The sequence below is a fragment of the Pelobates fuscus genome, chromosome 9 (genome assembly GCF_036172605.1).
Source record: "Pelobates fuscus isolate aPelFus1 chromosome 9, aPelFus1.pri, whole genome shotgun sequence".
NCBI classification, from domain to species: Eukaryota; Metazoa; Chordata; class Amphibia; order Anura; family Pelobatidae; genus Pelobates; species Pelobates fuscus.
The window spans coordinates 35,165,100-35,237,188 of NC_086325.1; positions in this window are offsets into that span (position 1 = coordinate 35,165,100).

The window sequence follows — 72,089 nt, forward strand, 5'->3', positions numbered from 1 at the left end:
ACATCTTGTCATTTTATCTGTTTTCTCAACTCTCTGCTTGGAATGTCTCACATGTCTAATTGAATAGACATATATTTTACAATTTTGAAATGAAATAGAACAAAGATGAAATTGAATAATGTTTGCTACAAACACATATACATATTTCAATTACCCGTCAACAATAAATTTCCCTCAATACAGATTTTCAACTTTCGTACTATTCACTCAACTGCCAGGGTTATTTAGTAAAGTGTGAATAAGCAGGATAGCAAAGGAAATCCATACTGAATATATATCTGGGCTAAAAACACAGCTGACTTGGAGGAATATTCTTTAAAAAAAATATGTCTATCTGGTTTTATAAAACATATAATTCAAAGCAGCGGAATGTTAAGGACATATGAAGAAAAATAAAACAGGAACAATGGTAAAAAAACAACAGAACTCTTTGTAGAGTCTAGTAAAGGCTTTCATATACCGTAAGGAGCAAAGTAAATGTTTAATAGGATTAATGAATCATTTCATAAGATTCCATTGCAAAGGAAAAGTTTAAGGGAGACCATGTTTGTGTGCCAGAATAATTAAATTAACACAAACAAATAAAAAAGTTTACCTCCATATAATGTTGGGGTACTGGGTTCAAAGAAAGGACCAGACTCCCTAGGTTAGATTAGGCAAAATAAAGCAAATCACATTAGCTCTTATTGAGTATTATAGCAGTCAAACATTGAAATAAAATCCAAAAACATGTAAATAATAAGAGAAATGTTCAAGGACCAAATTGGAAAAGGAAAAAGTACAAACTTATTCACAGAAAAATGAAGAATAGGAAAAATAGGTCGAAAAAAATCACAAGAGATAAAAGAAGGAGCCATGAAAAATCAGTGGCTAAACCATCGACAATAGAAGCTTCTAAGTGTTTAAAGATAAAAGATGGAATTTTTAAAGCCAAGGATCCGATAATTTATGGTAATGTTGAGATGTGCCAATGCTGAAAGTTTGTCTATTTCAGCTTCCTCCCCCATGTTAAGAATACACTTAGCTAGGTTTGATAGATATTCTCTATAATTCTGTCATTGCCCTTCGACTGGAAAGAGCTAATTTAACTGCTAATGTATTTTGTGCACTTGTGAATGTGTCTCGTGGTTTCAATAAAACCAGTTCCAGGGATCAAGGTGTATATCATTCTGCAGCATATGTGATATTAAGTTGGTTACCTTCTGCTATAACCTAAAAATGTAAGGGAATTACCACCAGAGGTGGAAAAGGGTAGCTTTAGTACCACATTTATTCCAGCATAGATTTAAAGCCGCGTTTTACTTTTGATAAACACAAATAGTAAGCCTCACCAATTTCATATCGGTCTGTAGGGTCTGAAGGTGAGTCAGGTTTTGTCTTTCAAACCACACGTAGGAAAGTGAACCCAAAGGGTAGTTAGCTGCTAGGATAATGTAAATTTGGGAAATTTGGCTATGATGAGTAGGAGAGTGCAGACAAGCTTCTTCATGGGATGTCAATGTGGAAGTACCTGCTTGGTGGTTAACAGGATTGTCATGAAAGCTGTGGATTTGTAGGTATCTAAGATGATCAAAAGAGGGGAGTGATGTTGTCTGTTGAGGGAATTCTGGAAAGGAGAGAAGCTGACCTGCTGAGAAGAAATGAAAGAACCTAACTATATCAATATCAAAAGTGTGCAACCAAAAGTGGTGTGCAACCATTCCTTGTAGTTAAGATCTGTTTCAAAATCAGAGTAAGAGGGAACATTGATGAGATGACATTTGTGTTGTGAGTTTATCCCCAAAATTGATTAAATTAATAAGAGGAAGTCAGGAGAAATGGTCTTGTTTGTTTGGGAGCCATAGAAGAAGAGAGGGGAAATGATTTTTTCCAAAAATCACAAAGTGTGCAATATTCTTCAGACCATATGATGCTACATATTATTTTAGTTTGTTAAACTTTAAAGAACTAATAAAACTTTTGGCCAAAACTTTCAGTTATAGAGTGCCTAATAACTTTGATTAGTTTCATTTTTACATAAATAGTAACTTTGAATGTTGGACAGTGTCAACAATTCTTCAGTTTGGCAATGTCAGCTCCATTTTATATGTCTTCCCGAGCACTGCTGTCTTGTTCTTTTTCTTCTATTGCTGTCTTATTGTAGGCTTTCAATATTGTACAGTGATGTGTGAAATTACCTACCTAAAAAATGTCTCAATGCATTTATTGCAAACTTTGTCGTTTGCCCAACATTGGTTTGTCTTCAACTTGGAATGAGCCTAGTATTTAGAAATCTGTCTCTGAATGAAATATTTGCACAATGCTGAGTCATGCACTAGTCAAAGTTAAAACGATCGTGTTTTTGCAAACAAATGATACAGGGCGGAGAGAAGACCGAAAAGGTTAATGCAAATGAATTAGACAAACTGCACTGTGCTGATATGAAACACTGATGATGATAACAGTTTTTGACCTTTTGCAGTTTAATGAAATGAACTGATCAAAATGTTATAGTAATGAAATTTAGTTTCCTACTCTATGATTGGTATTGAATATTTTGTATGCAAAAAAAAGATTGTTTAACCTGGCACAACTACAGACTGTGTTTCTGTGATCTCATTTTAGCAGAGGACAACCTCCAGCCAATTAAATGATAGTTAAAGAATTGCATTTCCTTTCATGTTGAAGGAATTATGTCTAGTTTTAGATGTTTCTAAAAGAAAAAAAAATTGCAGAATATGACAAAAAATATGTAAAAGTAGTAAATGTGAAACAAATTAGTAAGTAAAAAAAGTACATAGAATTTGATGGGACAGTCATTTAAATTGATTTACATCAGATTCAAATTATATTTATATACAATGTTTGGAGATTTTTAGTTGTAGTACTCTGCAAAAACAGGAGATCTCCATGGACTTTCTTTTTGGCTAAGCCACTGGGTATTTTTACTTCCCATGGAGAAAAGACATATGTGTAATTATTTTGGTTTATTAATTTATTTACACTTGCCATATGTACACAATCATTTCTATTGCCCATGTTAAAATACAGTTTTACCAAACAATATGCACATTGTTGTTTAAAAAGGTGTCCTGGTACTTCCCATGGGAATAGATGCTTACAATGTAGTGGAAAATTCGATTTACTCTTCCCTTTTTTCTGTCTCAATTTTGTGTTTGTTCTTGGTGGGATTTATCTTTAAATCCTGTTTGTCTCGGTCTGAAAATGTAGGCATGATACAACGTGACATTTTGATGCAAGACATGTATGACCCACTAAAATGCAATTCCATGGAAAGAAAAAAATGTATTTTTTGAGAAAATCAATATATTTTTATTTTTTAGAGGATGTATATAATAAATATGAATAAAATGTGAGAAATGTTCTAAAGTATATATAGAGAATATTAAAATAAAAATATTGCCTTCAATCTAAGAACACCAAGTAATAATATGTAATGTATAACCACTAATTCCACTTAGTCTTGCAAAGCCTTGTCCCAATCAGAACCTAGAATGAATGATCCCACAATTAAAGAGAGGAAATAAGTCATCCCCGCACTTGCTCGAACAGAAATTGATGTAATTTGAATGTTTCTGTACTAAGTGATAAATATAACTGTACCCATTCAGTCTATTAAACCTGCTCAGCCTTTATGATTTTCTCTGTTTTTTTTTTAAATTCTTTATTTTTGCTGTGCAGTTGTGTACAAACAGTTATGTCATGCCACAACAGCAGTTGACACAAACATCTTAATACATAGTTTACATATGAGATGGCGTTCAGTTAAAACTTGCACAATTATTGGGATTATAATGCTTGATGAAGAAATGTGTTGCAAGAACAATTGTTTATGTTAAACAAGCTAGTGACATGGAGCTTGGTAGGTACAGTGTTGGTTATTCAGGCTATAGGTGCTCCTGGGCATATAGGGTTACATGCTTGAGTAGAGGCTTAGGAACTGGTTGCACATACACTGTAAGGTCAAGGGGACTATGCCTATGAATGGTGTAGCGGGTTTAACCCCTGCGTCGCTTCAGGCTTGTAGGGTATGTGAGCTTTTAACAAGAAATGTTTTCAGAAGGGGAGACCCTGCTGGGCCTCTGTTATCCAAACTTGCTTGTCATAATAGTTGTGTCTAAGTACCTGGCTATGTGTGTATTAAAGGCTAACATTGGGTTTAACCCCTGGAGCACCTGGAGTGCAGTTAAACATAAGTAAAGTAAATAAATGAATACAAGTAAATTAATGCAGGCAGCCGAGAATCGATCAAAAATAAATTTAACTATGTGACAGTATAGTCTGTCTTGGTACAGGCAGGCTGGAATATGGCAGCAAGTCCTTAGGGGGACATGGGTACCTTGCTCAGGGACATGTGGCACTGTCAGCCACTGCCTCGGCTCAGCAGAGCCATACCGTCCCTGGAAGCTCTCTGGTTCGCCTGGATGCTTTTCCGTGGCGGTTCAAGGTGTGGGTTGTGCACGTCTTGTCTCTCGTCTGTGGCCTCTCTGAAGGTTAGCATCGCTGTTCCCGAGATTCTTTCTCCGTCGGTCCGCAGGGGGGCCCTCCACCTGTTTCGCTTGCCGACATTCAGCCCTGCCATGGCCCGGTCAGAAACACGGCGGGCCTCGCTATTGCCGCTGTGTGGGGTTGCGCTCTGCTGGTCGGTGGTTGTCAGGGCCCCCGTGCGGTGAGCAGGCTGTGCTTGCTGGCGGGTCCCGCTCTGGGGTGTGGGAGCGCGGGTGCTGGTGCCCGAGCTTTCCCGCCATTGTTGGCGTCGGTGCTTGCGGGGTCGGTTGGCTCCCTTGAAGGCCTGCAGTGGAAGTCCATAATGGTGTCTGCGGGTCATGGGACAGATCCACGAGGCCACCATTCCAGCTGCTTGAGGGCAGGGTACTCCCCTGTCACACAGTGCTGTGTAGAAGCTCGCGCTGAGCTGGTCTAGGACTGTCAGGGGGTTGGAGTGCAAGTGGCTGCTAGTGTTCTCCCTCCCTCACCCCTGCTGGGCGGCCATCTTGGATGTGCTCCGGTAAGTCCGTGCCTCTGCTAGCGACATCGCCGTAATTACTCGCTTTTGGTTTAGGTTGCTTGTCTAGGGTAGACCGGGATAACCCCCACCGGTCCAGAGGGGGGGGGGGGGTGGGACATCAGGAACTATTCTGGAGGGATCCAGTGTCAGAGAGAGCGTGCGCCTCTCTCCGGCTCCAGCTCCTGTAGGCCACAGGTTGTGTTTCGGGCCTCGGTCTCCGGCAGGTTGCAGCAAGGTAGCTATTGGTTCAGTGGCGCACCCTCTACGTGGGTAGTGCACCCTGGTGTGTCTATGGGCTGTATAATTGCTGATTTAGCCTTAAATCCTGCCCGCCTGACAGGAGCTCTTTCCTCACACGTCTGTTCAGCTTGGCGGTCAGACTCCGCCCCCCGATTTTCTCTGTATTTAAAATATATTCCCATATACATAAATTTCTGTGAGTGAATATCCATCAGTGCATTTCATTTGTATTTACTGTATTGCTGTATGTTGATGTTTTCTTTGTATGTGTTCTCTATATATATAAATATATTGTTCTGGTTGCTTTGGGAGGGGGTAATTATCTGGTATACCCCTAAGGGAAGCTGTATAATCACACATCGTTTAGTAAGGTCTCTTTAACCACATCATACACTTTGTGGTGGGAGCACAGAATGTTTGTGTTTGTGTTTGCTAAAGTATAATAGATTCTGATTGGTCGAGGGATTCAAATAGCTAAGTGGTATAGCAGGTTATAAATCATTTTCAGAATATTTACATGCCTTTTCAGCCTATTATTCACCAAATAATCTTTTTAGTGAAATATTTAAGGTGACACATTTTAATTGTTTTAATTGCATTAAGCACATTTAATTAATTTTCTATATTTACAATTTCTATTCTATGTGTGTATACTGAGAGCGGAAATGAGTAACCTTGTACTAATTTTAGATATAGGAGTACTGATAATTCCATTACCTAAATATTTACTACTATAAACTCTTCGAAAAGTGACAGGTCTTTAGGTAGCTCAAGTAAAGCTGACCTTAAACAGTTAAAAAAGACAAGGTTATTTGATTTTATAATGCATAAGGAAAGTTGATCATTAATGTCAATTTAACTTTCAGGTATATCTGAGGATTTCTTTTAAAAAAGCATTTCTAGTATTTAGTAGACTTGTGCAAACATTTGCTTAGAAAATTTCCAAATTCTTTTCCACCTTACATGTAGAATCCTATCTACTATTCATTGCTTTTAAGAACCAAATAACTTGTCAGTCAATTTTGAAACTTCAGATCTGTTTTTTTTTTTTTATTCTCACATATTCTAATTATTTTTGTACTATCCTTTGCGTAACATATAAGATTAATTTTGTGTATTTGTATTGCTTTTGGCTTGAGATCCAATACATTGTCTTGTCTTATAAAAAAAGGAAATAAATAAGAATATATATATATATATTACAAATGATTACCATAAAAATCTCAGTGTTCAGTTATTGTATTATATGTATTTTTTTGTTTAACATTTTTAGCAGAGACTGATTTATAATAAAAAATAAAACATGAGAAAAACTTGCATTTTTTTTCTATAGGTCAGTTAATTAGCATGCATGCTTTATTGCTTCTTTGGGAGATATTAAGTCAGGTGGATATAATATCCTGGCTATAACAACTGTGCAATAAAGGGATACTCCAACCCTTTTTGGAGGGGGACTTTCTTCTGTGTAAAATGCCCTATTGGGCACTATGAATTAAATCCCTTTACTCTCCAACTCTCAGTGCTGACTTCCAAGCCAAGAGCATCAAGCAACTTCACCAGCTCAGAGCGTGTGTGCACAATCTTAGTTGGAGAGGGGAGGGGGAGTAGGGTGGGAAAGAAAAGAAGCAATTTTATTGGTTGAGAGAGAGTAGAGGGAAATGCTCAGTATTTCCGTTACCAGAGCAGTGACAACGGATGTATTTTATGCACAGAATTTATATTAGGTAGCCCAGAACAGAGTTCCAGGCTGCCTAAGTCACAAGCCAACAGAACACAATTTAAAATATCTCTAAGTGTTGCAAAAAGATCACTGAAGTTGTCATAGTGGGTGGATTAACCATTTAAATCATACAGTTGGAAGAACAGACCTGCCAACAAGCTAATATTTAAAGAAAATAGATAAGCAATTGTAGCAAATATAGAAGGCTTTGGACCCAGTCCTATTCCACCAAGCTTTTGTCCCTTCTCCTAAGGAAAAATGTAGCAGCAAGCCAGCCTTTCCTATTAGCCCAATCCAACAATAGTGTCAAGAATCTTCCAGAGGTAGAGCTTCTGCAGAAGTTCCCCCACAATTATCAACCAGACACCAGATAATGCGGGGAACAGCAATGCACACTTTATTTAAACTCGCACCAGGTTTTCATCCATTTCTTTGTTTGTACAGTGAACACAAGTCAACCAATAGCAGTATGGACTCAGATTAGCAACCAATCAGACTACAACACTTAATTAAATTACAACCAGTGTGAATGGAGCACTGTTTTTACAAGGTAGAGTGAGGACATACAGTGACCAGCACTGTGTACCACACGAGAGACTTAATGGAGTGGCAGGGCAGCGAGTTTGAACTGGTCTGAGAGTGTCCCTAGAACAATGGAATAATGTCCTGCTGTGAAAAAAAAAGACAAGGTGAGGGGGAAAGGCACATACAACCTGTATAATCTCTACATTCAATTTCATTCCAATAACTCAAAGCCCCACCATTTTAAACCAGATGACAAGCAATTGAAAGTTGGGGGATTGCCTTTTACAGCAAGTAAAAAAAAAATAATAATATATGAATAATCAGGGAAACCCATAAGTGGAAGGACATGATGTAGCTTTGTCTCACGCCATGTGGTATTGGGCTGCATAAAAAACAGAGCTCTCCATGAACCCCACTAACAAGAGGGGCCATGTACATAGTCTCCTATCCCTTTGTAGTATAATGTGAAAATGTGAAGGAAAAAAAAAAGTGAATTTAGATTATTTTACCCCATGAGCTGATGGGTGAGAGTAGTACATACATGGAGTAGATCCCACAGCTTGCCATACTAATGCCCTTCAATAAATTTGATCATTTGCCCCAGATTACACTAAGCGGGGAATCAAACTACAGTCTTTATATACACACATGCAGTGATTCTGGGTATTGTATTTTAATTAAATGTATTTTATTTACTGCTGAAATTGTCAGGCTTTTTTTTTTTTGCGTTACAACGCACCATTGTACCAACCATAATTTCCGAATTTGGCAAAAAGAACAAACTTGGCTCATTCATTTACGTGATATTTTACTGTAACATTTTTTCACATTTATCTGACTGCTAACTCTGAACAGATTGATTTCTTGGATAATAATGTTCTAAATTAAAGAAAATGACTCTAATCTTGGTGTGAAGAAGATCATTTAAAATCAAAAGATTTACACGGTGCCAATGGGCAGCCATTTTCAATCCATCATGAATGCTTGGCTACATGTTTGTGTTTTACTATTTAATCGCTTCAAAGGGTTTTGATGATACTGTTTAGTAGACATCTGTTTAGTAGACATGCATCAGCAACATGGTGGTGAGTGGGGTTTCATAATATATACTGCATAGGCTTTTTTAAACTATTTGCCTGCTAGTGTTGAAATTGGGCAAATAGTCAAAAAAGCTTTTATCAAGACATTTTAGGTGTCATAGTCAATGAGGCAATTTATAAAGAATTATGCCCTGGATAAATGGAATTAAATCACCAAATTCAATATTTTCAATGTAAAATATAGTTATTGAATTCAATATTTTAACAAATATTTATTGACTCCCTATAAGATTTTAACTATTGTAGTTAAATTGGTCCAACTCATTAAATGGCTTATCGGGAACTGAAAAAACGTGAACGGGTGGAACTCAAGTGAGGCCTTAGTCAGCTGTGCATGAATGAATTTGCTGTATTTGAATGTGTTTGAATTTAAAGTAAGCATATGCGTTTAAGATTATTATAGCTGATATATTTAGCTTCATATTTAGCTATATTTAGCTATATCTGACTCTTGCAGCATGGTGAAAGGCATTACACGTTACTACGAGTCCTACTACTTGATCTATACTGCTTGATCTATAGTGCACTGACTTAATATTTCCATATTTTGTAGTATTGCATCTTGAAATTAAAATTGATTTGTAAGGATTTTTTAATATTTGTTTTACACTTTCTGCTTAACACTTCTAATGGAAAAATATTTTATTGTGATTATTGTGAGCTATTGTGTGTATCAGTGTTTTTCTGTGTTCCTGCAAGGCGTTATAGGAGTTGGCTGTTTCTGGTCCCTGTCCTCTCGTCTCTTGATGTGCTGGGGGAGTCTGGAATGCACAGATCAAGCTCTCTTACACTTAGAGCAGGGGTTCTCAACCTAGTCCTCATGGACCCCTACCAGTCCAGGATTTAGGGATTACCTGGGTGTGTCTAAGGTGTTTTTTTTTCTTTTTCTAAACTTTTTCAAATTTAGGTTGGTCCCACTGAAACCAGGATATTGCGGAACTATACTATAGTAATCAGTGTATTCAGTCCCATGCTACAGAACACAAAAGCAACATTAGAGTTTATTCACTAAGCAGTGAACCATGCAGAATTGACAAGAAAACATCACTATTTTTCCAGCGTGGCTATTCTCCATATCAGATAGTTTCTTATATTTTGCAGTTCTCCTTTCACTGTTTAGTGAATAAATCCCACGGCGTTCTTCAGTCAAACTGATTAGAAGGTACATGATAATATAGTTCACGGCACTGTGTACCAGAGATCAGCGTTGCCTATTTCATTTATACAGTGAATGTTGCAGTACATACAGTACATCATTCCAGTAAAATGATTGTTACTCTTTATTCTTTGACTGATGGTCTGTTGATATAAACATAAAGCTTTTTTTTCTGTAATAGGCCAGCATGCTATTCATAAAAAGTCATGCTAATTTTGCTTACATCAAGAGTTTTGACAGTATAATAATACTTTTTTTCTAATAACAAACTTTTGTACCATACAGAAAGGTTTCTATGAGTAGCAGTTTAACGCCCACTACTTTAAATATGAAAATGTATATTCAAAAATATCTCCATGTGGCCATCAAGTGCTTTTATCTGCACATTCCATAGTTTTCTAGATTAGAATGCAAGCTCTTTTAAGGACCAACAATCTGTGTTGTGCTTTGTTCAACTCCGTGAAATGCTGAAAAGAGTGAAACAAATAGCTTCTCGCTGATTTAGCATAATTATTGCACTACACATAATGGCAGAAAGAGATGTATGTAATAGCATTACAGAGCAATTTTCTAAAAATGCTCAATGCTAACTTTATTGAACGTAAATATTTAGCTGACCTCCGTAGGCAAATAACTGGGTCTGCTCAGTCTGAAAGAGTTTGAAACTAGTAGAATGTCTGCTTTCATTTCTTATTTGTTCCTCCTGTCCAGCTGTTCCTAGTTTTTCTGTGATCTCCTTCTTGGGACAAAAGACACAGGTCTCCAAAAGTACAAGTGGATAATTAAAGGGACACTATAGTCACCAAAACAACTTTAGCTTAAGGACACAGTTTTAGTGTATAGATCATGATCCTGCAGTCTAACTGCTCAAATCTCTGCGATTTAGGAGTCAAATCCCTTTTGTTTCTGTCCAGGTAGCCCTAGTCACACCTCCCCTGGCTGTGACTCAAACAGCCTGCATGAATACAAAATGGTTTCACTCTTAATTAGATGTAACTGACTTTAAATGTTCTTATTGCCTGCTCTATAAAGTGAACTTTAACCATACATAGAATGCTTCTATGGGGTCTAGCTAGCTATCAACAGTGCAGAGGATAATACATTTTAATTAAATAGAATTTGCAATGAAGGAAGTGTAAACATTAGCTGACTCTTTACAGGACGTGTCTAGGAAGGCTGTCCAAGTCACATGCAGGGAGGTGTGACTAGGGTGCATAAAAAAAGTGATTTAATTCCTAAATGGCAGAGGATTGAGCAGTGACTCTGCAGGGAAATGATCTATACACCATACACCTATACACCACTGCTTCAATAAGCTAAAGTTGTTTTGGTGACTATAGTGTCCCTTTAAAAGTGATCTATAGGTGGACGATTCACCACAACATTACCGCTCACACATGGCGAATGAAAATTAAGCCCCAGTGAGTTTTAAATAGTCCCTATCTTCCTGCAAGGGCTTCTCAGATGCAGCATTTTGATTTAAAAAGAAACATCCTGGCTACAATATGTGGCTGCCAGATGTGTTTCATGCACAGACCCTCCACTTCAATCTACCTGTCTTCTCATTACCATCTCCGTATAAATCTGTAAGTGAGCTACTGTTCCTTCACTCTGACACAGGGAGGCATATATACTCATGACAGAGATAACCTAAACATTCTCCTTTCTAAATCTGCCAAATACGTACAACAAGCTTGTCAAAGTATGCAATTACAATTACAAAGTATGTAATTGGAAATAAATGTTACTGATATTTTATTACTTATTAATTTACTTTTACATATTTTTTGCATGGTCTGTCAAAATATGAATTTATTTTTATCCCATACAACTATTTCGGAAAAAAAAGCCAACAGATTTATTGGTACTAAAACCACCCATTCAGAGGCACAAGATGGAACTGCATTTTTAAACAAGCATTGTGTCACATATGGACAGCTGACTAATGCAGAATTAAACTGACTTGAATGCATCTTTTATTGCAATTAAATGGTAGGGAAGGAAAAAAATCTGTTCGAAAGAACTCACATTTTTGTGTTTATTGCTTCAAAAATATGTCACATTCACTTGCCGTAAAAGAAAATGGTTCCATTTTGACATCTAAGGCTGCTTTGAACTCAGAATGTTAATCAATTATTTCATAAATCACCTTGAAGTATGCCTCCATTTTCTATTACAAGTCAGGGAGAAATAAAAGGATCAATTCATGATAAAGAGGAGGAAAGATTCCTTGCTAAACAATTCATTCTTCAAATTAATATTTGTGGAACATTTTTCTTTGTATTGTAGAAGCAATATTCTGTGAGATTAAAGAACACATTGCAGATACAATATGACAACGTTTTAGTGAGTCCTGCTATAACAAATACCATAATAATACAGAAAAAGTTTTATCATTTATACTTCTGTCTCCTTGATTGTATTATTTAACTATTCCAAATGAAAAGTCTTGAACAACATTAACAAATAATTTGGCTTATTAGAATCATAGGGTTCTGTAATTCTTCCATTTTCCAAATTACTTTTTTGAATGCCTAACACATTTTCTAACATTCAAATATTTACAAATTTTATTAAAATTGTTGATACATGCACAAATAAAAAGTTAACTGCAGGTTATACGTACTAATATAACATACACAAAATACAGATAATCTTAAAGCGAGTGAAGATTAGATGAAGACATTTTAGTGCTGTTTATTCACTAAATAGGATTGTGGAAAACAGACATGAACATTTTACACCAAACAGTAAAATTATGTATTGAATTCACTGTTATTCTAGCCTAAACAAGATACAATATAAAATATGCTAAAGTGAAAGTGGTTGTGGTATTAATTATGTGCTGCATAGAAAATACAAAACGTTGTGTGGACACATTTTCCAATAAACCCACATGGCCTTCCAAAGAGAATGACGAGAGTTTTCACACCTTTTATCTCTTTTGTGTGACTACCTAATTGTCAGTGTTCACTTTTAAATGTTGTTTCTATGTTTCTAAGGCCCCATTTTCCAATTATTTTTAGTATAATAGTAATGAATTATACATTTACACACCAGAAAGGGACTTTCAAACACACACAGCTGAATCTGTTTTTATGCATATCACCAGACAGGTCTTGGAAGAATGGGATATTGAGAGGCACAGTTACTATTGAGGGTTTGTTTCCAAAACATTTGTAAAGAATCTATTTGAAATACAATGTAATCCCAAAACATTCAATAGATTTCGTAAGACAAAGGGGGGGGGGGAGGGGGGGAGAGGGGGAGACTAATTTCTCTTACATAACATTTTTTGGGGGGGGGTTCAAATAGCTACTACGTCTTAGCATTTCCTATCTGTGACCACCTATGATGCCAGTTAATTTAATATAACGTTTGCATTGAATATATCTGTACTATTCTGATATTTAAAATGTTATTGTTTACAGTTATAAGAAAAAAAAAGTTATAACATTTCTCTTGGAACCCACTTAACAGCTGTTACTACAAATGTATCTGATATTGTTCGGGCATTAATTCAGAAGCTAATTGTACTCATTTCCTTGGTCAAAAGCCAAAGCCTGTAGGAAGAGAAGATGATATATCTCTTACAACTAAGAAAGGAAGATGTGATTTTTGCAATGTCTACAGGGCCAGTGCAAGGATTTTTGCCTCCCTAGGCAAAAGAAACATTTGCCGCCGCCACCCGCCCATGTGACATCACAATGCCCCACCCATATGATCTGCCGTATGAACTAACGCCAGTGCTGCACACAGTGTGTGTTTACATTAAAAGGCCTGCAGGGACAGGCTATAGACACCAGAACCACTTCATTAAGCTGCAGAGGTTCTGGGGACTATAGTGTCCCTTTAATGTGAGGTAAATTAGAGATTAGTGTCACTAATAATATACTAGATTGCCTACTTACAACCAGATGAGGATCGTGATGGTCTCTGGAAGCTGTTTGTAACTGTGGTCACAAAAGTCAATGTTCTGAGGGAACGTGAAGCAGTTCCATTTTTTGGGGCTCCTTATACAGCTCAAGGTCTGGGCCCCAGGGCCTGATGGTGAGTATGCCCATAAGGTCCACCCATAAGTCCACCTACATGTTCCACCAATAAGTTTGCTCACAGGGAGTGGAGTGTGTAGGGGATGTGTTATATGTTATTGTAGAGGATCTAATGTGTGTGCTTATGGAATGTAGTGTATAGGGATACCAGTTTGTGTAGGTGATGCAGTGTGTTTTTGTGTAGTAGAAGCAGTGTGTTTTTGTGTAAGGGATAGAAAGCAGTGTGTGTTTGTGTATAAGGGATGTATTGTGTGTTTCTGGTTGTGTGTAAGGGATGCATTGTGTGAATATGTGTTTGTATGCATAAGGGATGCAAGGTGTGTGTAACGGATCACCTGGCACCCCAACTGGGTACCTCCATTGAAGGATGCTCCTAGCACTTCCTGAGGACTCCAAGCACTGCAGCAGACACCACAACCACCGAACCGGAGAAGCATACAAATGCTCTCAAGCATATGAATGCTGTAAACAGCTGAACAGGAAAAGCATACAATCAGCTTACACTCCTGGCAATCAGCATACAATCCAATTCCCCCAATAACGAGACGACACTTCATTTTGAGGTCAAGCAGAACTGACTGTACTGGCACATACAGCCTCTTTTATACACAATCCACAAACATAGTACAGCCCACAGGGTTTTGAAATGCAACCAATCAATCCGTACAATACACACAGACACTCCCACACAAAATCCTCACCTCTGCCTGTGATATGATTACTGAACACAATGGGTAATATAATTATCACAGGCAGAGAAATACAGTTTTATAAAACATATCACAGGGATCCCAAAACATGCAATAAAAAATGGATCATCGGAACCGGGGGATCTGGGTGAACCACATATCCAAAATTCACCCAGATCCATTCAGTAGTTTGGAAGATAGTTTAATGCAGATTCTGCAGATCATATACAGGCTATATGAAAAATAATTATTGTATAATGTGTCCCCTGTTGTATAGTTTAAAACTACTGCACAATGTCTTTGTGCACCAAATACCGTCGAGATGACACCGTGTAGAAAAGTCCAAACAGTGTCTGTGAGTTAAAATGCCCACCATCCATTGTTCTCACCATGTGCTTCATCCATTGTTCTCACCATGTGCCTCTGATACATGAAATGGTGGTCACCCAGTAACTCTACAGTATGTCCCCAGATGGTTCTTAAAGGGCCAGCAGCAGCATAATAAAATACAATATAGCCAATACATCCCACGGTCGCAAGGCAAGAGGCTGGCAAGCAGTCCTCTCCAGGCACAAGTGGCGGGGTTGGTTCCGCCACAGTGTGTTTCTGTGTATGTAAGGGATGCAGTTTGTGTGTCTGTAAGGGGTGTATTGAGTGTGTGTAAGAGATGCATTGTGTTTCTGAGTGTGTGTAAGAGAAGCAGTGTGTGTTTTGCATGTGCCCTTAAGTGGTCTCTCCTCCCCTGTTCCTTTTTAGTCTCTACTATCCTCCCCCTCCCTTAGTGGTCTCTCCTCTTCTCCCCGACATTCCATTAGTGGTCTCTCCCCTCATCCCCCTTTTCCATTAGTGGTCTCTCCTCCCTCCCCTCCACCCTCCCCTAGTGGTCTCTCCTCCCTCCCCTCCACCCTCCCCTAGTGGTCTCTCCTCTCCCCCACCCTCCCTTAGTGGTCTCTTCTCACCCCCCTCTCTCCTAGTGGTCTTTATTCTACCCCCCCTCTCTCCCTTAGTGGTCTCTGCTCTCCCCCACCCTCCCTTAGTGGTCTCTCCTCCCCCTCCTCCCCTAGTGGTCTTTCACCAACCCCTCCCTCCCTTTGTGGTCTATCCCCCCCATGTTCTCCTCAGCCCCCACGTTCTCCATACACCCCCTCCATCCCTTAGTGGACTCCCCCCATTCTCCTCACTCTCCCTCCCACTTTCTCCTCCTCACTTTCTCCCTTAGTGGTCCCTGCTCTCCCCCCCAGTGGTCTCTCCCCCCCACGTTCTCCTCAACACCCCCACGTTATCCTTAACCCCCCTCCCTCCCACGTTCTCTTCACACTCCTTCCTCCCTCCCTCCCTTAGTGGACCCATTGGCGGATCCAGGGGGGGGGCAACGGGGCAATTGCCCCCCCCGAGAAAATATTGCTGCCTGAGGCTCTCCCCTGCCGGCCCACGTAGGGCTGGTGCTATCCAAGCACCAGCCCTGCTGATTGCCTGCACGGACCGGAGATCAGTGATCTCCCTCCCCGGCCCACACAGGCAGATTGCTGGGCGGCCGGCAGGGGAGGGAGTGAGAGAGAGAACCCGGGGGAGCTCTTACCTGCAGCTCCGCCGGGTTCTCCTCTCGCGAGCACGGAGCGTTACCATGGCAACGCTCCGTTCTCGCGAGAGTGAACTCTAGCCTGAGCTGCAGGTTAGAGTTCACTCCCCCACTAGAACCACCAGGGAATGGAAGAGAAAGCAATGTCTCCCCCTCCCTCAGCAAAGGTAAGAAGGGAGGGGGGACATTAGCTTTATTTATTTAATTATTTAATAATGAAAACAAAAAAATATATATTTTATCTGCCCCCTATCCCCTCACACACTGCACCACACAGCCCCCCTTACCTGCACAGCCCCCCCTTACATACACAGCCCCCCCTTACCTACACAGCCCCCCCTTACATACACAGCCCCCCCTTACATACACAGCCCCCCCTTACCTACACAACCCCCCCTCTTACCTACACAGCCCCCCCTTACATACACAGCCCCCCCTTACCTACACAGCCCCCCCTTACCTACACAGCCCCCCCTTACCTACACAGCCCCCCTTACCTACACAGTCCCCCCCTTACCTACACAGCCCCCCCTTACCTACACAGCCCCCCCCCTTACCTACACAGCCCCCCCCTTACCTACACAGCCCCCCTCTTACATACACAGCCCCCCTCTTACATACACAGCCCCCCCTTACATAAACAGTCCCCCCTTACATAAACAGTCCCCCCCTTACCCACACCCCCCTTACATACACAGCCCCCCCTTACACACACAGCCCCCCCATACACACACAGCCCCCTCTTACACACACAGCCCCCCCTCTTACACACACAGCCCCCCCTTACATACATAGCCCCCCTTACACACATAGCCCCCCTTACACACACACACAGCCCCCCTTACACACACACACACAGCCCCCCTTACACACACACACACACAGCCCCCCTTACACATAGCCCCCAATACACTCACTGCCCCCCATACACACACACAGCACCCCTCACACAAAAACACACTGCACCACTCACGCACAAACACACTGCTCCCAATACACACACTGCACCATTTACACACAAACACACTGCTCCCAATATACATATTGCTACCCCATACTTACACTGCACCCCTCTCACACACGCACTACCCCTTCATACACATACTGCGACCCTCACACACACTGCACCCCTCACACACATACACACTACAACCCCTATCCCGGCAGACATGGGTAAGTTATCAAACATTTTTTTAAACAGTTTGACTACTTACTCTGGGAGGGCGCCACAGCAACTCCTGGCACCAAAACCACTACAGAGAGCTGTAGTGGTTATTGTGCCTGGATTGTTTCTTAAAATAATCTGCCAGTGCCCCTCCCGAGATTAGCTTCTGGATCCGCCACTGAGTGGACTCTCCCTCCCCCATTCTCCTCACCCTCCCACTTTCTCCTCACCACCTCCCTGTAATATATTCATCCTCACCTTGCAGTATCTGAAGTAATTGTCTTACTAACAAATGCGGAAGTACCATTCAGCAGCCATGCGTCAATGTATCTGACTCCTGCAGCATGTTGGTGGATGCCAGCCACTGCAGATCCACACCAATTTGTAAATCCATGTCCACCCATGGTATTGTCAACATAGGCGTGCGTGTGACGTCACGTAAAGGACGTGCACACATGTTCTGGGGTCAAAGGCCGGGAATGGCCCATCGGATCTGGGGAAAATGTATTTAAACTGCTTTTGCCTTTTTCTCATTGCCCAGTCGTGGTTTCCCTTAGTGGTTGTCTGAGAGTGTGTTCCTGAGAGTTTATTTCTGGTTATTGACTTTGGCTTCGTTTGACTTCCCTGTATTCTGGTATCCCTGATTTTTGGCTTTCCCTCATCGTTGTGTCTCCTTCTGTGTCCATGACCTTGGCAAGTATTCTGACTATTCTCTTGTATGTTAAGTCCGACCACTCTAATGCACGGTAAGATGTTACCTTTAGTCCTAGGTGTGACATAGTTCTACATGCTGGATCAACTAGTAATCCTGACACCCTCTCCCTTGGTGGATTCTCCCCCTCCACATGTTCTCCCCTTATCCCTGTAAATGATTCAACTGTGAATAATGCTGAACAGTATGAAATACAATCTTAGATTTGTATCATTAAATAATAAAGGTTATAAAATGACTATACATAACTAAAAAGTCATAAAGATAAAAGTGGAGTAAGCTTATAAACATACTTTGTCCTAGGACATAATAATTTAAACAATGACCCATTGTATCTTTTATATGTTTATCAGGTGTTTTCTCCTCTCTTAATTTTTCTTATTATATATTCTTTCTTAATTGAATACCCCCTTCTTTATATATTTATTTTTGTCCATGTACAAAAATGTATAATTAACAAAGTTCAGTCGAGCCAAAGAAAATTTGCATGCATCTAATTATGCATTTTTTTTATTTAGGTGTATCTAAAAAAACAGCTTGTAAAAACCGCAGAGCTCTTGTCCTCTCCGTCTTCCCCAGCACATACATTCTGTGGCTATTCAACCACAGGCTTCCCAATGCAGCTTAATGAGAAGTCGTTGCAAGGCAGGTGGTCTGAGCAATTGCTGCCTCCTTTGTTTAGCTGCACTGAGCTAAACAACCAGGAAGTAACAGGACTGTTTATCTGATTGACAGCTGGGTGGGTGTAACCAGGTTCATTTATAAAATTAGCCATTTCTATTAAAACACATCATATGAAAAAGGACACATTGTTAAAGAATTTCAGAAAACTAAAGTACTTTACTGCTCAGGAGTGTCCCTTTAAAACATATTATTCTTCAAGCCTTCTTACTTTGAAATAGGGTTATTGTGGGTATCCAAACAACACATTAAGAAAATGATAAAGATAAAATACATATCAAGAAAAATATGTTCTATAGGGTAAAAATATCCCCTATTGTTATATAAGAATAAAAACGGTCAACTTATAACATATATATGGCCCTTATTATACGTATTGTGTAACAATTCAAGTCCAGGTATTGTATTACATTCAGCCAGAAAAGATACTGAGATGGCAATTTCATTTGACATGCATTTGCCTCTGCAATAAAGCTGTGATCTCTTTCCTTGCCACCTTAAATATTTATAAACTATATTTCTCATATATGCATACCAGCGCTGGCAGACATGCATAAATTGTGAATGCATCTGACCCCATACCATAATGCTCGTGGTTAAATCCCAAACTTCTATGCAAGGAGTCACCCATACATCATTTTAATGGTATTAAGATAAGGGTAATGTCCATGTGTGTTCATATTTTACTAAATGCATCAGGAAACATCCAATAAGTATATACATTATTTTGCTCTTTCTGGAGCAGAGATTATTAACCCCTTAAGGACACATGTCGGAAATTTTCTGCCATGCTAGCCTTTTACGTCTGAAGCTGGGTTAAATGTTATTGCTTATCTAAAATGAACCTGAATTTGAATATGAATTCAGTACAAATAATTTATACAATATATTGTGCTTCACTTAACTAATTGTTGTACAATAAACTATGGTAATTTCTCAAGACAACCAAACAAAAAAAACATTGTATAGCATTTTTAATCACTTAAAACAAAGTCTGGCTATTTTACTAAGAAAACTAACAGAACAGCAGACTCCCTTAACAAACTGTCGTTTACACATCCTCTATTGTTTTATCTTTTTTTGTTCAAAGTCTAAACATTGGAAATAAAATCAGTATTTTCTTGGATTATTATTTCTTAGACAAAAAAGCCTACAAAGCACCTTTGTGTAATATCTTTCAGTAAACAGCAGTCATAGATTATGGGGAAATAAAAGGGCAGTTGCTGATGCTCAACAATTCAAAACTTTAATTGCATTTGTACTTGTAATACTATAGCCTTTAAACACGTAGACTTTTTAGAAAGCTGTGATTCACATTTGTTTGTTCTTATATGATAGTACAGTGGGCGATCTCTAAAAATAGACCAATGGAAGGTTCCTGATGATTTTCTCACTCTTGGATCTTTGTCTCAATAGTCCTCATTTTTCATAATTTTTTGATGTCCTTACATTTCACCTTTTTGGAAGTAAAGTGAAATTATTTTTTTGTGCAGAAATATTTGTAGGTATCTTTTAAAAGGTAAAGGACAAACACAGAGATCCCCTATCACCTATTAAACCAGTGTCCATATTATCACATCCAATAGACAGAGTGGATGACTAGTAGTACCATTTGGAAGCTTGTGGCTGGCTACATCTATCTCATATATATTCTGGGCTGTTTTGTAGAATGTAAGGAGAAGTACGGAGTTTGCAAGACCAGTAATAACCAGAGAAGAACTGCCATACACCTGATCTTTTCTCATGTTCTTGGAAACTGGAGTGCACCACTGTGGCTTTTGAACCCTCCCACAGAGCTCTCAACACTTGGCAATCTGAACTGGCAAACTACTCCTTACTATTTTAACACCACACTGCAAGATTTTTTTTGTCATTCTTAGTTTAATATTTTATAACTGTTTATAGCATGGATAGGCAACCTTTGACTCTCCAGATATTATGGACTATATATCTCCTGATATTTTGTGAGCAATATGGAAGTAAGATCATTATGGAAGATGTAATCCACAATATCTGGAGTGCCGAAGGTTGACGAGCACTGGTTTATTGATTTTATTGCATCCACTATTGTGTTTGTATATTAATGTTTCTATAATGTCACTTGTGGTTGCCTCCATTTTATGGTATACATTATAAAGTATATATTATAAGGTTATAAAAGGTGTATCATATAAACAGAGTGTGTTTTAATTGTCTCTAAATGATTGATCTCTCCTTTTCTATGTATCACATAGGTTACAATGCCAGGAGGATGCATAACAACCGAACATCATAATGTAACACAAATCTTAATACATGTAGACATAGATGATCTAAGAAGGTGAAGAGGAACATGTGCAAAGATTTGTTCTGTATAATGAACAACTATGCATAATGAACTTCGAATTAATATATGGTTCATTTGTTCAGTCGTAGAAAATGAATCAGGCTTAATGACTGTGTAGAAAAATCAGTCGATGAATTCTTTCCATATATCTCATAAATCATTCAGAAATGAATGAAAGATTCAAAGAAGATGGATGAGAATATGGACACAATAGAGAGAGAGAGAGAGTAGATTAAATAAGGAATGGAAGACATGAAAAGTTGGTTTAGGAGTAAAATGGAATAATTGTTAAATAGTATTAGTTAGCAAAACTGAAACAACTTTCCACATATTCTCTTGGTATGTGTAGTGTGTAGTAGTGTGTAGTAGAGTGCACTAAATAGACTTATTTAATCAGTTTCCAATTAATTGCAAATCATCCAAATTTTCCAAGATCAGTGATTCGGCCTAAATGTTGCAACTCTGAAAACTCTAAGTCGTTTTCTTTGTTTTGCAATTTAGAATTAGTACAACAAAGACCTAATACCTCTCTTCTGCCCTAACCAGACACTGCTCACTGTAATGTATTATATTGACTAACTCCTCTCCTGAGAATTGAATAGAAATAGAATATGTCTGCCCCTTGCTTCCTCCCTTAACTACTGGGTGAGGGATTTAAAATAAATAAATGGGAAAACTTGCTAAAGTCCCACTAAGCCAGATGTCAACCTAATCCTCTTTATTTAGGTAAAAATTATACCCCGATCTTAAATTCCTCCCAGAACACATTCTTTTACCTTGGTACCATTTATTTACCACTTGGTTACAATATAGATGGGGCTATTTTCAAGCCAATTTCACTGCTGCGATGAGATTCATTTGAAAATAGCAGTATTTGCAATTTATTTGCAATTTACTTGCTATTGAATACAGTGAGCCTCACAGGAATCTTATCAGCTGAATTGAAGAGAATTGAGCCAATTGAAAGTAAATGACTTTGCTAAAGCAAATTTGCTATTTAGTGAATACACCTATTGATCTTTAGAAAGACTGTTCAAGCAAACAGCACAATTAAATGTAGGTTAAAAAATTTCAGTGCACACCCATACATTCTCAACATATTTTTCCCGACTGGTAATGAAAGTGTGAAAATGAACAGAAGGACGGCACTGGGGGCAGAATGGTGGCATTAGGGGACCTTGCTTAAGAAGAGTGGTAATGAAAGTGTGAAATTAAGAGAATTATGGCTCTGATGGACAGAAGGGTGGCAATATATAAATAATAATAATAATAATAATATATGGATGTGAAGGGTAGAACTTTAGTTTGCACTGCAAAGTAGAAGGGTCAATAGAAGCAAGATTTAATAGAAATAATATCTATAATAATAATAGCTAGTATTTCTATAGCACCTTTCTCCCAGTGGGACTCAAAGCACTTTGCAGCGCACGCTCTCGGATTTAACCAAATCGGCAGCTGAATAATAATAGATGTTATTATTACCTAATTGATGGTACTCATTTTATTGACCTCGGAAGGATGAAGGGCTGAGTTGACCCTGCTGGTATTTGAACCTGTGACCTTGCATTTTTTGAACAGACTCTGTAGTCAGGGAATTTACCAACTGAGTAGGGGTTCTCAACCGAGTCATCAAGTACCCCCTACCAGTCCAGGATTTCGGGATTACCCTGTTGTGTCTAAAGTGACACCTTAGGCACAACTGGGTAATCCCTAAATCCTGGACTGGTATGGGGTACTCGAGGACTGGTTTGGGAACCACTGCTTTAGAGCATGCTGCAAAAGAAGATGGTCAATGCAAGTGAAAATTGAAAGTAGGGTGGCACATTAGGATATGCTGCAAAATAAGATAGACAATGAAAGTGAGAACTGTGAGAAGGGTGGATTTATACAGTACACTTCAAGTTAAAAAATGATGTCCTGCATCTTTCAGGCAACAAACAGCGTCTTACAGCGTCTTACACCAATGCTTACACCAATTCCTTTGTCATTAATGGTTTATCTATAGTTAATAAAAATAGTAAAATGCAGACTTTATTAAAGTTTTCCTGGGTTTCACTACTATAACATTTTAGCTATATTGATGAATGCTGTCTCCATCCATTACTTGACATGGTATCCAGTCCTCATGTGGAAAAATGTTACTGATACCTGATTTGAAGGTTATTACTGGTAAGCTCTTGAGATAAATAGCACGTGTAGCTTTCATTGGAAACATGTGAGACTATTGTTTACGTGTACCTTGCAAACACACCTGGATACATAAAGTAAACTGAAAAAAAAAGTTGGTTCTGTTGTTTGATTTTAAGGACCCTTGAGATTTTTGTTGCCATTGTAAACATGTGTATATTGTGTAATATGCACACATTTTAGAAAAGTAGGATTTAAAAAGACAATTCTGGACAAGGCTTTTAACTTGGCACAATCCACAGATTCAGTTATTTGTTTTTTTTTATGTTTCATGCTCAGTCTTACCTTTTAGAAATTTGCCACAAAATATTTTTTTATCACAGCTGTGTACTGTAATACATGTATTGAAGAATGTAAAATAATGTAAAAAATGGCTACATTTCAGAACACTTGTAGTTTATATACAATGAACAAAATTATAAACGCAACACTTTTGTTTTTGACCCCATTTTTCATAAGCTGAACTCAAAGATCAAAGACTTTTTCTATGAACACAAAAGGCCTATTTCTCTCAAATATTGTTCACAAATCTGTCTAAATCTGTGTCAGTGAGCATTTATTTTGTGCCGAGATAATCCATCCACCTCACAGGTGTGGCATATCAAGATGCTGATTAGACAGCATGATTATTGCAAAGGTGTGCCTTAGGCTGGACACAATACAAGGCCACTCTAAAACGTGCAGTTCTACTGTACTGAGGGGTACAAAAAACAGTCAGTATCTGGTGTGACCATCATTTGCCTCACGCAGTGCAACACATCTCCTTCGCATAGAGTTGATCAGATTGTTGATTGTGGCCTGTGGAATGTGGGTCCACTCCTCTTCAATGGCTGTGCGAAGTTGCTGGATATTGGCAGGACCTGGAACATGCTGTAGTATACACCGATATAGAGCATCCCAAACATCACAATGCCACAGATGAAAGTTTTGAGGGAGTGTGCAATTGGCATGCTGACTTCAGGAAAGTTCACCAGAGCTGTTGCCCATGAATTGAATGTTCATTTCTCTACCATAAGCCGTCTCCAATGGTGTTTCACAGAATTTGGCAGTACATCCAACTGGCCTCACAACCGCAGACCACATGTGACCACACTAGCCCAGGACCTCCACATCCAGCATCTTCACCTCCAAGATCGTCTGAGACCAGCCACCCAGACAGCTGCTGCAACAATTGGTTTGCATAACCAAAGAATTTCTGCACAAACTGTCAAAAACTGTCTCAGGGAAGCTCACTACATGTTCATCGTCCTCATCAGGGTATTGACCTGACTGCAGTTCATCGTTGTAACCGACTTAAGTGGGCAAATGCTCACATTCTATGGTGTCTGGCACTTTAGGAGAGATGTTCTCTTCACGGATAAATCCCGGTTTTCACTGCACAGGGCGAATGGCATCATGTGGGTGAGCGGTTTGCTGATGTCAATGTTGTGAATCGAGTGGCCCTTAGTGGCGGTGGGGTTATGGTATGGGCAGGCATATGTTATGAACAATGATCACAGGTGCTTTTTATGGATGGAATTTTGAATGCACAGAGACATCGTGACGAGATCCTGAGGCCCATTTTTGTGCCATTCATCCATGACCATCACCTCATGTTGCAGCATGATAATGCACGGCCCCATTTTGCAAGGATCTGTACACAATTCCCCAAAGCTTTAAACATGCCAGTTCTTGCATGGCCAGCATACTCACTGGACAGGTCACCCATTGAGCATGTTTGGGATGCTCTATATCGGTGTATACTACAGCATGTTCCAGGTCCTGCCAATATCCAGTAACTTCGCACAGCCATTGAAGAGGAGTGGACCAACATTCCACAGGCCACAATCTACAATCTGATCAACTCTATGCGAAGGAGATGTGTTGCACGGCGTGAGGCAAATGGTGGTCACTCCAGATACTGACTAGTTTTTGTACCCCTCAATACAGTAAAACTGCACATTTTAGAGTGACCTTTTATTGTGGCTAACCTAAGGCACACCTGTGCAATTATCATGCTGTCTAATCAGCATCTTGATATGCCACACCTGAGAGGTGGAAGGATTACCTCAGCAAAGGTGAAGTACAAACACAGATTTAGACAGATTTGGGAACAATATTTGAGAGAAATAGGCCTTTTGTGTACATAGAAAAAGTCTTTGATCTTGAGTTCAGCTCATGAAAAATGGGGGCAAAAACAAAAGTGTTGCATTCATAATTTTGTGTAGTTTTGCTATAAAGAGAAATTCTAGTAATTTTGCTTTTACTATGCCTTTTTAACATTTAAAAGAATGAGAATGACTTGCGAACTCCACAAATTATTCTTCAGTACATCTTCAATGTTTTAGCTACATGATAGTAACATAATATTGGAAATACACTTCAAAGCATTAAACTCAAATTCTATCCATTCCAGTTTAATTGTCAGAGACTGTTACTGTGATTCGCCAGCAAAAGAACGGACCTGACAATTCACCACACTTCCATTTGATATCTGCTCATGGAGACCTCATAACTGGTTGTTCAACATCGTTACAATATTTGTCAAGGGACACAGTTCTTTTGTTATTGAAGAAACCCTAACTCCACCAGGATAGTTACTTGACAACAATCACATCCAGTAATTGCCTTCAACCTGCGATCATTACACTATTAACTCAATATGTCAATCATTCATGCACCATTTTGTTCAATATGTTATTCTTTGGTCTAGAGGGTAGGGTTAGAATTCAAATTTTGGAAGTACCAAAGTCCCGAATTGACGAAGTGCTGAATTTTTTTTCTTACTCAAATTTCCAAACCATATTTTTGGATCATGCACATCCCTACTAGCTGCACACATAGCACATTATACAGAGATACAGAGAGTGCTGCTAAAGTGCCATCTGCATGTTCCTAGAGCCCTATGCACATTGCAAGTGTATCTAACTATGCACTCGGGCAGTGGTGGCTGGAGATGATTCCGTGATGATTCCAGTTGTGGGACACCAGGGAACCAACCTGTGATGGTGGGTCAGGACAATAAAATAGGAACTGCTGTACAAGTTGTTAGGAATGCACACACCAAAATGGAGTATTTCCACCTGGGAGTTCCAGGAGGAGAAGGGAAACCCTTTCAGTTACACTGGAAAAATGCAAGAAGCCCAGGCAAAACCAGTGGTTTCCTTTACTAGGCAGACTTTATTTAGAACTGTACACAACAATGTTTCGGCCCTCAGGTGACAAAGACTCACTTGAGGGCTGAAACATTGTGTACTGTTGCTAAATAAAGTCTGCCTAGTGGAAGAAACCACTGGTTGTGCCTGGGCTTCTTGCAATTTTCCACCAAAAAGTAACTATACTGCAGAAATCTGAACAGTTGAATTGTTTCTATGTGTTAGTTTTAATTATATAAATATATAAGATGAATATTTATTAAAACTCTATGCCGTAGGGGGAGCTGAGCATGTCTAGAATTACGTACCTGTGTATGTGCCTGAGAGTGTGTGTGCATTTATGACTGATTATGCTGTGTCTTTGGGATTGTATACATGTGTATATGCCTTTGATTGTGTTTGTGCAATATTGACTGAATGTGTCTCCTCTGGCATTGTGTACCTATGTATGTCCCTGAGCATCCTTGGGTGCCTGGGAGTGTATGTGTGTGGGTAGTTGCTTGCATTGTGTAAGGGGGTTGTTTGTGTTCTTTGTGTCTTATGTTGTGTTTATGGGTGTGTTATGTGGTGACTGTGTATGATGATTACATGGGATAACTGTAAGTGAGTGTAACAGAATGAGCTAGGTGAGTGTGACAGGGTGTGTGTCAGGATGAGGGTTTGTGAGTGTGGCATGATTGAGGGATGTGTGTTACAAGGTTAGTGTGGTGGGTGGTAAGTGTGACAAGGTTGGGGGGTGTGAGAGAGAAGGAGTGATTGTGACAGGAATAGGGGCAGTGAGTGTGACAAGCTTGGGAGGTAAGTGTTTATGGCAGGGTGAGTGAGGGAGTTACAGTGTATGAGGACTGAGTGTATAGGGGGAATGACGATGTGGGGAAGCTGTGTCAAAAAGTCTCCAACATAGTAATGCCTTTTATTATATATTTGTTTCAATCATATTTGCCCACCCCTGCTTACCTTTTGTCAGGAAGTGTTACAATAGTACAAACCGTAGTGGTCCTGTGGGTACATTGTGGTCATCTAGGCTGCTGGTGGATTCTTTGATGGTCCACTGGGGGAGGAAGGAAATTAGTTTTAAAGCACTGGCAGCTTTTGGTTTGAGCTCTCAGCCAGCTTGGAGCTGGCCTGGATTACATTTGATTGGGCCATGGTAAATTAAAAAGAAGTGGCACAGGGCTGGTCTGGAAGGTCTTTTGATCTTCCTGACAGGTGTCAGCCCTCTAGCTTCCTTGGGGAGTTCACGGGCACATACAGTAAACCCTGTGCGCATGCCTATGATTGTAGCACAAAATGGCCATTTCTTTTTCTATATTCTAACCTGGAATTCCTAGATTGGACACAGTTATGAATTTACAGATGAGTCCTAGAACGTAGAGGCTAAACTAGTGCAACCGATGTACTACCGATGTCAATCTTTAAGTTCTGTGCTGGGATGTTGAATTCACAAGAGATAATTTTCTGGAGAATAAATGTGTGATTGCTGCAATAATGATTCTCCAGAAACACAATTCACCTAAGCAAGCAGGCATAAGTCAATTCCAGAACATACTCAATAAAAATTCACAATTTTATATTTTGGGTAAATTTAAATAGTCTCATTTTCAAAGGATACAGCAGGTACCTTTTAATAGGTAAATAAATACAATATAATACAATGTAATAAATACTTATTACCTTTTAATAGGTACTGCACTGTCTGAATATATATATATATCGTTTGATAGTTTACCCTTTATCACAAAGGTGAACAAAGTCTAGGTCAAGAGAACAAGCTGGTGATCAATGTGTAAGGAACGGAAGACCTTCAGTGCACAACACATTCACTTTTTCAAAAATAACTACAATTGTTGAATTATAATAATACATTTTTGTCCATAATCTAATTTTTCTCGTAACTTTCTCAAATAAACTTAAGACAGTGTTCCAGATTGCGTTTTTTTTTTTTTTACTTTGAAAAATATTCCTTTCTTTATTATAATAAAATAACTGTTTGTTAAAAGATAAAAACTAGCACATCACTGTTTGTAAAGATCTAGCAGTAATCCTGCTGTAATACTAGAATTATCTGCTTAAAACTGCAACTGTTATCTATAATGGATTAATTTCATTGCTCAGGTGTCTAAAAGCATCAATTTTGTGATAAGAAACTTTCACAGAAATAAAACATAAAATATAAATTAAAATGGTATTATATAAAAATTAAATGTTTCTCACCACTGAGATCATATTTAGTGGAAGGTGGGGAGGAAATACAATTTTGTTCTAATAATGATTAAGCTTAATGCCTAGTAAATCCTTTTCCCTTGGGCATGAAATCTATCTTAAATACATCTATTGCATGGGACGTGTGAGGTTAAGTTTTGTTAAACAATACAATGCAACGAAAAGGCTATAATATACAGATGTTAAAATAACAAAGGTACAGAAATTACAGATTTCAAAACATTCATATATCTTTGCTTTAAATAGTTTCTGGTCAAAAGTAAGAAATTAAAAATGAATTAGTATAAAGAACACCCAAAGTAACACTCTGTATATAAGTAATAATTCTGGGTCAAACGAGCGTTAAAGGAGATTTGCCTTTGGTTTTAGTTGTAATAACTACATAGGAACTTTGCATGTCATAGAATGCGTGACCACCCATTGTATATGTTTTCATGTTACTCTGTGAAGCTAAATAAAAGTTCTTTTATGGAGGGATATAATTCAAATATTGATATAGCCAAGCAAATGGCGTAGAATAACAGTTAAAGATACAGTCAATTTATCAGCACATATTGACATGCCATACAGAACAAGTGCAGTTTGGTACTGTATCAATTTATATTATTTTCAAATTATTTATGGCAGCTACCTCCGCAACAGTTTTCCAACAGAATCAAGTTATTGTAACTTTGTCAGATGAAAACTTAACAGCAAACACGCTTAAATGTTAATGGACAACTTTGGCCCCATAGCAACTGGAGCCCATGTTACCATGTTACCCTATGGTGTTAAGTTAGTCCCCAAGGGCACATTATACCATCACATTTGTCTTCACCTCTGCACCACTGATTTGGCTTGGTGACCAATTGTTGGCTAAAGATATTATTTGGCTATCTCAGAATATCCCTAGTAGCCTATTGCAAATAATAATACATATCACCCAGGACATGTATGGTCAAGCAAGACAATGTTTCCATTTTAGTAATGAGCTGTTTGAAAATGGTTTAAAATGATTTAACACTCCCACCACACCCAACAAAATAATCAAGATGAGGTTGTTATGGAGATTGGAGATGGAGTGGAGACCAGAGTGTAACTTTAAGTGTTTATGTTAAATTTGTTAAAACTACAAATATATAAATTTTGGTAATATGTGAAATAGTGAAGACACTTTCTATGCCAGTGGTCTATGCCAGCAGTCACTCACATTCCATACTTCCTGCTTTTAAGATGGGTGCCCCACTCTCGCACTTACATACGGCATGCATTTCCCTCTTCTCCATACAGTCTTACTGTACACTTTGAGGAGCCTCATAGCGGCATCAGAAGGATGGAGAAGGGATGAGCTGGTCTGAGATGGGTGGGTACCGATGTGGGAAAATATTTACTATTTAACTTGGAAGCAAGAAATCTGTGCAATTGTATTTGGACAAGATTACGCTTTGATTTGTTTTGTTTTTCTTTTTTTTGAGTCTTGCTTTAGTCAATTAACTGTCAATTGCACTTATGTTCCCTGTATTCTTGCATACCTTGTCAGATTGCATCTGAATCTATGTTTCTGTTGCTCACAATAAAAATTGATCTAACACAAAATATATAAGTTGTTCCCCTCATTTACATTATATGCCCAGACTGTGACTGGATTGAACTGGATTGTCATGTTATTTGGTAAATCTTTCAATATTAATTTAAAAAGAACCCAAAAGAAACGGGACATTACATGAAAAAACATGTTATAAATGATTTTCCATTCCATTTTAAGCTCACACCACTTAAAATACCCATTCCCTTAGCCCACACTGTTTTAGATTTCTGTTATATTGTATCCAGTATTCTTTTATTAAGTTTCACCAAAGACACAATATTGTTTCCTACTTTCCTTGTTACTGAACTGTGACAGGACTTACTGTTGATTGAACAAAAGTGCCTTTAAACTGAGACTTTATTTTTTTTTAAATTTTATCTTATTACCTTAAATTCATGCTCAGTGCGCAAGTATCTGACAATAAGTCAAAGTCACCATACCATTCTGTGTATTGTATGAGCATCATTACTAAAAAATCTTCTGTAATTACAACAGATTTTTCAAAGACTCAAAACAGTACTGGCTGGGCATATGCAGTAGCAAAATAGCTTGGAAGAATGGAAGCACGTTTGTGTTTTAACCCCTTAACGCCGCAGGATGTTCTATGCTATCCTTCAAATGGTGGGCTTTAATGCTGTATACTTACCTCTATACATATACATGCATGTATAGATAGGCACATTGGTATATGTGTAGGTACATGTATTGGTGCTTCTGTGTGGATGTATGTGTAGGTGTGCATGTACATATATTTAGGCATTTGGTTGTATTTATATGTATATTGTTGTATGTACTTGTGTATAGTGTGTATGTACTTGTGTATACTTGTACATATACAGGGAGTGCAGAATTATTAGGCAAGTTGTATTTTTGAGGATTAATTTTATTATTGAACAACAACCATGTTCTCAATTAACCCAAAAAACTCATTAATATCAAAGCTGAATATTTTTGGAAGTAGTTTTTAGTTTGTTTTAGTTATAGCTATTTTAGGGGGATATCTGTGTGTGCAGGTGACTATTACTGTGCATAATTATTAGGCAACTTAACAAAAAACAAATATAAACCCATTTCAATTATTTATTTTTACCAGTGAAACCATCTCAACATTCACAAATATACATTTCTGACATTCAAAAACATAACAAAAACAAATCAGTGACCAATATAGCCACCTTTCTTTGCAAGGACACTCAAAAGCCTGCCATCCATGGATTCTGTCAGTGTTTTGATCTGTTCACCATCAACATTGCGTGCAGCAGCAACCACAGCCTCCCAGACACTGTTCAGAGAGGTGTACTGTTTTCCCTCCTTGTAAATCTCACATTTGATGATGGACCACGGGTTCTCAATGGGGTTCAGATCAGGTGAACAAGGAGGCCATGTCATTAGATTTTCTTCTTTTATACCCTTTCTTGCCAGCCACGCTGTGGAGTACTTGGACGCGTGTGATGGAGCATTGTCCTGCATGAAAATCATGTTTTTCTTGAAGGATGCAGACTTCTTCCTGTACCACTGCTTGAAGAAGGTGTCTTCCAGAAACTGGGAGTTGAGCTTGACTCCATCCTCAACCCGAAAAGGCCCCACAAGCTCATCTTTGATGATACCAGCCCAAACCAGTACTCCACCTCCACCTTGCTGGCGTCTGAGTCGGACTGGAGCTCTCTGCCCTTTACCAATCCATCCATCTGGACCATCAAGACTCACTCTCATTTCATCAGTCCATAAAATCTTAGAAAAATCAGTCTTGAGATATTTCTTGGCCCAGTCTTGACGTTTCAGCTTGTGTGTCTTGTTCAGTGGTGGTCGTCTTTCAGCCTTTCTTACCTTGGCCATGTCTCTGAGTATTGCACACCTTGTGCTTTTGGGCACTCCAGTGATGTTGCAGCTCTGAAATATGGCCAAACTGGTGGCAAGTGGCATCTTGGCAGCTGCACGCTTGACTTTTCTCAGTTCATGGGCAGTTATTTTGCGCCTTGGTTTCTCCACACGCTTCTTGCGACCCTGTTGACTATTTTGAATGAAACGCTTGATTGTTCGATGATCACGCTTCAGAAGCTTTGCAATTTTAAGAGTGCTGCATCCCTCTGCAAGATATCTCACTATTTTTGACTTTTCTGAGCCTGTCAAGTCCTTCTTTTGACCCATTTTGCCAAAGGAAAGGAAGTTGCCCAATAATTATGCACACCTGATATAGGGTGTTGATGTCATTAGACCACACCCCTTCTCATTACAGAGATGCACATCACCTAATATGCTTAATTGGTAGTAGGCTTTCGAGCCTATACAGCTTGGAGTAAGACAACATGCATAAAGAGGATGATGTGGTCAAAATACTCATTTGCCTAATAATTCTGCACATAGTGTACACTACTTGTGTAAATGTATATGTACATGTGTGTGAGTGTGAGTGTGTGCGTGTGTCTGTGTATGCTGGATATAGGCCTTCATGCATATCCTGTAACTCTTGGATGGGAATTCATGCATTCTTAATATAAGTTTAAAAAAAAATTACTCCACCCCTTTCAGCACCATCTTCTGTACGGTTTGCTGTTTCTTTTTCTCTCTCCCCCCCTTACTCTGTGATCTTCACACAAGATATTTACGACCCTCTGCAAGAATGGTGTTTATTTTCTATCAAACCTGTGTCTTATCTGCACTGAAGATGCTTTAACCTCTGTTTCACAACTTATCTTTGAATTCTATGTGTCATCTTGCTCAGAAATGCTTTAGACTTGAGAAAGGGAGGTTCTCCTGAAAGCTTGTCATTGAAAAATCCTGTTAGTCCAATAAGAAAGGTATTACAAGATACAAATTTGATCTACCGGTAATCTCGTCACTGGCTTTGACTGGCCCTGTGACAAACTGAACCTCATCAAGGGTTCTTGGAGGGGCCTGCTGGGGCCAGCCTATTGCCTCAGAACTATGGGCCCTGCAATATACCTTGCCCAATGCACTTTAAAAGACTCTGTTCATGTGAAGTATGCACTTTTGTACTCCAGACAGAGAGACCGACCATTAGCCCTAATGCTCTGGAACTGTTTTGGGCATGGGACCATGTGCACGGTGGGTCAAAAATAAGACTTCCAGGAATTTTCTAATCCCTGCTCTGATGTGGGTAATTTTTGGATATGTTTTTCACCCAGATAAGGGCTATCAGGGGATGTAAGAGGATTACTTTTGGGGTTTTGTATAATATGTGTTTTTTATGCTTGGGGATAATTACGTTAATACATTATCTACCTTAATTGTATCACAGGCAGAGGGGAGGGATTGTGTGCTGTATGTGGGAGTGTCAGGCATTGTTACATTGTGTCCATTGGTCTGTACAATTTGTGTCCTGTGCTCCATCAGGTCCAGTGGGTGTTCCTCTGGCCTGAAGAATTGTATAAAAGCCAACCTAAACCATTAAAGATCAGATCATCTTGCACCTTCATGAAGTTTCGGCTCATGTTTGGGGAATTGGAAACCTACACACTGGGGATTGCTATAATCACTATACTCCCCTGAGTATATTCACTAAGCTCTTGTAAGAGCTGTTCCTGTTTGACTCTCTGGAGCTAGAGAGGTTCACCCACTGGAACCTGGAGCCTTGTCATAGGTCCAAAATGGGTAGGAGACGGCCTGTGGGGTTTACAGTGGTTATGGTGCCCCAGCACAGTGCTTATGGTACTCGTTAGTACTAGGAAGCAGCAATTCAAGGAGGTACCCTGTCGGGGTGCAGTCGGTCTGTCACAATATTGACATCAAAATAAACTTAGAATGAAATTATATATATATATATGTATATATATATATATATATATACACACACACATATATAATTATATATAAAATATATATATATATGACATTTATATAGCTATATAGATATCAAAATACACGTAGAACAAATTTATAAATATGTAGAAATATATGTATATATTCATATATACATAGATACATATATATATATATATATATATATATATAGAAATATATGTTGTACCTTGCACACAAGCTAACCTTCTTTAGCAAATAAAACCGGGTGCATTACCAGGGCCAAATGTCCATAAATCCAAAGTAAATGGCTGCACTCACGGGTACTTCGTTTTAAAATATAACTTTTATTCCAGTTCCATAAAAATCAACGTTTCAGTCCCTCTTGTGGACTTTCATCAGGATTAATAAGTTTTCTTCTTAGATAATTCTGAAGATCTAGGGCTATTTGAATGTGATAGTAAGTATATTTGAGATATTTAGAGATAAGGAAATTATCCTTCCAAATTGCTTGAGATATGGATCTGATTGACTCCATCCCAAAGACTCTGACATTCAGCCTTTTGTTGTCCCATGTTAGGCCCAGTATAGGCTTCCATGTGACTTTTCTTTTAGCACCAGAAGAGAGGTGAATATTGTCCCTGGAAACACTCTCGCTATGGGACCTAAGAAATCACCTCTTCGTCCAGAAGGTTTCTTACATATTCTTTCAGTGCTATACCTTTTGATTTATCTGTCTGAATTCTCTTGTTGGTACAGAGACTCCTGTGTCTGAAGAAAAAAACTCCAGTCTCTATCCATCTGGACTATGGATACCACCCAAGTCTCCAGAATGTGACAAGCCCAGGTATGTCTGATCAGAAAAAAAGAAGGCTCCTAGTACTGGAGGATAGATGTAAGTTCATTGCTGAAGAGCAAAATGACTGCTTCATAGTTCTATTAGAACCTTAAAAGGCAGATGAGTTACCGCTGGAGTATTCCCTGCAGGGAAAGTAACACTGGATGTTTTCCTGTCTGACAATGAGGAGCTGGGAGGCTTGGATTTTCAGTCCTGTGGTACAAATACCTTGCAGCCCTCACCGCCTTTTTAATGGATTCATTCAAAGCTTTCCCAAACAGCAGCTCCCCTTCAAATGGGATCTTGTAGAGGGCAGACTTGGAGGATGAGTCATCATCCCAGATGCAGAACCATAATGCTTTCCTAGCTGTTATAGATACAGCCATGTGTTCGATAGAATATCCTAATTACATCTAGGGAAGCTTCTGTGAAGAAGTTACTTGTAACCTGAAGATTTCAGACTTCATCTTCAATCTTGGCTCTTAATATCTCTCTCCATAGTAGCCTTTAGATCTTTAATCACACTTTTCATGGTTCAGTGAAAGCTACAGCTGGATGACATCCTGCATCAGCAGGCATATAAATTTGGACAGTTCTGCATCCACTTTTGATCCATAGGCTTGCGTTAAAAAAAACAGAGTTGTCAAGCAGTAGCATTGTCCCACAGGCTACCCTGGAAATCGATGCATCCACCTTAGGTGGTGTAGTCCAGGGGGTGGAAGTATCTTCCTTTACAGGGTAAAGTTTGGCCTCTTTTTCTTACCCCTAAGGCCTCTGAAACATTGGCACTTCCTTTGTAAGCCATGCCGTCATGTGGCTGCGCAGGTGCAGGTGATTGATGCTAAAGAGGTTACCTTCTGAAGACAGTCAACGCATAACAGTTTTCCTTCCACTGCATTCCCATCACAATCAGAACATGGTGTAAATTCAGAGAATACCTTGCAACTTCTTTTGTAAGCTATGCCAACATGTCCTGTGGCTGAGCAGGTATAGATGATGCTAAAGAGGTTACCTTCTGAAGACAGTCAACGCATAACAGTTTTCCTTCCACTGCATTCCAATCACAATCAGAACATGGTGTAGATTCAGACATACGATAAACAATAAATAAATAAAAAATAAATATTACCTGTGGCATAGTACTAAAGTAAAAAAGGGCACTGTCAAATTATATTACCAAGAAACAAGTCAAACAGATTAAAACTGTCTGAAAACAGCACTTATCTATGTCTGGATACCGTGCAAATACTTTCCAAATAAGCTTGGGATGTTAACTGTAATTTTCCCTCCATTTTAGGTACTTTCTGGCAATTGCCCTTATCCAAGATGGCTGCCACAACTTGTATTCCAATAATGCAAGTCATCGGTATTGGGCCTTTTAAGGCACAAACTGCACATGCGCAGGAGTCTTCCAAGTGTATTTGCCATTTAGAGACCGGGGAGAGAGCTCGGTCTGCAGCATACATGGCCCCTGAACACCCAGGGAACCGGGAATAAATCTCCGGGACTGAGGGGAAGCATAAAACATAAAATAAAAGTGCCTGCAAGGTAATTAAAAAGACAACAAGATGCAAAAGTCAAAGATTAAAGGCACCACTGTATAAAGCCACCACAGTAGAAAAAGCATCACAGCCTAAGGCACAGCTGCATAATGCCCCACAGTTTAAAGACATCACAGTTTAAATGCATCACAGATTAAATGCATCACAGTAGTTTTATGCATTACAGCATAAAAGCATTACAGCATAAGACATAACTGCATAATGCATCACAGTTTTAAGACATCACAGTTTAAAGGAATCAAATTTAAAAGTACCATAGTATAAAAACACCACAGTATAAAGGCACCCTAATATAAAAGGCACCACATAATACAGGCACCCTAAAATAGCAAAAACAAACAAAGTAATGAAGAGTAACAACACACATGACCATAAGTAAAGGGAGCAAATTGCTCACATCCTAAGAGCTGTAGGACAAGAAAAAGACTGAGGACCTTAGGAATGGAGCCTCCTTTTAAAGCCTTTGGTGTTTTTCCTATCCTATCGGCTGTAAGTGGCAGAGCTAACCCATGATATATATGCTGCCATGATTAGCCAGGAAATATATATATATATATATATATATATATATATATATACAGACACACACACACATACACACACACACACACACACACATATATTTAAATTCTATGAGTATATTTATATGATCTTTTTTCTTTTCTTTCTTTCTTTCTTTCTTTCTTTCTTTCTTTCTTTCTTTCTTTCTTTCTTTTACTTTCTTTCTCTCTTTCTTTCTTTCTTTCTCTCTGTTTCTCTCTTTCCTTTCTTTCTTTCTTTCTTTCTTTCTTAACTCTTATGCCTTCCTTTGTACTTTCTTTGTTTTGCACTTTCTTTTAAGTCTGTCCATCTATCTGTTTGTCCTCCTGCCTATCTTGCTGTTTTGTCTAACAGTCCAATACGAACATTATTTTCTAAATTACAAAATACTTCTGTTAAAAACTATTTGTCTTCTGTTTGAAAAGTTTGTTTCCTTGGCAGTGTGCGTAAGATTCTTTGGGGAGACTTTAGAGAGGAAGAATGCTGATATGGTATGCCATTCCTGTCTCACTCATCAGAGTAAATGAGATCCTTTGTTTTAGAACTAATCATAAATGAACCGCCAGATGTTAGGCTTATTTTTCCCATATATAAGATGCTATCTAGTTTAGATTAAATAATTCCACTTCCTTTTGGGACTCATTTAAATATTGCAAAAGGGAAAATTGTGCTCTTGAAAAGCTAATTCTACATTTTTGAACATTGTAAATAGAAGGGGGCACGGGGTTTTATCTCATTTTTAAGGTTCACTTGAAGACAAAAGCTGATTATTTATTTCAGGTTCTAGTTTAAGAATTATGTTTAGAAAAATTCAAATACTGAACTGAAGTAAAAATGTACAATTGTTACAATGTGTTTTTTTTGTAAACTAATGTAAAAGTATCTTCATATAGTATGTTAAGAGGAAAATACTTTAATAAGGTTCTGGAAGAATATTATAATAATGTGCACTGTTTTTCTTACTAAATGAATAATTATCTGTTTTACGCATCAATGTATTTCCTGTGGTGCTTTTATATGCCAAGGCAGTCTACTTTAACAGTGAATTACAGAGGATTGACAACCCAATTGGAAAATCTAGACCACTATAGATAATCTAAAATGTATTCAGTATTTTGACTCAGGGACTCTCACAATCTGGAAGATCTTCCCCTTAAAACTGGAATTATAACCAGTTACCCAGAGATAATCTGTCTAGTTACCCAAGATCCTTATAGTATATTCATGAACTTCTACACATTTGTTCCTTAAAATCTTACTTCACCATTGGACCCTATGATGGGGCCCATTTATTTTGACATACCCTACTCATTCACCATGATATCCTGTCTATGTACCAAGAACATTGTGAGTCCCAGGTTTTATGATAATGATGTAAAGGTTTTCTACTGATGACTAGTTTTAAACATGTGTATTAAAGTTTAATAAGGACAATCATCCATAGCCTCAAGCAAGACAACACCAGAAGCAGGGGCTGTGGCAACAGACATCCAGCAGGGCCTAGGTAAGTTATCAAAACTTGGCAGGAGATTATAGACATTAAAAATAATATGTGCATTATGCCAGGCTTAATACGTTCCTGATATGATTAACAAAAATAAATACAGGGATGAAAAGTCGAGTATCACAATAGTAATCATCTTAATAAAATATTTTATACACTGATATCCTCAAAGGTAGCTTAGCTTTGGAAGTGTAGTAAATGGAAAAAGCTGCTCATTGAGTTGAACAGTGTTTCCTAAACCAGTCCGCAAGATCCACCAACAGTCCAGGTTTTATCAGTATCTCCATTGGAATAACTATAGGGAACTATATAAATCCTTGACTACTGGTGGGTCTTGAGGACTGGACTGGAGTAGAGAAGTTATTAAGTACAATCACCCAAGTTAAAGCCAAGTGCAGTTTAACAATGTTCATATGGCACACTTTAATTAATCGTAATCCTTTTAATAGGGATTAGCTATAAACCGTCCGTCTGGAATAAGTCTTTAAAGTGGAGATCAATGAGTGTACTAGTACTTTCACTTTTAGATGTTTACAGCAGAAATGCTTTTCATGTAGCCTACTATGCCCATGCTCCTAACAAATCCAAAGGAGTAGCGATAATTTTTCATAAAGACTGGGTTTTCACGTCCCACAAAACGTATATAGACAAGACAGGTAGATCTTTAATTTTGGTAGGCGAATTGAATGGCATACTAGTTACCATAGCCTCAATCTACGCCCCCAATGAGGCACAATTTTCGTTCCTTAATAAAACAATAAAAAAGATATCACTTATGAAACAAGGTCACGTTATTATATGCGGAGATTGCGACTGCACTCTTGATCCATCACTGGATACCAAACGCACTCAAGATAGACCACCCAATAAAACGTCTATCCACAACAGCAAACTTCTCTCACAACTATTACATTCCCACGATTTATATGATACATGGAGAAACCTCTTTCCTTTGGCAAAAGATTTCACATACTTCTCACAAGTCCATATGAGGTATACAAGAATTGATATGTGCTTCCTAGACAAATCGACTCTTCCACATTTTTTAGACCAGTCCATTGGCCAAAGGACATGGTCTGACCATGCTCGTATTACTATCACAATAGCGGTACCCTATCCCTCAAAAGGCCGGGGTAAATGGAGACTAAATGAATCCTTATTTGATAACCCCACTAGCCATCAGAAAATAATTTCTGAGATATCCAATTACTTCTCCATCAACTCCATTGAGGATACCTCTATTGCAACTCAATGGTTAGCACACAAGGCGGTCATTAGGGGGGAATTTATCAAAATAGGATCTACCGCTAAAAAACAATTCCAATCAGTGTATACCTTGTTACACCGCGAACTGACATCATTGGAACAGTCTAACAAAAACTCCCCCTCCAAAACGTTATCAAAACAAATTGCTATTATTCAGAACAAAATTCACGAGCTACACGCTCAATCATATACAAAAAACGTAATCAAAACCAAACAAAAATTTTATCACATGGGTAATAAAGCAGGTAAACTATTAGCCAATCATTTAAAATCCAAGTACCTATCAACCAAAATCCCTTATATCATGTCCAAAGAAAATGTTAACCAAATAGTGGACGAATTGTCTCTTTATTACAAAAAGTTATATAATCTCAAAAACGACGCATCAATACATACCCCCAACAAATCAGAGATATCTAATTATCTTTCCCAAATCATGCTTCCACAGACCACCCAGCAACAAAATGATACTTTGGATGCCCCGTTTACAGAGGAAGAAGTAGCACAGGCCATAAACTCCCTTCCCAAGCGCAAAGCTCTGGGTCCTGATGGCCTTTCAAATTATTATTATATAAAAATGGCGACCCAACTCGTTCCTCATATTACAAAGCTTTTTTTTTTTTTCCAATTTGACAATTTTTATTTTCATGAGTACACAGGAGGTGGATACAGAAAGGAGAAAAGGGTGGGGTGGGGGGGGGGTATGGTAACAGCGAGATCAGTACGTTTTTTTGATGTGACATAACATATTCGTTACACATAGATCACATGTATCAAACATATAATAAACATTTGTCTGTCATAGATACAAGGTACATAGATCAACTCTAAGTCTGTTTATCTGTACTTTAAATGCTGCAAATAAATGCTGTACTTGCTAATAACATGGGCCTCTTACTGGTTATGTTGTAGTGGGTGCAGAGTGGTGACCTCTTGCATCGGGAGTCTGCGTGTCAGTTTTGTTTTGGATAGTGGAGGGGAGATTATGCAGGTTGGGATGCTTGGGGTTATCGGTTCAGGTTACCCCCTAAGGCCTCTGTAGATGTGCCTAGTGTCTGATAGTCCTTGGGCTATGCATGCGTTCCCCTTCTACTGTGTTTAAGTAGCTTCCCTGACTTGATGAGGTACACTACTGCTCTGCTTCGTCCAGTATTCCTTCCACATGAGATTGGCCTTGGTTAAGATTTTCTTTTCACCATATTGGCGCCCATGCATAGATTCGTATTTCCAGTTGATGTTTATTTGGTCTAGTAGATTTTCAATCCGAGGTGGGGTTGTTTTCTTCCATAGTCTGGCTAACACCGTCGCTGCCGAAATGAGTATGTGGTACGTTGTTGCCCATTGTACCTTGTTCATTTGTTCTGGCTGTATGAACAGGATGCATGTGTTTGCGTCAGGTGTTATATCTGTTTGCGAGGCCTGTGCTATGAGTTCTTGGACCTTCTTCCAGAAGGGTTGCAGTAACGAGCATGACCACCAGATGTGGAGCATTGTTCCAACTTGTGTATTGCATCTCCAGCATAAATTTGTGGATGTTTTTGGCCATATTCTATGTATTTTGTCTGGAACTAGATACCAACGGTATAGCAGTTTCCTTTGTAGTTCCAGGTGGTTCGTGCATGATGTGACGCCTTTGTGTGATACATACGCTTTCTTCCATTGATCTTATTCTATAGTGCATTTAAGTTCTTTTTGCCATGCTTACTTGAAGCTAATTTTGCCTTCAGTTTTGTTGGAGAGTATTTGACTGTAGCATACCGAGATTATCTTCTTATGGGGTATCCTGTCTAGGCATAAGTTCTCAAAGTATGACAACATGGTCGGTGCTCCTGTCCTGTTGCTGGTTGGTTTCGAGCTTGCCATGCAAGATTTGATTTGTAGGTATGGAAATAATAGCCGACTTGGAAGGTTATATTTAGATTTTAACTCGGGAAACGGTAACAACTTCCCTGCTTCGAATAATTGTACTACATGTTTCACTCCCTGTGTCAGCCATGGCAGTTTGTTCAATGTAGGGATGATTTTCGTGAGTGCTTCTATGCTAGTGGATAGCGGGATCGTTTGGTAATTTGTCATGTTGTGTTTGAGTAAATCCCAGGTTTCTAGTAGTAAGTGTGTCGTGGGCAGTAATTGGTACGTTTGCGGTCTCCACTTCAGTGGGGTCCATAAAATGGTTCGTATCTCTACAGGTGTCGCCCAATATGTCTCAATGTGGGACCACTGGGGGGTGTTGGCTTTTGACATTGTTTGTGCAATAGTGTTAAGTAGTGCTGCCTGGTAATATGCTTGGACGTCTGGGAAGCCTAGCCCGCCTTCCTTGATGGGTTTCTGCAGTATCTTGGTAGCTACTCTTGTTTTCTTGTTGTGCCAGGCGAATTTTAAGAACATGTTTTGGATTTCTATGAGGAAACTCTTTGGTTATGGTATTTGTAAAGTTCTGAACAAATATTGTAGTTTGGGTAAGAGTGTCATCTTTATGGCTGCTATGCGGCCTATCCATGATAGAAATTTCCCCTCCCAGTCTTGTAGTGTCGTTTTAATGGAGGTGAAGATTTGTCTGTAATTGGCTTTGAACAAGTTGGTTGGGTTTTTTGTGATCTTTAGGCCTAGGAATGTCAGGTAGTCTGAGCGCCAATCTAATGGAAAGCTGTCTTGTAATCTTTCCAGTTTTTGCGTGGAGATGTTAATCCCCAGAGCTTGTGTTTTGTTCACATTGAGCTTATAGTATGAGTATTTCCCATATTGTTCAATCTGTTTCATTAGGTTAGGCATTGATATGTACGGTTCTGTTAGTGTGAGGAAAACGTCATCCGTGAAGAGGCTCAACTTGTATTCGTCATCGCCCAATTTGACCCCTTTGATCGAGGTTTCACTGCGGATCTTGCTTGCTAGCGGTTCCAATGCTAGTACGTATAAAAGTGGCGATAATGGGCAGCCTTGTCTGGTACCATTTGTTATTTCGAAGGCCTCCGAGCAGAAACCCGCATTGACAACCTTAGCTGTGGGGTGATTATATAATGCATGGATTGTTCCTAGGAATTGTTCAGGAAAGTTAAACTTGTGGAGAACCTCTTGAAGGAATGGCCAACTGAGGCGGTCAAAGGCCTTCTCTGCATCTAATGATACTAGGAGACTTTCTTTTCCCATTCTACGTATGCTGTGTACGAGGTTCAGTACTTTACGTGTGTTGTCAGATCCTTGCCTTCCTGCCACAAATCCCACTTGGTCGTTGTGGATCAATGATGGGAGTATCTTGCCTAGTCTTTGTGCATGAATTTTGGCGAATAGTTTGGCGTCTGTATTCAATAGCGATATTGGGCGAAAGTTAGGGCATTGGGTTGGGGACTTGCCCGGCTTAGGGAGCGTGATGATATGTGCTGTTAGTAGTTCTTGGGGTAAAGTGCCTAATTGTGTGGCCTGGTTGAACAGTTGTGCCAGGTGCGGTGCTAGAGACTTACGGAAGGTTTGATAGTATGAATTAGAGAAACCATCCGGTCCTGGAGCTTTGTTTTTTGGTAATAGTTTGATCGTATTCTCTACTTCTTCTTCTGTGATAGGTGCTACTAAATCTGCTATTTGTGTATCCGTTAATGATGGCAGTTGGACGTCCTCTAGGTACCTGCGCATATCCTCCTTCTTTGGTTCTACTATGTCTTCTGCCTGTTTCAGGTTGTATAGGGCCTGGTAGTATGTGGCAAAGGTTTTGCTGATGTCTACCGGTGAGACTACTTTCTTGTTGGATTGGTCGATAAGGTACTCAATTTTGTTCTTTGCTTCTCTTTGTTTGAGTCGAGACGCCAAGAGTTTGCCGGCCTTGTTTCCTTGAGTGTATTGGTGCATATTGAGTCTTCTTAAGTTGTAGTTCACTCGCTGAAGAGTATGTTCTTTAAGTTTGTCTTGTAGTTCTCTTATTGTTACTTGTAGTTTGGCGGTTGGTTCGGTTTTGTGTAGCGAGAGTGCTTCTTGTAATTGTCTGTGCCAGCTTACCCATTGCGCCTGTGTGCTATGTTTCAGCTGTGCAGCTCTTCGTAATAATAGTCCTCTAATCACCGATTTGTGTGCTTGCCAAACTGTGCTCATTGGCATATGTGGAGATTGGTTGGTGGTGAAGTAGTATGTAATTTCTTTTTCTAGTGAGTTTGTAAATGTTTCATCAGTTAATAGCGACTCGTTAAGTCTCCATGGGCTTTTATGTTTGTATTCGTATTGATCTTTAATAGTCATTGTCACTGCTGCATGATCCGACCAGCTGATCACCTGTATGTTGCTATTTGCCAATTGGTCCAGGTGCTGCCTATGGATGTGGAACCTGTCTATTCTTGTGTAGGTCTTATGTGGTGCAGAGTAGTACGTGTAATCTCTTTGGTTCGGGTGTAGCACCCGCCATGCGTCATATAGTTGATAGTCATCTAACAGCTTTTTGTAAGTTATACAGGTGGATTGGGTTTTTGCTTTTTGTTTGGAGTTCGGGCGCGCGGTAGTGTCCCAGGAAGGATCTATAATGTGATTGAAGTCTCTACAGAGGATTAGCATGCCTCTCTGGATTTTTGTTATTTTCGCCAGTAGTTTGTGGAGGAAATTTCGCTGGTCAGTGTTTGGAGCATATATCGATACTATTGTGTACTCTACGTTGTTAATCGTGCAGAGCAGCAAAATGTACCTTCCCATGGGATCTATGTGTGATTCTGTAGCGGTACTTACCCTCTCCAGGGGCCGGCCGGGGTCCTCTCTTCTCGCCGCGCGCGGTCCTGCTCCTGCACGAGCCGCGCGCGGCTCAGCCAACGATAAGATCAGTCAGGCGGGCAGTGACCGCGAGAAGCGGTCACGTGTCCCGCCCGACACTAAGAGCGCGCCGCGCGTCTCGGGCGCGCTCTTAAAGGGACAGTGGGAGACTAAATTAGAATCAGTCTCCCATTGGCCCCTGTCATGCCACGTTCCCCATACACTCACGTTTTGGGGGCGTGGATATGACAAGGGCCAATCAAAGTGAACATTAGGGTATTTATACTCACCTGTTTCCTTTGCTCCTTGCCCTATCGTGGTTTCTGTCCAGTTCCCTTTAGTGCTTGTATCGTTCAGTTGGTTTTTTGGTGCTTGACCTTGGCTTTGTTCCTGACTCCGCTCTCTCCTTATCCTTGCTTGCTTATCCGCTGTTTTGTCCTCTGTGTACCAGTCCTCGGCTTGTTCTACGTTACGCTGTCTCTCAGTTCCCTTGACCTCGGCTTGTTCTAGACTCTGTCTTTCTTACTCGTCCTAGTCCGGCCATTCTAAGGTCCGGTAAGACGAACCCTGGTTTCTTGTTTCTTGACTATTGAACTATTCCTGCGTGTTGGGGTATATTACCGTGACATTACGATAGGGCCATGGACCCCGCAGGTTTAGGACAACAGATGGCCACTCATGAGGCTAGATTCGCAGAACAGGATCACCGTATGGATCAAATGGCTCAAGCCATCCAGACACTGTTATCCAGATCAGCTCCGGTACCTGTACCTGCGCCTCCTGTAAACCCTATACCAGACACAGCTAATATGCCTAATGCTTCAGCACATCTAACCCCGCCACCTAGGTATGGAGGGGACGCTAAGACATGTAGGGGATTCCTTAATCAAGTGGAATTCCACTTTGAAATGTACCCACGTTCATTTCCCACTGATAGATCTAAGGTGGGTTTTCTTATGCACCAGCTTACGGATAAGGCACTAGAATGGGCAAATCCTATTTGGGAGGCTAATGGGCCTATGGTACACGACTTCAATAGCTTCCTCACAGCGTTTCGTAGAACATTTGACACGACTAAAAGGTCAAAAAATGCCGCCAGGGCATTAATGAGAATAAAGCAAGGATCTAAATCTGTAGCCGATTATGCTATTCAGTTCCGTACCCTTGCCTCACAGGTAGATTGGACTAATAATGGGCTTACTACTGCGTTTATGGAAGGTCTGTCTGAAACTATGTTGGATGAGGTAGCAGCTAAGGACCTCCCTGTACCCCTGGAGGACCTGATTGACTATCTTATCGATATAGATAACAGGATCCGTGACAGGTTATATACCAGGTCCAGAAATAGACGTTTTGTTCCCGTTAACTCACCTAGAGCTGAGACCCCCGAGGGATCTAAAGGTTCTGAGGAGGAACCTATGCAGTTAGGGGTTGCCAAACTTACTGACGCTGAAAAGCTTTATAGGAGAAAGGAGGGACTTTGTCTTTATTGTGGTAGGAGGGGTCATATGAGACAAGAATGTCCCGTGCGTCCGGGAAACTATCGCACCTAAGACCGTATAGAGGACTGGCCTTGGGTGTGACATCACAGTCCTCACATTTGCCTCTTAATAAATTACTTCTCCCTGTTTCCCTGCACCTTGGTAGTAACTGCATAGCAGGGAATATACTAGCCCTGGTTGATTCCGGAGCGGCCGAAAACTTTATTGATTCCAGTTTTGTCAAGGAGAATAACATACCCACCAGAGAGAAGGAGACACCCTTGGCCGTTGAGGCCATAGATGGTAGACCATTATGCTCTCCAGTTATCACACATGAAACTGTTCCACTTCATATGTCTACAGGGGTGTTACACTCTGAGACCATTCGGTTTCAGATCATTACTTCTCCTTCCTCTCACCTCGTGTTAGGGTATCCTTGGTTACGTACTCATAATCCCACCATTGATTGGGAGTCAGGACAAATAGTTTCTTGGAGTGATTCTTGCCAAGAGTCTTGTATTGTTAAAATCACCCCTTTGAATTCTACTAATATACCTCCCGTGCCTACGGTCATACCCCCTCAGTACCTGTCTCTTAAATCTGTTTTTGATAAAAGGGAGGCTGAAAAATTGCCACCTCACAGGCCTTACGACTGTGCTATTAATTTACTACCTGGTACGATGCCTCCCAAAGGGAGAATATATCCTTTATCTCCTCAGGAGAATCTGGTTATGGAGGAATATATTAAGGAATCTTTAGAGAAGGGATTTATAAGAAGATCCTCTTCCCCGGCAGGGGCGGGTTTCTTCTTTGTATCTAAGAAAGATGGCGAATTAAGGCCTTGTATTGACTATAGGGGCCTAAATAAAATCACAGTCAAAAATGCGTACCCCATACCTTTGATCACAGAACTATTTGATAGGCTTAAACAGGCCACAGTTTTTACTAAATTGGACCTTAGGGGTGCTTACAATCTCATACGTATCAAAAAGGATCACGAATGGAAGACCGCATTCAATACCAGGAGTGGCCACTACGAATATACTGTGATGCCCTTTGGCCTTTGTAACGCCCCAGCAGTTTTTCAAGAATTTATTAATGATGTCCTACGTCAATATATACATACATTCGTTATAGTATACTTGGACGACATATTAATTTATTCTACTGATTTACAGACTCATCACATGCATGTTAAATTAGTGTTGAGAACTCTTCTGGTTAACGGTCTCTATTGCAAACTCGAAAAATGTTCATTTGATCAATCTGAAGTCCAATTCTTGGGTTATATAATCTCTGCCAAGGGTTTTCGTATGGATCCCAAGAAACTGTCTGCCATTATGGAATGGCCTCTACCTCAGGGTTTGAAAGCCATTCAGCGTTTTCTGGGGTTCTCAAATTATTATAGGCGTTTTATTAAAGGGTTTTCTGCCATTGTAGCACCTATAACCAGAATGACCAAGAAGGATGGTAATACTCATGTCTGGAAGCCAGAAGCACTCGAGGCCTTTGAATTCCTGAAGGCTTCATTTGCCTCTGCTCCTATTTTACAGCATCCTGTCCCTTCACTGCCCTTTATTCTTGAAGTTGATGCTTCTGAGATAGGGGTAGGTGCTATCTTGTCGCAAAGAGATTCACCTGAAAAGCCGTTACACCCTTGTGGCTTCTTTTCCAGACAGATGTCCAAAGCAGAGAAGAATTATGATGTAGGCAATCGTGAACTCCTTGCCATCATTTTGGCGCTCAAGGAATGGAGACATCTGCTAGAGGGTACTAGGGATCCCATCCTCATTTTAACAGACCACAAAAACCTCTCCTATCTCAGTGAAGCAAAAAGATTGTCTTCTAGGCAGGCCAGGTGGTCTCTGTTTTTGTCTCGTTTTAATTACATAATCACATACAGACCAGGTGATCGTAATACTAAAGCTGACGCTCTGTCCAGACAATTCGAGACTACTGATAAACTCGAGGTCGATGTTACCCCTGTCATTCCGCCTGACAGAATAATAGCTACTACTGTTCTTTCTATTTCGTCTTCCCTCTTACAGGCTATTCAGGCTAAACAAAACTTGGCTCCTGGGGAGAGGCCTGCGGATAAGCTATTCGTTGATATACCGGAGAGACGAGACATCTTGTCATTATATCATGACACTAGAACTGCTGGACACCCTGGTATTTCTAAGACATTCTCAGCAGTTTCTAGATATTTCTGGTGGGCTTCCTTGCGCAAGGACGTCACCGATTACGTTAATGCCTGTAGTACTTGTGCCAGTATGAAGTCCTCCCACAGAGTTCCTTGTGGGTTGTTGCATCCGTTGCCCATACCCGAGAGGCCGTGGTCCAATATATCCATGGATTTTATTGTTGAATTACCTCCCTCTAATGGTAAAACTGTCATCCTGATGATTGTGGATCGTTTTTCTAAGATGGCTCATTTTGTGTCTCTTGTCAAATTGCCATCATCCAAGGAACTTGCCTCTATCTTTGCCAGGGAGGTGTTTCGGTTGCATGGTATTCCCACTTCGATCGTGTCCGATAGGGGTAGCCAGTTTATCTCCAGATTCTGGAGAACGTTTTGTACAGAGATGGGTATCTCCCTCTCGTTTTCTTCCGCCTACCACCCCCAGTCTAATGGAGCTGCTGAACGTGCCAACCAATCTCTAGAGCAGTATCTTCGTTGTTTCGTGTCCCACCATCAGAACAATTGGGCTGACCTTCTTCCTTGGGCTGAGTTTGCTCGTAATAATGCTGCTCATGAATCCTCCGGTAACAGCCCTTTTTACGTTGTTTATGGCCGGCATCCCGTGGTTCTTCCAGCTGCATTCTCCTTACAGGGCATGCCAGCTCTGGACGAACATTTGGCTAGTCTACGTAATACTTGGGAGCAGGTTCAGTGTTCTTTGGTGGCTTCAGCTGCTCGCCAGAAGATTCAGGCAGACAAGCATCGCAGGGCGGCTCCATCCTATGCTGTCGGAGACCGGGTTTGGCTTTCTACTCGCAATATTCGTCTTCGTGTGCCTTCTATGAAGTTGGCCCCTCGTTTCATTGGTCCTTTTCGTATCTTGCATGTGGTTAATCCTGTCTCGTATGCATTGGATCTTCCTAGGAATCTACGCATTCCTAACGTGTTTCATACCTCCTTGTTAAAACCCCTCCTGTGCAACCGTTATACTCGGCATGTCCCTCCTCCTCCTCCGGTTTCTGTGGAGGGCCATGAGGAATTTGAAGTGGCGGCTATAATTGACTCTCGTTTTCTTCGGGGTCGCCTCCAATATCTGGTACATTGGAAGGGCTATGGGTCTGAGGAACGCAGTTGGATTTCCGCTGACGCTGTTCACGCTCCTCGCCTTCTGCATTCTTTCCACGCTCGTTTTCCTGCCAGGCCTGCTCCTCCCCGCCCGGTGGGCGTGTCTTCAGGGGGGGGTACTGTAGCGGTACTTACCCTCTCCAGGGGCCGGCCGGGGTCCTCTCTTCTCGCCGCGCGCGGTCCTGCTCCTGCACGAGCCGCGCGCGGCTCAGCCAACGATAAGATCAGTCAGGCGGGCAGTGACCGCGAGAAGCGGTCACGTGTCCCGCCCGACACTAAGAGCGCGCCGCGCGTCTCGGGCGCGCTCTTAAAGGGACAGTGGGAGACTAAATTAGAATCAGTCTCCCATTGGCCCCTGTCATGCCACGTTCCCCATACACTCACGTTTTGGGGGCGTGGATATGACAAGGGCCAATCAAAGTGAACATTAGGGTATTTATACTCACCTGTTTCCTTTGCTCCTTGCCCTATCGTGGTTTCTGTCCAGTTCCCTTTAGTGCTTGTATCGTTCAGTTGGTTTTTTGGTGCTTGACCTTGGCTTTGTTCCTGACTCCGCTCTCTCCTTATCCTTGCTTGCTTATCCGCTGTTTTGTCCTCTGTGTACCAGTCCTCGGCTTGTTCTACGTTACGCTGTCTCTCAGTTCCCTTGACCTCGGCTTGTTCTAGACTCTGTCTTTCTTACTCGTCCTAGTCCGGCCATTCTAAGGTCCGGTAAGACGAACCCTGGTTTCTTGTTTCTTGACTATTGAACAATTCCTGCGTTTTGGGGTATATTACCGTGACAGATTCATGGTGTGTGAATGCTACTGTGTTTTTGATGAGGATTGACACTCCTTTGTTTTTTTGTCCCGTGACTGAGTGGTATTGGTGAGGGTATAGGTCTGGTCTAAAAGCGGGCGCTGTCTTGAAATGAGTTTCTTGCAGGCATGCGATGTCAGCCTGTTCTTGTTTTAGGTCACGGTTTAAGCAGTGCCTTTTGTAAGGAGTATTCAGCCCTTTCACATTGTGAGAGTATATTTTCATTATATTATGTTATGTTCCTGCCTGTATTCCAATTGTTTGTCTGCGGTAGGAAGCACGCGGTGGCGTATGTGGCAGGTGTATTGAGTTTATCTTGGGTATCACTCGGCTCAATGTCGTGGCTTGTAGTACCTATGTATCGTTCGTCTAGTTTAAATCTAGTCTTTACTGTATCTTGTATGTCTGAACTCACTGAATCGGGATGGGATTCCCCGTATAACTGGGGTGGGGATAGGTAATGAGGAATGGGAGGGAGTAAAAAGTAGTAGTCTCGACTATTAGTGCCCAGAGGCGGGCTTGAGTGCTAAAGTTTAGCACTAAGTGAGAGCGTGATGTGGGGTTAACTAACGGTGTGGTAACAATAATGCCCGACCCTCGTCCATGGCTGGCAGGGTTTATATTTAAGTTGAGTGTATAGGGATTTAGCTCATCGGAGTACTGGTGTAAGCCCTTAGTTCTATATGGGTTTTGCCTTGACTCATACTTATGTCTAATGTCACCATTTCCTCTCTCTGGCTGGTATCGTGTCATGCTCCTAAGTAGTGTGCTATGAACCAGCTTGGAGAATGTTGGAGTAAGAGGAGTAAGTGGTAGACTCTACCCGTTTTGCTGTTTATGGGTTGCAGTATGTACATTCTCAATAAGCTTTCCTTCGGGTGTAATATAATCTCAGTATAACATTTTCTCACTGTTTCTTAACACATAAACATTTAAACGTTTAACTTGTGATATCTAGATTGTTAAATAGCTTTAAACACAACAATTTACTTTACTTTGGCCCTGGACCTCATCCTTTGGGTCGTATTAACACATAGTAAATTTTACTGCTGTTCGAACATAAGGTAGCTTATATAGCGACATTAATATATCGTTAAGTTATCTGCAAACCATTAGATGTTATTTCTGGTTGTGGGAAGATCATTCATTTTCGGGGTTTCTTCCAGTCCGCGTGTGTTTCCCGTGGGGGCCGTGAGTCCTCTGGACTCGGTCGCACGCTGATTCCCCATGTTTTCAGGATCCGCTTGCCTTCCTCTGGTGTCAATATAGTGGTTAGAGTCCCGTTTCTGTGGATGGTTAGACGGACTGGATGGCCCCATCGATAAGGGAGCCTCTGGGATCTCAAGGCTTCTGTAATTCCTCGGAATTCTCTGCGTTTCTGGAGAGTAAGGGCCGATAAGTCCGAAAAAAGCTGGATGGTTCTGTATTTTTCTGGTACGTCGTCCTTCGTCCTTGATGCTTGCATAATGATGTATTTTACATGGTTGTAATGAAGTTTAGCCTAGGCCTCCGCTGGTAAAAACTTTGGCTTGGCCACTCTGTGCGCTCTATCAATGAGCAGCATATCGACGGGTATGTCTGGAGCCAGCGACTTAAACAATCCTGTCAAAAATTCTTGTAAGTCCGGTTGTTTCACCTCTTCAGAAATGTTTCTAAATCTTATGTTTTGGCGTCTTGACCTGTCTTCCAGATCCATTATTTTCAGTTGTAGCTGTTCTTGTTGTTGCTCGAGAGTTTGTACATGTTCCGCCATGTCATTATGGGCTTCCGCATATTCTCCCATTCTGTTTTCCATTCTTGCTGTGCGGTCACTCAGATCTTGTATGTCCTTTTTCATGTCGGCCAAGGTGTTGTTGATGTTGGTCAGGATTTTGTCCGACATTGAATCCAGGCATTTCTGTAGTACTCCTTGTGTGATCGGCAGATTATCTGTAGGATCTTGCTGTAAAGGCAGTGTGTCGTCTCCGTCGCCGCCATCTTGATCGCTTCCTCGCATTGTGGCCTGTTTGTGAGTTTGCGGCCTCGCTCCAAAGAACGCGTTTTTGTCCCCTTTGTCCGGGTTTTTGGGTTTGCATTTTGTTTGCGACATCCTCAGGGTCTCCGGTGGCTTCTTACCCTGTATTTCGCTGTTAAAAGACGCTTATGTCGGGTCTGTGAGAGCGGAGCTCCAGCTACATGCGACCGTCCTCGTTGCGGGTTAGACCACGCCCCATATTACAAAGCTTTTTAATGTAGTCAAACAATCTGGTGAATTCCCACGAGAAATGCTGGAAGCGTATATTATAACACTACCAAAACCTAATAAAACCCTGACGATATGCAGCAACTTACGTCCCATCAGACTCTCCCCTAGTCTTCAATCATTTAAGAAGGGCCTTAAATCCCATCTCTTCAGGAAAGCGTATGGCCTCCCAGAGTAATCTCTCCCTTACATACCTGTCTCTTGCTCTCCTATGGGATAGTGCTTTGCTCTCTCCTCCAGCTCTGCTTCACTCCTACTTGATATTTCCTATCCTAATGTTTCTAATACCCCACCTCCTACAGACTGTAAGCTCATTTGAGCAGGGTCCTCTTCAACCTATTATTCCTGTAAGTTTTCTTGTAATTGTCTTATTTATTGTTACATCCCCCCCTCTCAAAATATTGTAAAGCGCTACGGAATCTGTTGGCGCTATATAAATGGCAATAATAATAATAATAATAATCTCCCTGCTCAATGCCGATGTAAAATTATATGCAAAGATAATAGCTGCCAGGCTCAAACCCCTTTTAACAACACTGGTCTCAGAGGAGCAAGCAGGGTTTGTTCTGGGAAAACAAGTAGGGGATAACACGAGATATTGCATGGATATGATAGATTGGGCAAACCGCCATAATCACAGTGGTGTTCTAGTGGCCTTAGATGTGGAAAAGGCATTTGATCGCCTAAATTGGGAATACATGGAAACTACACTTAACGCCTTTGGCTTCTCACAATCCTTCATAACTAGCATAATGGCACTATATTCATCTACATCTGCAAGAGTCTTTAATACTGGATTCACCTCCAGGAACTTTTGTATTACAAATGGGACCAGGCAGGGCTGCCCACTCTCACCTCTGATATTTATTCTCTGCTTGGAGCCCCTAGTGAGAACCTTTAAACAAGACACGATGCTCCCTGGCATACCTACCCCGGCGGGAGAAAGGAAAATTGCACTTTTGCCGACGACATTATCTTATTTCTCACTAACCCTGCAGATGCAATCCCTCATCTACTTCATAATTTAACCTCCTTTGGCTCCATATCTTATTATAAAAACAATACTAGTAAGACCCAAATTCTGCCCATAAACTTAACACAGCCAACAGTGGAAAATTTGAAAACCAGCTACCCTTTCGATTGGAGAACTACGTCGATCTCCTATTTGGGCATTAAAATCACCCACTCTAGAGCACTTATTATTAAGGAAAACCATGTAGCAGTTCTATCCTCTTTATCTAAGCAAATGGATTCATGGGACAAACTTCCTGGCTGGGTAAAATAAACTCCATAAAAATGATGATTTTACCACATATACTATATCTATTTAGAACCCTGCCTATTGCCCTCCCTAATACCATTCTAAAATGTTTTCAACTTGCCATTAACGCCCATATTTGGAGAAAAAAGCCCCCAAGAGTATCCATGCAATCAATGTGGCGCTCACTTAAACGTGGAGGCCTTAATGTCCCCAATGTCAAACATTAATATAGAGCATCACAACTGGCTCAGGGATTGGATATTATAACAGGCAGGACAAATCCTATATGGCTTGACCTCGAATCTTTGTGTGGTCAGATCCCGTCCCTTGCTAACACTTTATGGACATCCTCCTCCCCCAGCAATCCAGCAATACTACCAGCTACGACCTTACTGATACAATCATGGTCAAACTGGATCCAATCGCTGTGGCCTTGTGAAGAAATACTTTATCTTGCCCCGCTTTCTGCCCTCTCTTCCATTTCCCCAGACCTTCCCACATATAAATGGGTAGACCTTGGCATTACACATGTCCACTGTTTGTTTGACAAAGATGGCATCCAACCGTTCCCTGTACTGCAAACCTCCTTCAAAATACCTCCTAGAGATATTTTCCTATATTTAAGAATAAAACATATCTTAATGTCCAAATCAATCTCCTATATAAATCCATCATCACTCAGTACAATAGGTAGTAAGTGGATCGTTACAAACAAACTACACTCTTCAATTAAATTTCTCTCTACATGCTACACAGCACAGATTGACTCTCATGGCGCAATCAAACTACCTTATATGCTCAAGTGGGAAATCCCTATGGGTAGTACATACACGTTATCAAATTGGGAACGCACCATCCTTTACATTAAACAATCTTCCAATTGCATTACACACTGGGAAGCCTACTTTAAGACATTAATGCGATGGTACTTTGAGCCTCTCAGACTTAACAAAACCTACTCCACGACATCGCCACTGTGTTGGAGATGTAATGTAGATACAGGCTCTATAGAACACATTTTCTGGCATTGCGGTGAATTACAAACATTTTGGACTTCAATACAAAAATCTATACACTCAGTGTGTGGTATAACGATCTCCCTCACGCTAGACAATTATCTAATGCACCTCATAACCAACCTGAGAGACATTCCATCCAGACATGCAGTACTCAATATCTTACTAGCCGCCAAGATACGCACTGCCCCACTATTTCGGAAGTGATCTCTAGAGTAGATGCCACGTATCACCACGAAAAGGAGTGGGCAAAAGCGAGTAGCGTTTCATCCTTCCTCACTAAATGGCAAAACTGGGAAGAATTTACACAATCTTATTTCAAATAGGCGTGCACTGACGCCCAGATGATAATCCAGCCGGGCACTCGGTATGCCTTCTAGACATTATATCAGTGGCATCTTACTCTTGATACCTACCCACTTACATTTCTGTATACAAACACGTTTATACACTTCATCACCTAAGGTTTGGTATCTGATCATACTCCAAATGAGACCTACACCCTTCCTTTACTTTCCCCAATCTGTACTATTCCCTTATTCTCTATATTCTATGAGTAGCAGACGTTATTGTAAAGGGTACTAGGATTTACATCGAATAAGCTATATAAGCGGAGAGTAACCTCCTCATGTACACAAAATAGTGATAATTGCTGTGTGATTCATCGGTTCTCATAAATCAGCATGTTATCCATGTTGTTATGTAAATGCTATACATACTGTTACGTAATCGTTATCGCTATACAGTCCGCAAACACCCACACACCTTGTACCAAGACTGTATTCCAGTTATTATGTATCTGATCTCATGATCATCTAACCGTGTTATAAGTAACTTTGCTGTACATCCCTTGATATATGTGGTTACCAGATGTTGTTTACCAGTTGTTGTATACCATATGTGTATATGTAACTCATAACGTTGTAGCATTACTTGCCTGTCATTTTGTAATGTAACAATGTATTTCTGAACACCCATTCACCACCCTCCTTTACTCATTGATGTACATGTATACCTCTATATGCTTTCATTCCTATGTACAAAACCAATAAAAAGATACATTGGAAAAAAAATGCTTTTCATGAATGGACATCCAATATGTTTTATACTCTCCAATGTTTAGTAAAGGGTTAAAGCTTGAATGTTGCATAAGAGGCTCTAAAAAAAATAAAAAATACAACAACAAATAAATAAACAATCAAAATCCTGTTATGTCCTTGACCTACCACTTCCAGTTCTGTAATCAATTATTAACTTCCACTGCTAAGAGTTATAATTGAATAAATATGTAAAATTGCCTGTAAATGTGATTAAAATCAAAATGGGCACCAACATAGACAGCTCGTCAATGTTTTGACCATAACTGTTAAAATATTATAAAATATTAATGACTTGAGGCTATTGACGTGCTACAAATGGACGCATTTGATTGCAATGCAATTAAGCATTTAATAATACATTCACAAAATAACAATTACGATAGTGAATTTAACCCTTCCCGTAAGTTGCATGAAAACATGTTTTTTTTGTTTTTTTTTCATTACCGTTATTTGGATAAATAAAAATCTCTACCAGACATACTTGATGCAATGGAGTTAACCCTGTGATTGACAGAGGTGTGTACATTGCATTTTTATGTAGGGCTCTGGCAAGCAGACTACAATGAAAAGGTTGATTTTTGTAATGATAAACCATGTGATTATATAACGCCCAGATATGCTTTTTCAGTCTGTTTGAAAAAAAAAAAATACTAAGGTTCTTTGTAGCTACAAATTTGCATGTATCCTGCATTGTTCTATCTGTTTGGATGGGGTTTGCAGATTAGCATGTTTGGCATAAGCTCAACTCAGGGGATAGTTGTTTATTTGGCGTCTGCAAATGAGTGTATTTTGTTTCCAATAAACATGCTAATTTAAAGAAAAGATTTGAATTCCCAACAACACAAATCTAGTTGCAGATACAGGCTCTTTATACATATATACATATCAACAACCTACTGTATATTCCACCATGTGTTCAAAAGATTCTATTAGTTAAGGGGTTGGAAACAATGAATGTATATAACAAGTATGGAGCAATTCCCTGTATACTGACATGATTTTCCACTGAGAGCTGCCGGGACTAAATACATTGCATAAATTATAACATAAAACAGTCTTTGAAAGACAAGCATCTAATTTTTCGTGACTTTTCTAAAAAAATAATAATAATTTATCATCATAGGGTATTTTTGTTTTTACTTCTCTGTGCTTGATTCCAAAAATAGAAACTGTTTTTTGCTTGCTTGTTTTTTTGTTTAACAAAAATATAAACAATTTAAAGTAGTGTCTCTCATAAGAAGTTCAATTTATGAGTTATTTAAAGGACCACTTCAAGCATCGTAAACAGTACAGTGTGCTATAGTGATTATAGTGATTGGAGTGTTCCTTAATGGAACATAAGTAGACAACTGTGGTTTATTTAAACATATATTAATTGTTTACTTTAAATAATTTTGTCCATTCATTTATGTCTTATTTATCTGGTTTATTAGCAGGTAGAAACGGTTTATTATTTCTTTAAAGAATATGTGCATCACTTGACATAATATTTTTTATTTCACCAAGAAATAAAGGTTTGAAAAGTATTTAATAAACTTTGGTCATTGGGAACCACTCAGATGCAGAAATTAGGGAAAAGCAGTTTGCTGAAATTGTGGAAAACATATGGAAAGCAGGCAGTGGGACTTGTTTTTCGAGTTTCTGGAACCCCAAGTTGGACACTCGACTGCGTGATCACCGGTCAAACTTCACGAACGATCACTCAAATAGGAGGGAGATCCAGCCCATGGGTCTTAAGTAGAGAATCAGTGATTGTGAATGTAGGACCAAGTCACACAAATAGGACATGTTTTACCAAAATATGTAAACGTTACACATTAACACTTTTAGTGAATGAATATCGCAATACAGCAAAATATAGAGATTGTGATTTGCTCATTCTGAAAAATGTAAAATGAGGTGAAAGCAGTTAACCATAGATTCCTCAAGTAATTTAGGATGTAAACAGTGTCAGTATGTCGGCGAAATACTTACTGGTAGAATATCATTAGATAACTGTTTGGAAAATGCTGAATGAGATACTGTAACAACGCAGGCAGTTTCATCTGAAAGCATCATTTGACTTTACAGAGACTAAAATGGCCAATCAGCAAACTTGTCACAAGATGTAGTCACTTGAGACGAGCTGACATTATTGGAAAAAGCACTCGTGTTATATTGTTTCAGATTGCAGCTCACTACAGATAACATGCAACATATTTGTCACCAGGATGCTTTTTCTTTTGCTTTTTTTTTTTTTACGTTGGCTTTTCATTTCGTGTTGCCTTCATCTGTGATGCCAACATAGTTATATTAATAGAAAGTAACCCATAATTTCTAGTCTATTCATTCACCTTTAACAGTTACACTGGTAAAACAGATCAGTGCCTATTTACTAAACAGTAAATTGAGGTGAAATGACAACTGACTTGTTAAACAAAGACTCGAAGGGGAACTTTTACTTTCCCAGTATTTTTACTATTATGTTTACTTATCTCTGTAATTAACAAATATGTGTTAGTGAGAAGTGAAAAAAATTAAAAGAACAAACGTGTATTCTTGACCCTATTGTGTTAAGAACACTATTGAAGTACCTGGCTTCCCCTTACTCCGCTTAAGTTATAATCTTACCTTTATCCAAGGCCATGCTGATGTACTAGCGCTGGCCCCACTGCCAATCTACCTCCTTGAATGAGATCATCAGAATGAATAATCTCAGCCAATCCAAAGCTTTCCTGTGGGAAAGCATTGGATTGGCTGAGATTTTCAATTCTCATGTTCTCAGTGACGGAGAAGGGGTAGGAGGCAGAGCCAAACACAACTCTGCCAGCCAGCATCCCCCTCATAGGGATGCATTGAATCAATGCATCCCTATGGGGAAAGTTTAGCTTCTCCATGCAGAGCATCCACCTGTTGAACATCAGGAAGCGATTGGGATAGTGATTATCTAAGAGCTGTCAGCTGATGAACTCAATCACTCATAGCCTCGCCATATCATCATCAAGAGCCGCGCACGTATTCAGTATGTCCATAGCAAAGCATTTCTCAATGCTTTGCTATGGACGTCAGCGTCTTCTCACTGTGATTTTCAAAGTGAGAAGCACAGAAGCGCCTCTAGTGGCTGTCAATGAGACAGCCACTAGAGGCTGGATTAACCCTATTATAAACATAGCAGTTTCTCTGAAACTATGTTTACAGCTGCAGGGTTAACCCTAGATGGACCGGCACCCAGACCACTTAATTGAGCTGAAGTGGTCTGGGTGCCGACAGGCACGCTGCTTTAAAAACTATATCAGACATCTGGATAAAGGTAGAATTGGTTGATATGACAATACCTGAATCATTCACTCATAGCCCCCTGTCTCTACACACTAAAATATAAGCTAGTGTGTTTACTGTATTTATTGGAAGGAATCATATCTTTTCGTGAAATATTCATTATACTGTACACACAGCATAATATTTGCAAAAACATATATGAATATTTATGAATATTTTCTCTGTGTGCTATGCAAAACTGTTTATGTTGGTGCAAGCTGATCTGATGCAGATGAAGTAGACGATTAAGAATGATTGGCATTGTTGACACCTGTTACAGACTTTAGTTTTGCAAACTAATAAACTCACTTTGACTAAAGTGGAATAAAAAATAGCTGACCAGCATATGAGTTTCCTTATAAATCTTTGCATACAGAAAGAAAAAAAAAAAAAAAACAGGAGATGTTAAAAACAAAAATAGATATTTACTTCAGCTAACACCTCCATTTAAAACAAACGTATAATATTCTTTCAAACCTTCGGAACAGACATTTCAGTATCTTACTAAAAGATATAAATAATTTAAACCTGCATAAAGTGGTAATTGTGTGCACCAACACTGAGATTTAATATGTGCCAAATGCTTCTAAAATAGTCTCTATCTCTTTGAAATGTAAGAACTGATATTGCATTTCTGTTGTTGTTGCTGTAAGGCTCCTGTATATGTGTGCATTGGTGTGTGCTGTATAAATAGCATATAGAGTACACATTGTAGTGCTGCTTTTTTATAGGGGGATGGGGTATCCCACTACTTTAAAGAAAAAAGAGATTGCTGATACTGGAAGAGAGACGATAAGAAGAAACATCACAAAACATTTAAAGGGACACTCCAGGCACCATTGTAATATTTATGAAAATTATAGCTTTTGAAGGTATTTTTGAAGCATTAAAACTACTAAAGCCCACACTATATCCTGGCGCTGTTCTCTTGCAAGCGGACACACTTTTTTAAAATAGTGAGTCAATTACCAGCGTCCTGCCAGGTGCAGAGTCAACTCCTATGCAGTCTAAACCGTTTCCAGTTTGAGCATAGGAAATTCATTCATTGGCGTCAGCTAAGCATGATTGACATTAGTAAGCCCAGAACCAGTGGCGTACATACCAGGGTCGCAGGGGTCGCGGCTGCGACCGGGCCCGGCCCACCAGGGGGCCCGGCCGCCCCTGCGACCCGGTATGTATGTCACTTGGCCAGCCTCTTCTCCTGGGGGGCCCAGGAGCCGGCCACCTCCGGGCCCCCCGAGGCTGGCCCTGCTGTCACCCGGCGGCCGGTCCTGCGGGCGCGCGAGGGAGCTCTCGCCCCTCAGTGCTTCCTCTTCAGCTCCCTTGCGCGCCGCATACTGATACTGGCGCCGGAAGATGACGTCATCTTCCGGCTCCGGTATCATTGCGGTGCGCGAGGGAGCTGAAGAGGAAGCACTCAGGGGAGAGTGCTCCCTCGCGCGCCCGCCTGCTTGCCTGCCCGCCGGGTGAGCGGCCCCCCAGGAGCCCAGCAGCACCACTGGACCCCAGGGAATCCCCTCAGCACTCCAAAAGGTAAGGAGGCTGGGGGGATTAAATAAAAAAAAAATGTGTTAGTGTGTGTGTGTTAGTGTTACTGTGTGTGTGTTAGTGTTACTGTGAGTGCTAGTGTGTGTGTGTGTTAGTGTGTGTGTGTGTTAGTGTGTGTTTTACTGTGAGTGTTAGTGTGTGTGTTAGTTTTACTGTGTGTGTTAGTGTGTGTGTTAGTGTTAGTGTGTGTTTTACCTTGAGTGTTAGTGTGTGTGTTAGTGTTACACACTAACACTCACAGTAACACTCAAGGTAAAACACACACTAACACTAACACACACACTAACACTCACAGTGTGTTAGTGTTACTGTGAGTGTTAGTGTGTGTGCTAGTGTGTGTGTGTGTTACTGTGAGTGTTAGTGTGTGTGTTAGTGTTAGTGTGTGTGTTACTGTGAGTGTTAGCGTGTGTGTTAGTGTTACTGTGAGTGTTAGTGTGTGTTTTACTGTGAGTGTTAGTGTGTGTGTTAGTGTTACTGTGAGTGTTAGTGTGTGTGTTAGTGTTAGTGTGTGTGTTACTGTGAGTGTTAGTGTGTGTTAGTGTTACTGTGAGTGTTAGCGTGTGTGTTAGTGTTACTGTGAGTGTTAGTGTGTGTTTTACTGTGAGTGTTAGTGTGTGTGTTAGTGTTACTGTGAGTGTTAGTGTGTGTGTTAGTGTTAGTGTGTGTGTTACTGTGAGTGTTAGTGTGTGTGTTAGTGTTACTGTGAGTGTTAGTGTGTGTGTTAGTGTTACTGTGTGTGTTAGTGTTACTGTGAGTGTTAGTGTGTGTGTTAGTGTTACTGTGTGTGTTAGTGTGTGTTTTACTGTGAGTGTTACTGTGTGTTAGTGTGAGTGTCAGTGAGTGTGTCTGTTGAGTGTGTCTGCTAGTGAGTGTCAGTGAGTGTGTTACTGTGTGTGTCTGTTACTGAGTGTGTTTGTATTAGTGAGTCTGTTTGATGTCTGTTAGTGAGTGTATGTTTTGTAAGTGAGTGTGTATGTATGTCTGTCGCTGAGTGTGTCTCTGTCAGTAAATGTGTGTGTGTGTTAGCTAGTGTGTATGCGTCTGTTCGTGAGAGTGTGTATGTGCGTGTCTTCAGCACTTACCTTTCTCCAGCGCCGGACTCCCTTGACGCTGCGGATCCCTCCGCCTCTCAGCTCCGAATGCGCATGCACAGCAAGAGCCATACGCGCATTCAAACCGCCCATAGGAAAGCATTACTCAATGCTTTTCTATGGACGTTCAGTGTCTGAGAATCGCGGAAGCTCCTCTAGCGGCTGTCAGTGAGACAGCCACTAGAGGCTGGATTAACCCTCAGTGAAACATAGCAGTTTCTCTGAAACTGCTATGCTTTCAGCTGCAGGGTTAAAACTAGAGGGACCTGACACCCAGACCACTTCATTGTGCTGATGTGATCTGGGTGTCTGTAGTGGTCCTTTAAGTGTGTGTGCATCTGCATGCACTGGTGTACATACCGCGGTCGCAGGGGTCGCAGCCCTGCAACCCCTGCGACCAGGTGCCCGCCGCCATGTGTTGCGCCCCCGGCCCGCGCAGAGTAAGCGTGCGGGGGGGGGGGGGGGGGGCACGGATCAATTTTCGCACCGGGGCCCCATAGGTCATTGTGCAGACTTTACCAGGAAATTGAAAATTCTAGATCAAAATGGAAAAATAAGGGATTTCCAAATTGACAATTTTTTCTGGTCTGATATGTACAATTTGTGAATAAGAAGCAAAATTGTAAAATGTAGGCCAAAATTGTTAAAAAGTAGCATTGGTATACTCTTCAATTCAACACTTCAACACTATGAGAGGCTAGCTGTCGTATTTTTCTAATTATCATTCTAAGGTTAAGCCCTGGGACATCCCTGGAATGTCCCACTGGTGTGCGGACTCAGATGTTTGAGTGACTTGAGTGACTTGTGCTGAGTATCCCTTTCCTCTGGCTCTGTTTATTGGTTCAACACTTTATCTAGTTTGGTTATTTTAGCCTAGCACTGTTTGTTGTTTGGTATTTAGTACATGTTTCACATTTTGTTTAAAGGACCACTAAACTCACCCAATCCACTTTATTACAATGAAATGGCTTGGGTGTGCTGATCCTGTCATTTTAACCAATCAAGGTAAAACACTGCCATTTTGATTAAATATTAATATATAACCTTGAAAGGTTAAAATACACCTCCTTTGGCAATTATACTGACAGCCACTGGAGGTGCTTCTATTGCGGAAATGACCAAGTAAAACGTGGTCACGTAACGGTCCCTATGGTGAAGCTTGAATGCACATGCTTCTCTATAAGCAACATTGAATTGAAGCATTTGGGAGATGGAGAGGCGAGCAACATCAAGGGACCCTGAGTGCTACAAAAAGGTAAATAAAACACTTTATTTTATTAGTTTTATGGAACAAAAGGGAGCTCTTAAACTAGGGACTGGGACACTATAGCATTAGGAATACAGGTTTTCATCCCTAACACTTTTTATGATCCTTTAATATAATATTAGCAGAGTTATAAACCAATATATTATTTTGTTAACCGATATATTCTTTTGTTTTAACTATTACATCTCAAATCTTTGATTACGTAGCACACCAAGCACTACATTAAGATATACTTTATTGGGGCGTGGTTTGGTGCCTGAACTGGATGGACGCATGTTGGTGAAGCTCCCGATATTCAGGTGCCCAGGAGCATAAATAAGTGGTCTACTGTGCAATTAAACACATAGAAACAAGTATGATGTTGCAGAGACAAAAAAGCAAAGCAGCTAAAGCAGAACGAGCATCTTTTTTCTTGGCACGGACCACCGGAACAAAACCGTGGGAAGGCCGCAGCCCTCCTAAAGATGGCGACGCAACTCGAGCCCTCAGCCTCATCTAGCTCTATCTCAGAGAAAAGGCCTAAGGGGCATATGCTGGCCAAGCTCACAGGAACCTTACAGGCAAATATGAAAACGCAGCTGCAGGCACTAGCATCGGAGCTCTGCAAAGACATCACGGAAGTAAGCCAGCGCACATCTCAAATCGAACACAAGATGGACAATTTTGCAGAGGCCCACAACAGCTTGGCGGAGAAGGTCCCGGAGTTTGAGACTGCCCTCAACTCCTATAGGCTTAAACTAGCAGACCTCTAACACAGGTCCAGGAGGAACAATATCAGTATCTGTGGAGTACCAGAGACGGTTACTCTCACGGATCTCAACAATTATCTGATGGATCTGTTCCAGGCCCTGCAATTCACCCGGACCAGCTGATTGTAGACAGGGTACACAGGCTCAGATGCCTGGTCCATCACAGAGAAGCCCTGCACGCTATCACATCCACAGAGCTGGGAATCACCAAATTGAAAGACTGGGGCCTCCTAGTACCAGCAGTGCAGCATCATCAACCAGCTAAAGTTCCCAGAATGTCTCCAGAATGGACTTTAAACTGACATCAGAGATGGCTACCTGCCTCCACAAGGTTGGAACCTTCTTGAGTATGCTTTATTGTGCGGAACCGCAGACTTTTAGGGTCCACAGGTACCGCAATATCCCTACTTACCGGTTCAATGTGTTTATGGTTATGTTTAAGTTTAAGTTTTAACGTGGTTGATTGCCATATATGGTTAACGCAATTGTTGTATCCACCATATTATACATGCAGGAGCTGCCTCTTAGTTGCTAAAGTTGATTGATCTACCCATTGTAATATTCAAGTTTTTTGTACCATGCTTTCAGAATAAGTGGCTTCTGAGTCCTCTGCTATTACTTCACCCTAGAAGCGTTACAAAGCTCTGTGCTACTACCTTCGCTGAGCTACTTCTCTTACGATGAAGCATATCCCCACAACCCCCACCCTATGTGACTGAGACCTTCTCGGTGCACCTTGGCTCCCAGTTGGGGAGCAGTATGGGGCAAGTTGTACACGAGTTTACTACCCCCTCCAAGTTTATCCCCTATGTGTATCCCCCTACCCCTCCATTCCCAATGAATGCAGACTACCTCTCTTAAAACCCACCAACCAAAGGGGCTCCCCAGCGTTGCCTCCTAGAGTATGGATCTTAGGATACCGAATGCCAGCAGATGACCCGAGAGCCCTTTACAAGAGTCCTCATCATAAGCAGATGCACTTTAGGCTTGCGACAAGATGAAATTAATTTCTTATAACGTAAAAGGCTTAAATACCCTGGATAAACGCAGACTGCTCCTCCGTGACGTAACTAAACAAGGAGTAGAAATAGCCTGCATACAAGAAAGTCCTTTTAGAAACAACCACACCCCTGCCATATTCACCAAGAAATACCCCACACAAGTTCACTCACTAGCCAGCACCAAATCTAAAGGAATCTCAATCTTGATCCATAAAGACGTAGCCTACACTACCCAGCGACAATATATAGACCCTGGTGGAAGATATGTCATCTTGGTAGGCCAGTTCAACAGCGCCCGACTGACACTAGTTGCAGCCTTCCCAAATGAGAACCCCAGAAACTTCCGGCAATCACTCCTGGGCAAGGTTGACAAATATAGACAAGGTAATATAATTCTGTGTGGGGACTTTAATTGCATTCATTCACCCACATTGGATACCACCGCTACCCACCGGGGTGCTAGCAAACGGAGGTCTGAAACCCTAAGAAGATCATTCACTAAACTGTTAGATCAATATTACCTATATGACACCTGGAGAATGTTGCACCTGATAGACTGGGACTACTCATTCTAATCACAAGTACACAATACGTACACGCATATAGACACCTTCTTTCTAGACAGAACACTCCTATCCCAGTTGACACACTGCAACATTGGGGAAATAACTTGGTCAGACCATGGCCCGGTCTATCTAGAACTCCTAGACACTTTCCAATTTAGAGGCCAGGGTTCCTGGCGGCTGAATGACTCCCTGCTGTCGAACGCATCCTTTGCAAACAAAATCAGGGTGGCATTGCAAGAATAGTTTACAACAAATGCGAGCAAAGAGATCTCAGAGTTTACACTCTGGTCAGCGCATAAGGCAGTGGTACGAGGACTATTCATAAGACGCTCTTCCTTTCTAAAGAACCAACACTTGACTAACCTTCTAGACTGTCATAGACAAATTGCCATAGCTACTAAGCAAAACAAAACCCAACCCCCCCTTGACCTAGTAGCAAACCTCAATGCACTCTAAGCATGCTAAAAGACACTCAACACGGATAAAACCAAAAACCTACTCCCCAACGTATACCATAATAGTGGTAAAGCCACTAAATACCTAGCCTCCAGGCCCTGCAACAAATACTCCAGTTCCAAAATTGCTACCCCCAATGATATTAGTCAGGAATTTGAAGGTTTTTACTCTAAATTATAGAACCTGAAAAGCATGGGAGATACCCATAATGTTAGTGCAGAGGACATTGCCCAGTACTTAACTCAAGCTAATCTCCCCAAGATTACCCAACTACAGAAGACAGAACTGCTCAAGCCTTTTGAGCTTACAGAAGTATTAGAAATTATAATGAAATTGCCAGTGGGAAAATCACCAGAAGCGGATGGGCTAACGGTTGCCTACTATAAAAAGTATGTGCAGGATCTAGCCCCAAACCTACTAAAAGTGTATGCATAGCCACTGCCACGGGGTCTCTCCCACCTGAGATGCTCCTTGCTACCATAGTAACCTGACAAATCCCCAGACTTATGTAAATACTATTGCCACATATCATTACTGAACAAGGACACAAAGATCTATGCGAAGATTTTGGCAAACAGGCTTTATAGCATCTTGCCGTCTCTTATCGGAAACCATCAAACAGGGTTTATCCAGGGCATGCAGGGATTGGACAACACAAGGAAGCTGTCGCTGATCTTGGAGAGCCTCAGGGGCACCAGGGGTGGCGATCTATTGCTAGCGTTAGATGCGAAAAAGCCTTTGATCACCTCAGCTGGCCCTTCTTACAACAAGTCACAGTTAGTGAGTAAAATTTTTCATTGGCCCAGGTATTGCAGGCGGGATTCATGTCCAGCCCATTCACCATCACCAACGGGACGAGACAGGGGTGTCCCCTGTCCCCCATGTTGTACGTGTTGGCCATGGAGCCCTTCCTACAGAATATCAGGGACCACCCCAACATAAAGGGTATAAAAGTGAAAGGAATAGAATATAAAATCAGCGCCTTTGTCGACAACATTTTGCTCTTCATTTTGAACCCCACTAAAACCCTACCCCCCATGCAGACAATACAAGAATATGGTTTGCGCACATACTACTCTCTGAATAGTTCAAGAACACAAGTTCTAGCAATGGGCCTTTCCTCCTCAGTGATGGACATGCTGTAATACAACTTATCCCTTCAAATGGAGATGAGACAATATCAAATACTTAGGACTAGTAAAATTAATTTATTGTACACTAGATATAGCAAATTCATAAAATAGAAAAAGAAAGAGAAAAAAGATCACTATTGCCAAATATACAGATTAATAATCCCTCTGTGAATAAATCTATGGTAAATGTAACAAAATTTTATAATATATACATCTGAATTATTTACAACTATATACAGTCCATGAACATCATACGAATGTAGCTGAAAGTTCATATATATTCAGATGGATCCACCACTAATCGATGGTATTCTGTTTAAACAGAAAAATTATAGAAAAAAGGGCAAAAAAGGATAAAAAAGAGAAAAAGATAACAAAGAATAAAAAGAAAAAATAACAAAATGAAAAAACTGAAAATTTCAAAAGACTGCAAACAATGCACTGATCAAATTGATTGGATCTCACCACAGGTTATGGATGTTTTAGATATGGACTATAGAGTGAAGTCCATATCTAAAGCCAGATGTCCAATTGACTGCTGAAGAGAGAGGTTCAAAAGTATCCCTATGTGAGTGCGGTATTAACAGATATATTTCTTTGTATATAAATCTTTATGGGGATTACCTCTAATACCTGCACCATTCCGTAATAGAGTGCCAACACAATAAATATTGATTATTGTACTTTGGACCACTGTTCTCCAGAAGAACCACTGACCTAAGCACAGGTAATCATATCAGGGTCTGGAATGACTGTAAGCAAATCCTAGCAAAATGGGGCCCCCTTTTCCTTACGTGGACTGAAAGGATAGTGGCAATTAAGATGTCAATACTCCCAAGATTACAGTAAGTCTTCCGAACCCTACCACGCTACTTTAAAACTGTCCAAAGAGATATAACCAAATTTATTTGGGCAGGAGGGAGACCCCGAGTATCCATGAAACTCCTGAGAGCACCTGTTAGGTCAGGTGGCCTTGCAGTCTCGGATGTTCGCACCTACTACTACGCATCAATACTTTGTAGATCAACCCCCCCAATGGGTTAAAATGGAAAGACAACTGATGGAACCATATGAACTTCCCCTTATGCTATGGCTCCCTAAACCCCTCAGACTTCCCCTACATACAACTCCAGCCCAGATATCCTTGCTGATATAGGTCTGGGATACACACAGACACAGGCTGAGCAGCAATAATCAAATCTCCCAAGAAACCCCCCATAGAAGCCCTCACATACTGCATTCCTACTTTTTATGCTAAGCCCTGGCAGGATAAAGATGTTACCCACTTGACCCACTTCTACTCAAGGGCACAGATTCAAGACTTCCACACCCTCCAGACAAACCATAGTATTCCACAATACTCCCTGAAGATCCCTGAAGATCCCTGAAGAAGTCCAATATTCTACAAAGGACGAAACGCGTTGGATTTTATTCCCTGTGGACTTTCATTTTATTCTCTATTGTTTATTTTATGTATTGTTATTACTGCTCCAAGTACTACTACCACGGAACTCTGGATTTCCATACACCAGGAGGTCCATAATTATTTGGAGATATGCCTTTTTAAACTACTGAAGTGTAAGTGCGACCAATAAATTTGTTATACTTTTTTACATACGTGCTTCACTATATTCTTATTCTTTATTTACATATCTGGTTGGAAGACTACTGCTCATTTTCGTCAAAGTACCCCTGAGTGGGTGAAAGGCTCGTTTTTCTCATTCGTTTGTGAGTGTACCTATATCACATATATTGAGACCTAATATTCTATATATTTTTTACGCTATGTTAGCCTTTTGATTTATCCATACAGAAACACATACCGGAATATCTACCTAAACAGGTTATTCTGTCTTATATTTCACGTATTCTGGGTGGGTTCCACTTTTCTATATATAACCATATTTACTTAGGTGGCTGTGAAGTACACCTGGGATCACTCCCAGTAATACGTTTTTCTCATCTTTAGTGTATATACTCTCTTTGTTTTACTATAGTATTCCACAAACCTCACACTTTTCCTACAGACAACTGCAATCTTTCTTACATAAAAACGACATACAAGGTCCCCTCCAACGACTGCTGACAACCCCACAGTATAGGAAACTATATGTATTAACAAACCCTTACCTGCGCTATGTAAACCAATCTCCATGCGTTACCGATTACTTTTAGAGCATACACCAATATCAGAAGCCGTTCCAACGAAACAGTGGGCATCAGATCTAAAAAAACAAGCTCACTCAGGAACAGTGGAGCGCTATATCCACTACCCCTAAGAAACGTATCAAATCTGCCACACTCGTTTAACAAAATAAGAAAATGTTATATAGATGGTACATGGTACCTGAACGGCTACACAAACTATTTCCCTCCAACCCCCCAAACCTGCTAGAGATATAAAGCGAATGTAGGATCCATACTGCAAATTTGGTGGCAATGTCCGCTAAGCCAACCCTTCTGGGAGTCAACACAGACATTTATACAAGACCTCACAAATGTTAAATTGCCCTATGACCCACTCACATATCTGTTACTGCATGTTCCCTCGGGAATACCCGATTATGTACAAAAGATAATCTGCCACACGGCACTAACATCTCAACACCTAATTGCACGAGCCTGGAAATCCCAACGCACCCCTTCTGTACTTGACGACCAGAGGATCTATGAACGCTGCTTTATTAACATATACCCACCTAACCAAATAACATTAGCAGCGTGGGAAACTTGGGACACATGGAGATTGGCACACCCCAAATAGGGGGGACTGTATTACGCTATGTCCTTCCATATGCTGTGTCTAGAAAATACCACTAATATTGCAATATGGCCTACAAGCCTTTCTATGAATGAATATGTTGAGGTGTCTGGCACAAATTTATATGTACCAATATGCACAGATTGTACATGATTATTGGCATATTAATAACTAATGTCATCATGAAACTCTTGGCAAAACTCAATCCCCCCCTCTCTTATTTCCTTCTGTCTCCCCCCCCCACCCCTCTCCCCCCACCGTGTTGGTTTATATGTCTTAAAACAAATAAAAATTGGTCTTAAAAAAAATAAATAGTTTATTTACTTTAATATAATTTAAACAATCTTATGAAGGCATAATTCAATTTGTTTGTTTTTCATTAAACAGTTTTTTTTTAAATCATTATTTCAATGCCTGGTTCAGAATAATTGTTTTTCAGAGCATCAATGTCATAAATAAATGCTTCATGTAAAAGAACAAATAGCTTAAAACATGCTCTCTTCCTAGTGCGATACAATGTTATCTCGATACATGCACTTCAACAACTAAAGGTTTCTTAAATAAACAAAAGATCCATCTCACAAATGTGTTTTACTTTCAACTATTCATTTAGCTTAAGGTTGAATTTAGAACAGCAAATGTCTATGTTAATGGATATGTTGTTGCCCTAGATTAATTGTGCATCTGCAAAATATTGATGTTTAAATACAGCTTTTATAACATCTGCCTGTAAACAGAGAATAAATATGGCACACATACTGGGCAGTTTATTTATGTATTTATTTATTGGGCTCACACGCATTATGTGTGGACTATGTTTTACTTGAATGTCTACTATTTCTTTACAATGATATCTATAAAGCTTTAATGCCTAGAGAGATTGTGCTATCAACTTCAAAAGTTGACCATTCAAAATCATCGCAAATATAGAGTTTCCTATAAATATCTGGAACTCATTTGCAAAATTTGAAGGAATGCCTTTTTTTCAGGCACAACTAAAAATACCTTAATCTATTTTTTGTCTTCATTCAATAAATCACAGCAAAAATATGTGAAAAATATCAACACCTGATGCTACAGGCGAACCTGTATGATATTTATTTTAGGTACTCACACATGTATGGTTGAACACAGAGAGATCTGAAATATGTAGAACAATATAGAAATTATAAAAATGAATAAATACCGGTACATTGATTTGTTTATTTCTGTAGAACATTTATATGCATATGTACAACCAATTTCGCACTCAGAAGATTACAGAAGTGAAATAGTTACACCATTTGCCAACATGTTGTTTCCAGTTTCCATTAGACAATAACAGTCATTTGCTATTCAGAGGGTTTAAACAGTAAGCTCTTTAGAACTACAGAGACAGATGTGTGCAGCTTGATAAGCTCTTAGAGACTGGTCTTATCCCTATATTAACTTCCTGTCCTAGAGCTTACTGTCTGCTTTAGGTGTGGAAACATTAGTACATGAAATCATTTGGGAGAGTAGTTATGTTAAGTTTTGTACTCCGATTGAAAGGGTTAATTTCTGTTAAGATGAATCATAAGCTAAAAACCTTGTACATGCAAGCATGTCACGCAGCTTAGTTTTGCACAAGACCTCATTCTTACACTCTTTTTATCAGAGACCTCATCTATTACATACCCCCTTAGGTAAGCTTAGGAAAATTGAATGATCTCACTCTGACACTATTACTTTTGATTCTGGTTGACTCTATCTGTGCCATATGATAGTTACATGGTATAATAAGGAAGGCAAAGGCTGATGACAATTAGAAGTACAAATATAAGGCTTCATCGGCAACAATGTCTTTAACTTGAGAGGCTCTTTCTTTTTGTACTTGCTAAAATCTGGTTGTATACTTGTGCTTGCATAGAGGAAACATCTTTGGAGATCTATTTTCCATTCTGTGTAGAAGCTGATGGTATTGAGTATTAAGTATTAATGGTGCAAGAAAGAGTGAACTGTGCCACATCAGTCATACATATCCCCTCTCTTCACACTAGACCACCAAAAAAGTAACATACAGTGCTGTATTGGAAGTTGTCATTTTCAACCAAAATTGAGCTCACATTTTAATTTTACTGGTTTATGATGACCTAAAAGATCCATTCTTTTCCAGAGTATTTAGTATATGGCTGTGGGCCTCCTCAAGGATGAACTATTCAGCTAACTTCAGTATTTTGTACTTAAACAACATTACATTATAATTCTATTCCATCATCATGTAGTTATCCCAGACTTCTATATCTTCTAAAGTCACTCCGACCACTTCATCCTAATGAAGTAGTCTAGGTTCAGTGGTTCTATCATTAGATCCATCTCTAGTGATTGTCTTCCTGACAGACACGAGAGGCTCTTCCAATGCACTGACTCAATCACATGATGCAGAAGCTCAAAGGAAAGCATTAAATTCAATGTTTTCCTATGAGAAGGTTTGCATGGACTCACCTCAAATAACCATTGGATTCCCAATGCTCCTCTATAAAGAGCATTGAATTGGGACCAACAATGGAGGATACCATAGCTCCTCAATGATGAGGTACAGTGCAGATTAAGTTTCAGTACTGGAAAAAGATGTGTAAAATCTTTATTTTATTAATTTTTATGACAAACAGGGAGACCTATATAAATAGAGACACGGGCACTATACAGATTTTGATTCCTAACACTGATATAGTGTTATTTTAATCATGTTTACACCAAGAATAATTGTATGCATGGTATGTTTTGTTTTTTGTTAACTAT